At 42.4% G+C, this 72,089-nt stretch overlaps 1 protein-coding gene across 3 annotated transcripts; it reads right to left on the bottom strand.

Moving 5' to 3' along the window:
• Nucleotides 1-29,001: 29,001 nt before the first annotated feature.
• LOC117450032 (protein FAM110A) lies at nt 29,002-60,836 on the bottom strand. 3 transcript variants are annotated; one of them, XM_034088005.2, is made up of 4 exons: nt 60,734-60,835; nt 43,596-43,791; nt 31,107-31,464; nt 29,002-30,783 (listed from the first exon to the last, which is right to left on the bottom strand). In XM_034088005.2, exon 4 carries the CDS (start codon nt 30,771-30,773, stop codon nt 29,382-29,384), a length of 1,392 nt encoding a protein of 463 aa, XP_033943896.1. In that variant the 5' UTR covers nt 30,774-30,783; nt 31,107-31,464; nt 43,596-43,791; nt 60,734-60,835; the 3' UTR covers nt 29,002-29,381. The 3 variants fall into 3 exon arrangements, with proteins under 3 accessions (XP_033943896.1, XP_033943898.1, XP_033943897.1); XM_034088007.2 differs by lacking the exon at nt 43,596-43,791 and having other exon boundaries at nt 60,734-60,836; XM_034088006.2 differs by lacking the exons at nt 43,596-43,791; nt 60,734-60,835 and adding an exon at nt 31,559-31,659.
• Nucleotides 60,837-72,089: the final 11,253 nt, after the last annotated feature.

Below are 72,089 nucleotides of genomic sequence, written 5' to 3'. Positions count from 1 at the left end.
TCAAATTAATTTCTGAAATACTTCATTAATAAATATTTCATGCGTAATATAGTTGTCTTTGTCACATTTGATTTGGCATTAGTAAATAATGATGCACATGTACAGATATTTTACATGATATGAGTGATAACACGTGTTATAAGGGCTATTTTGCACAATAGGTGTGCCTTGAGATTTGTACTTGTCCTTTGGTGTGCCTTGGGCGCAAAAAGTTTGGGAACCACTGCTCTAGCCAGTGTCTCCATTCCTCGAGGGCAGCTTTTACAGCTAACAGTTCCTTATTTCCCACGTCATAATTCCTCTCTGCCGTTGTCAACTTCCGCGATAGGTAAGCACATGGATGCATTTTGTTGTCTTCTGCAGAACGTTGAGACAGTACTCCTCCAATTCCCTCATTGGAAGCATCAACCTCGACCATAAATTGGCGCTGGGGATCTGGAATGGTGAGTATGGGAGCTGATGTGAATCTCTCTCTGAGGCGTTGGAAAGCGAAGTCCGCCTGGGGAGTCCACTTGAAGGGAACCTTAGGAGAAGTCAGAACATGCAGAGGGACAGCAACAGAACTGAAATTCCTAATAAACTTCCAATAGAAGTTAGCAAACCCTAAACACTGCTGAACCTTCTTCCTGGAGTCTGGTGTGGGCCACTGGGATACTGCACTGATTTGAGCAGGATCCATTTGCATATGATTAGGTGAGATTATGTATCCTAAGAAAGACACCTCTTCTGTGTGGAACTCACACTTCTTTGCCTTAACATATAGCTGATTCTCCAGCAGTTTCTGCAAAACCTGGCGGACATGGTTAACATGAGATTTTGCGTCTGGGGAGAAAATCAGAATATCATCCAGATACACTGAAATATTAAAAAATTCCCGTAAAACCTCATTCACAAAAGCTTGAAACACAGCCGGTGCATTGCATAGTCCAAAAGGCATTACTAGTTACTCATAGTGACCACTCTGAGTGTTGAATCCTGTCTTCCACTCATCCCCTTTTCTTATTCTAACCAAGTGATTTCTTAAATCTAACTTGGTGAATATCTTGGCAGTTTGAAGCAGTTCAAAAGCAGATGACATGAGTGGCAGAGGATAGCGGTTCTTCACCGTAATGTCATTTAGTGGACTGTAGTCTATGCAAGGTCTAAGAGACCCGTCTTTCTTTCCCATAAAGAAACATCCCGCTCCGGCTGGAGAAGATGAAGGACGGATAATCCCTGATTTGAGTGAAGAGGAGATGTATTCGTCCATTGCTGCTCTCTCAGGTCTCGAAATTGAGTAAAGTCTCCCCTTGGGAATGGGGGCTCCCGGTAAGAGATCAATGGGACAGTCAAAATCTCGGTGAGGAGGTAACGACAGGGCTTTGGACTTGTTAAAGGCTTCCTTTAAATCATGGTAACAGGGAGGTACCTTCTGTAGATCAGGATAGTCAGGGTGATCTATAATGATTCTACTAGAGTCTTTTGGTGCATTAACAGGTTGCGAAAGTTTACACCTGCCAATACAATCCTCTCCCCATTCCTTAATTTTCCCTGAACGCCAGTCAATGTGAGGATTGTGGGTCTTCAGCCATGGAAACCCCAAAATAATCGGATGCTGAGCCGACTCAAAAATATGAAATTGCATGCTCTCGGTATGGTCCTTATTCACAGTAATCTGAATGGTCTCAGTACAATGGGTAACTGTGAACAACAAGCGGCCGTCTAAGGCACTGGCATTAATAGGACGAGATAGCGGAACAGTCTTTATTTCTAGCTGATTTACTACGCCCCAGTCCATAAGGCTTTCGCCAGCCCCTGAGTCTATTAACACACCCTGGTCAATGGTCTGATTGTTAATACAAATGTTTACCTGAGTAACAGGTCGAGGAGGGAAGTCTGAGGGAAACTTGCTCACCAGCGCCCTCCTTTTGACTGGTGAGCACGATCTTTTCCCGGGCATGAAACCCTTAAAAACTAACATTATTGAAACAATTAGCTCATAATCATTCACATGATGATTTTTTTGCAAACTCTGAGGGAGTAAAAATGACCGGAGCTAGCTTACAACCACAGACTGCTGACCTGTATGACTGTGAGTGCTGCTCAGTGTGGTCAACTCTATTTCAGCTCCTGTTACCTTAACTGTTCAGGAGGTATTATCCATGGATTGACATTATTTTTGTGTGCGTTTTGCATGTCGCTTCACCTCCACGCGTGCTTGAAAAAAACGGTAGCAAATATCACTGAAAACTCATTGCCCTCCACTGGCTACCTATAAGTAATTACATTTCCAGGCTGTTCTGATTGACTGACAACTAACACAGCTAATGGTGTTAGCCCTCTCTTGCTTAAACAGCCATTGGATACAAGCCAAGTTTTTGATGGGACATGCGGGACATCGTCTTAATTTGTGGGACAAAGCAGCACACCTGGTCCCCCCTTCAGTACTACTTGACAACAACAACAACAACAACAACAACAACAACGACGACGACGACAACAACAACAACAACAACAACAACAACAATGAAGCAGAAATGCAAAATCAATGTTTACTTTGGAGTACACAACTCAAGCAAGAGTCAAGGATTTATATAAACATTAAAAAATGAATGGAAACCGGCTACCGGAAATCAAGGGAAAAATAATATTGTGCTTTAAACTTCAGAATACTGCAGCTTGGGGCGTTGTTAGCACTCCTTGGAAACGTTTTAAACTACTGTATGTCCTCTTGTAGCTTATTTTTATCGTCAATATGTTTCATATTTGAATCGAATCAAATCAGAGGTTATATATTGGATTCCTAATTGCCGTTCATTGTCATGGAGACTTACAATAATGAGTATCTATGATATAAGTGAAACAACCAATTTTGTGTTTCTGTTAAAAAGTGGCAGAAAACCTGAAGGTTAGAAACAACAGCAGGGTGGGAAAATTCCTCTGCTGCATTATGCTGTTAGTCATTCAGTGGCCAGGTTGTTCATTCAGTCAGCAGTCAGGTAAACATCAAGCCTCTGGAACTAACTCTGTTTCTCTTTCTCTCTCACACAACTTGCCAGTCACATTTTCTGTGGGTTTGGCAGCGGGTAAACTCCATGTTTCCGCTGATTGCTGCTGGCCAGAGATTTAGTTTTGGCTGCCGATGCACGGGTTCCCTTCCATACATAAACAAAAATGTCTGTCCTTCCTCTCAGGCACGGGCTACTGAATGGTAGAGCATTTATATGAGAGCAGAAGAGGATCAAACCGAAGCCTGCGGGGCAAGTTTGAATGTAGGACTGTTGTTGTGTCAAAGTCCAGCAGATCTGTAACCAGAATGCTTGACTGTCTGAGGGTTTTCAACCCAAAGGTCAGTCCAACTGAGAGGGAAGTCTCGACATGAGTCCAGGCGCCATCACTGACTCATAAGACTAACAGACAGAAAAACATGGAACAGAAAGAAAAAGCTGAAGATCTAAATGTAGTACTTTCCCCTTTCAGACACACACAGTCAAGTCAATAACAAGGGTGCTCTGGCCAAATTGCTAAAAGTATTAATATTTGGTTATAGTACTCATAGTTTTGTGCCATGAAATCAATACTCAATACACATTAATGTGGCGATATCATATATGGGTCATGCTAACGTTGCACTTGCTCCTCTGCTCAAGCAGTTTGAAAAATGTGAACAATATATATATATATATATAATATATTAATGCTGTAAAAATTATCGCGTTAACGGCGGTAATTCATTTTATGAATGAATTGCGTTAAAATATTAACATATTACATCAAGAAATGGCATATTTTTGGACATAGTTCGAATGGTGATTAATCATGATTAATACATTTTTATGCTGTGATTAATCTGATTAAAAATTGTAATCGTTTGACAGCCCTAATATATATATATATATATATATATATTGGTTAGATCAGTGCAAGCCTCCTATAAGGCTTCCTAAAAACATTACATAATTTTCAACCCAGAAAATACAGAAATGAAGCTCCTGTAATAGCAACGGTAGCTAACTTGTGCTACTATACGTTACGGGTTAGTAGCTAGCTGACTAATCTAGCTATCACCCCACATGTTGTATTGTTTCTGTGGTAGTTTTCACATTAAGGCTATTAAAGTAAAAAAAAAAAAAGGAAGACAAAAAAATAGGGAAATGGTGGTTATCCGGTGAAAAGGAAGGCAAGAAGTCACTTCCAAATCCTCCAAACAAAACAGACCAGGAGCTAATAGTGCTGTTACAGAAGTCTCACTGCCACATTTCCTAACCCTAGTGATAGTCCGTGTGAAATAGAAATGATTTGAAGAGTAAGTCATCTTTGGAGTTTGAAGACATTTTCCGTGGTGCTGAGTCTCACACACCACTGTATAAGTACCATGTCATTATTTGCACTTATATTTCTTAAACAATCTTAATGGTTGTGTGTGGTGTGGGTGTGTGTGGGTGGTGTGTGGGGTGTGTGTGTGTGTGTGTGTGGTGGTGTGTGTGGTGGTGTGTGTGTGTGTGTGTGAGTTTTGAGAGAATGTGTTTTAGTTCGAATGCAGCTCTGCATTAGTGTGATTATGTTGAGGAATGTTACTCTTTCCTGTGGCCTGGAGTACGTCAGTGTAGCGTACATATACTTTCCCAGCTCATTAAAACTCAGCTTACACACACGTAGCTTAACGTAACACTGTTACTGATCACGCTGATGAACATTCAATGTATCACACATTGGGAAACCCAGATTGCACATTGTAGGTGTCCTTTAATGCTATTGCTCATAGAGGAATTACCCAAAAATAAAAACCGTAATCTTTGATTTCTTTGGAATTGGTTATACTATTACTATTATTAACTAACGAAAAAACAACTACTACCAAAACCCTACCAACATGGCTTCACAAAATGTCTTGTAATCCATCCTAAAGTGGTGGAGACGTATTCTGTTTGGACCAACATTGCCATCCCCAGAGCAACACCACGAGCACCGCCTAAAACAACTGTCAACAAGGTAAAACCATCACATGGAAAGGTTTTGCGCTATAATTTGTGTTATGATGCTGACGGAAATGTAGAGCCTGGTCAGAGACACACAGACACACAGTGTTCAAAGCAAATGGTTAACACAGTCAGAGTTGGCATGGAAAGGTCTAGAATTGTAGGGATCTGCCCATGAATCCAAGCAGCGATTCTGCTGGGAGAAATAATCCCTTTTTATAAATACATGAACATGCATCTTAGTTAAAGGTCGCCTATTATGCAAAATGCACTTTTTGATGTCTTTTGTACATTCACATGTGTCCCCGGTGTGTGACTCACAAAGTGTCCGATAATACAACCTTCTCTCTTTTCCTCCTTACCCATATCTCTAAGAACGGGGGTACTGTACAACGGAGCTGATCCAGATTTGCTGCTGTCATGACGACATTACTGAATGTGGGCTGGCTTTACGCCCACGGCCCTATCAGAAACGTTGCTATCAGAAACAATGCACAACGTGTTTTGGAAGTGATATGGTCTTTGTTTACATTGTTCACTAACACTAAGTGGATCACATCACTCCTGTTCTGAAGTCTTTACACTGGCTTCCTGTGTGTCCATTTCTGACCTCCTGCTAAATGATGAACCATCCGGATCTCTCAGGTCTTCAGGGACTGGTCAGCTTTCTGTCCCAGAGTCAGAACTAAACATGGAGAAGCAGCGTTCAGTTATTATGCTCCAAACATCTGGAACAAACTCCCAGAAACCTGCAGGTCCGCTGCAACTCTGACTACTTTTAAATCCAGGCTGAAGACTTCTTTTTGTCGCTGCTTTTAATTGAACTATTCACATCTTAAACTGCACTGTAATTTTATCCATGTATTTTTTCTTTTAATGTTTAATTTATTATCTTTTCTTTTTAATGACTGATTTTAAATGCCATTTTCTTAATGTCTTTGGTTTTTTGTAAAGCACTTTGAATTGCCTTGTGTTGAAAGGTGCTATATAAATAAACTTGCCTGGCCTTGCCTTGCATTAGCAAGCATCGCTAACGCTGTACTGGAGAGTATATGTAAAGAAGAGGATAAAAAAGGAACTCACCTTGTGGTAAACCCGCAAGAGAAAAAGTATTTGAGCTCCATACTGTTTCAGAAATAATCCTTGATGTGGTTTGGAACATAATATGGCGTTTAGTTTAGCTGACTGTCTGGGTAGAATTCTCCTGCATGAGCTCTCCTCTCAATTTCTTTTTTTTTTTTAAAGCTACAGACCCAGAATCAGCACTTCTCTAACAGAGCTGAAATAGAGGGGTAAGAGGCATGGCTAGAATGGGTGATCTGTTTGGTATTTTGAGCAAAACACTTAGATTTTTTATATATCTGAGACCTATAATATAATGCCTACAAATAGTATAATAGGAGACCTTTTAAATACAAAAATAGCATTAATGTAGCATAGAAGCAGGGGCGCCGCCAGGGATCTTGGGCCCCATGAAAAGATATCACATTGGTTACTTAAACAATTTTTTCTTAATGTTCTAAAATAGTTTGGGCCCCTGTCAGTCACGGGCCCTAAGAATCGTCCTCACTGTTCACCCCCTTACGGCGCCCCTGCATAGAAGTATCAGCTCAGTGGTGGAGGGAGCTGTGGCAGCATTGGCATGGGGCTATCAACAGAGTGACAGTATAGGGTCGAAATACAATTTGGATTTTGAACTTTCCTCATTGCCCTTTTTAACGTATGGTCTGCTGTGCACGAGGATCTGACCCAAAGCTCTTACTTAGGCGGCAGCAAAGGCTTCGTTTAGACAGGAAGGACAAAGCAACAAATAATACTGTGTTATTGCAGGCTGCCAAAATACTAAAAACAAAGACAGCTCTGTCTCTCAATTTCAGCCCACACATCTCAACCACAGAAGAAACATCGTTACAAGAAGTCAAACTTATCCTAATGTAAGCCAGAGTTGGGGGTAATATGCAGCGGAAAGTTACGTTTTAAAGAACAAAGACAACTTGGAAATTCTCTGTGAAAAAAGTAGCATATTAAAGATTAGAAACCAAAAGTCAAAGATGGTGTTTGTTGCACACATTAGTGAAGAGGAACATGAACAATTGCCTTGATAAAAAACTCATCAAGTTCAGTCCATTGTTTTCTTCAGGTCCAATCCACAGCAATGGTTATATCTTCACCTCACATCACCAACACCTCCTTGTTGCTAAATCACATTGCAAGGAATCATTTAATCAGGTGACCCACTTTAATCTTTGGGGAAATGTTCTACTTAAATCTAGAAGATGCAGGCATTTCTTTCTGAATATTACTCTTCTTCCTGCTTCTTAATTTAGTTGAAGCTTCAATGACCCTTATACAACAACATACTCATAATATTTCCAAATAATCCACTGAATTCTTCAAATGTTTTACATGGGAATCTGTGTAACAGTTCACCGTCACATTTAAACGCCAGAATAAGACTGATTGATCCGGTCTGATCCACATCTACCGCGGAGCCTAAACAAAGCAGAGCTGGCTGTATGCAGCTGCGCCCAGCGGCTGAGATGATTGAAATGAACAGATAGAGACAAAGAGAGGAAGATGGAGGGATGGATGTCCACAGATAAGGCCTCTGCAACAACGCGCTAAGCTAACACAGACAACCCAGTTTTGTTTTCCCACGGGTTTACGTCGCTCCCAGTGACACACACACACACACACACACACACACACACACACACACACACACACACACACACACCACACACACACAACACACACACACACACACACACACACACACACACACACACACACACACACACACACACACACACACACACCCCCCATCTGCCCCAGCGCCTTAATCAGCTTACCACTCCCTGCACTGAGGCCGTTCAGAGAGATGTATCAAGCTTCGTCATACATTAGTGCTACTGCTGGGATCAAGCAACAAACTGTTCCCAACCGAACCCCCCCGTCACACACACACGAGCTGAGTGCTGACACATGCACATACATTCAGATTTAAGTACATGCATGCACGGTTTTTTATGTGCATCGTTTCTGAAGCTGCAGCCGTTTCTCCAAATGGAAATGTTCTGGGCCTTCGTAACGCGTTTGCACCTGTCGGCCACCGCATAATTCCAAAAAACATGAAATGAAATGCAATATAATTAAATGAAATTACATTTCTTAATTGAACATTTATACAAGGTAAACAGTATATGTTTAAATTATGCAATTTAAATGTAGTTTTAAAAAGGCAATTATTCAAGTTGTTCAATCGAATTTCAAATGTAAATCTGGTTTGTTGTTTCTGACATATTTGGGCCTATAGGGAGGCGCATATGCATTGGATGAATGCTGCACGCTTCACTGAAACAAAAGAGGAACGTGCAGCCTCATTGTGCGGCTGAGTGTAAGCTCCTCAGCTTTACAGTTTTACCAACATTAGCCCGAGCCAAGTGGGCTGAATGCTGCATGTGTAATGAGAGCAGGCTCCCTGAAAAGCTCCTCAGCTCTGTGCATAGGATGAAAGCAGAGAAAGACATAAGGAGCCATTATTGTTTGTGAGGATGTTGCTGTTGTGTGTATTATTAACATGGTCTGATTGTGTTTGTCGCTGTGTGTGTAGTCTGTTTTGGGCTGCTTCCTGTCCTTCTCTGTCCCAGGCAGTTTTAAGATATTCAGGCTCAATTCATTCCAAATTCTGGTCAATTTGTGAAATCGAGGCTCTCTCACTGGGAGGTTTTAAGTCACTTTACCATCGCAGCGGGGAATCAGCGCCTGAATCAACTGGAATTGTAAAAGCCTGTCTCTTTCCTCCTGGGGAATGCTCTCCATGCCTAAAGTACAGATGAAGCCATCAAGCAAACAAACTCACTGTGCTGGTGTTCACAGGAAAAGGTTTAAACTGGATCCACATGCACGAATCACTTATATTAGGGAACAGAATGAAACATACTGTATGCTGGACGTCATAACTGGCACAAACAGACTGCACTTACTCTGTATTAGATACTTTCCCACAGTTCAGTTAAGTCCAAACAACAGCTGCTGCCCATGACCGTTTTACTTATTGCCGAGTACCAGCTGTGGTCCAACGGTCCCCTCCAAGAGACGACTAGCACACACACACAAATGCTCTATGCACATGCCCCGTGACCAATCGTCATAATGACTCCAGTAGCACATGAGGAGGGGAACGAGGCACACATGGAGAGCATCACTGTGGAGATTTCTCAAAACAACACATGAGAAGATGGTTTTATGGAAACCAACAGTTACTGATATGCCCAAAATGTATTACATTTGTATAATTTCTATTAATGAACTAGAAGTGTATTCATAAGTTATCCTTGTTACAAACTCAGACACTTAGGAGGTAGGACCCAATTGCACGACCCGGGAGACAGAGGTAAAGTATTTGTAAGATACATTATTTTCCAATACAGCAGTGAACAACAAAAAGGGTAACGATCAATCTCTAGCCGAGATGACAAAAATAGCGAACAAAAAATGAAAGTGCTCACGTAGTGAGGAATGAAACTTTTCACGAGCACAAGAAACATCGACCTGACCATAGCACAAGACAATACGAACTGACAAAGAACACTGGGAGACAGGGGAATTTAAGCACAGGGTGACAAGACACAGGTGGGACCAATCAGGGGCGGGGCTGACACTGATGAGCACAGGAGACACAGGATGGATGAAAAGTGCAAACAATCAAGAAGCCTGGAATGAGAGAAAGCAAACATAAACAACATGAACCTCTCTAGCATTTCTGTCGGTGCACAACAGTACCCCCCCCCCCCCCTCTAGGGCCAACTCCTGATTGCCCAGGCTGATTGTAAAAGTCGTGGATAAGAGTTGTGGATAAGAGTCTTGTCTGCGAGCGACCCTGCGATGGACGTCTGCAACAGCCTTCATCCGAGCTGAACTTTGGAGGAGAGACTGGCGAGCACCAGCCCAAACTCGGCGACAATGTCTGATCATGGCATGAGCCGATGGAACCATCACCTCTTCCTCGTTGTTAGGGAAAAGCGGAGGCTGGAAACCATTGACACAATGGAATGGATAGAGACCTGTGGCTACCGTAGGAAGAGTATTGTGGGCAAACTCGACCCATGTGAGGTGGTCACTCCAGGTGGTCTGGTTCCGGGAAACGAGACAACGTAGCGTAGTCTCTAGTTCTTGGTTCAGACGCTCCGACTGTCCATTTGACTGAGGGGGATATCCTGATGACAAGCTGACGGTGGCACCTATGAGTCGACAAAACTCCTTCCAGAAAACGGAAATTAATTGTGGACCCCTGTCGGAAACAATGTCATCAGGGAATCCATGGATCCTGAATACGTGAGTCATCATGACCTCTGCGGTGACTTTGGCGGAGGGAAGCTTGGTCAATGGGATGAAGTGAGCCATCTTTGAAAATCAATCCACCACTGTTAGGACCGTAGTCTTGCCTCTGGATGAAGGAAATCCTGTCACAAAATCTATCGAAATGTGTGACCAAGGACATTGGGGAATCGGCAGCGGCTGGAGCAAGCCCATCTTGACCTGAGATGAGGTCTTATTACACGCACACACCGGACAAGCCGCTACGTACTCCGCCACATCCTTCATCATGGCTGGCCACCAGAAACGTTGTTGAATCCTGAACATTGTCCTTGTTACTCCTGGGTGGCACGAAAGCACAGATGAGTGAGCCAGTGGATGACCTTGGAGTGAAGAGCCTCAGGAACAAACAGCAGATTGTTGGACACTCGCTAGGTGCTGGATTCTATGCCATTCACCTTTTTACGTCCGACTCCACTTGCCAGGAAAAGGCTCCGATCACACGGTTAAGTGGAATGATGGTCTTGGGCTCTACACCGCAAGTGGTTCTGGATCGTAAAGACGAGACAAAGCATCAGGTCTTTGATTCTGAGACCCGGGACGAAAGGAGAGTGTGAAGTTGAACCTACTAAAGAATAGTGTCCACCTGGCCTGACGGGAGTTGAGACGTTTAGTCTTTCTTATATATTCCAGATTCTTGTGATCTGTCCAGACTAAAAACGGCTGCTCTGCACCCTATAGCCCAGTGGTTCCCAAACGGTGTGCCGTGGCACACTGGTGTGCCGTGAGTCAAGTCGGGTGTGCCGTGGGATTTTGTGACAACTATACGTTATTATTGCAATAAATAATTGTATTTGAGTGTTGTATGTTTTGTAATAATGGACCAAGAGTCTCTTTAAATAAAGATGATGATGATATACAACTACACAAAAATAATTATTTAATTTATTATATCAGTACTTTGTAGGTTTATATGTACGTAATCTGCGCGACTTGCGCGTCCACATCTCCACGTGCAGTTCTGCATAAACATGGCTGAGTCAGCGATAACTCTCGAGGGGTGGAGGTATGCCCATTATTTTGAATTCGTCCAAAGAATAGACAGGAATGTGACGGTGAGGTGCAAACTGTGTCCAGGCCAGAAGCTGTTATCCACTGCTGGAAACACCACGTCAAACCTCAACACACACCTGCAAAGAACATGCTAAGGTGAAGCTAACGCACACGCTATTTGTTGTTTGTTTATATCACGTAGTGGTCTGTTCTTCTTCTCTGTCTTCCGGTTGTTGCCTGTTTTGAATGACAAATACACACTACCGCCGCCTGCTGGTAAGGAGAGTTATTGCCACTCACGCATGCGCAGTTCGTACGTGCTCGGCGAGTAAAGTAACGAGTTACTTTATGTAGATAGTAACAAAATAGTGTAATATATTACTTTTTTTTAAAGTAATATGTAATATATTAAAAAAAAAATTAGTAACGACTCCATCTCTGGAGTTGGCGTTCTCTACTCTGATTTACATGAAGAACAGCAGGAGGTCACGGCTCTGTTGAACAGGACTTGCGAGTGGCCCTCTCCTCAGTGCCACCAAGGATTAAAAAAATCTGCGCGCCCCGACAGGCACATGTATCTCACTAATTTGTAAATCGGCAAAAATATTTACAATAGCACATGTTTCAATGCTGATTGCTGAAATGTTACATTTATAATTTGTAGTTCAGGACCATGGACAATGCAGCTTCCTTGCATTGACAGTTCTCTGTGCTGAGTCTCTGCTGAGTTTCCTTTGCCTCATTTTTTATTGTGTGACCTGTCTGGTTTAAATGAGTGTGTTGCTGCTTTGATGAAGCCTAATTTGATAACGTTTCAAATTAATTTCTTCATTAATAAATATTTCATGAGTAATATAGTTGTCTTTGTCACATTTGATTTGGCATTAGTAAATAATGATGCACATGTACAGATATTTTACATGATATGAGTGATAACACGTATTATAAGGGCTATTTTGCACAATAGGTGTGCCTTGAGATTTGTACTTGTCCTTTGGTGTGCCTTGGGCGCAAAAAGTTTGGGAACCACTGCTCTAGCCAGTGTCTCCATTCCTCGAGGGCAGCTTTTACAGCTAACAGTTCCTTATTTCCCACGTCATAATTCCTCTCTGCCGTTGTCAACTTCCGCGATAGGTAAGCACATGGATGCATTTTGTTGTCTTCTGCAGAACGTTGAGACAGTACTCCTTCAATTCCCTCATTGGAAGCATCAACCTCGACCATAAATTGGCGCTGGGGATCTGGAATGGTGAGTATGGGAGCTGATGTGAATCTCTCTCTGAGGCGTTGGAAAGCGAAGTCCGCCTGGGGAGTCCACTTGAAGGGAACCTTAGGAGAAGTCAGAACATGCAGAGGGACAGCAACAGAACTGAAATTCCTAATAAACTTCCAATAGAAGTTAGCAAACCCTAAACACTGCTGAACCTTCTTCCTGGAGTCTGGTGTGGGCCACTGGGATACTGCACTGATTTGAGCAGGATCCATTTGCATATGATTAGGTGAGATTATGTATCCTAAGAAAGACACCTCTTCTGTGTGGAACTCACACTTCTTTGCCTTAACATATAGCTGATTCTCCAGCAGTTTCTGCAAAACCTGGCGGACATGGTTAACATGAGATTTTGCGTCTGGGGAGAAAATCAGAATATCATCCAGATACACTGAAATATTAAAAAATTCCCGTAAAACCTCATTCACAAAAGCTTGAAACACAGCCGGTGCATTGCATAGTCCAAAAGGCATTACTAGTTACTCATAGTGACCACTCTGAGTGTTGAATCCTGTCTTCCACTCATCCCCTTTTCTTATTCTAACCAAGTGATTTCTTAAATCTAACTTGGTGAATATCTTGGCAGTTTGAAGCAGTTCAAAAGCAGATGACATGAGTGGCAGAGGATAGCGGTTCTTCACCGTAATGTCATTTAGTGGACTGTAGTCTATGCAAGGTCTAAGAGACCCGTCTTTCTTTCCCATAAAGAAACATCCCGCTCCGGCTGGAGAAGATGAAGGACGGATAATCCCTGATTTGAGTGAAGAGGAGATGTATTCGTCCATTGCTGCTCTCTCAGGTCTCGAAATCGAGTAAAGTCTCCCCTTGGGAATGGGGGCTCCCGGTAAGAGATCAATGGGACAGTCAAAATCTCGGTGAGGAGGTAACGACAGGGCTTTGGACTTGTTAAAGGCTTCCTTTAAATCATGGTAACAGGGAGGTACCTTCTGTAGATCAGGATAGTCAGGGTGATCTATAATGATTCTACTAGAGTCTTTTGGTGCATTAACAGGTTGCGAAAGTTTACACCTGCCAATACAATCCTCTCCCCATTCCTTAATTTTCCCTGAACGCCAGTCAATGTGAGGATTGTGGGTCTTCAGCCATGGAAACCCCAAAATAATCGGATGCTGAGCCGACTCAAAAATATGAAATTGCATGCTCTCGGTATGGTCCTTATTCACAGTAATCTGAATGGTCTCAGTACAATGGGTAACTGTGAACAACAAGCGGCCGTCTAAGGCACTGGCATTAATAGGACGAGATAGCGGAACAGTCTTTATTTCTAGCTGATTTACTACGCCCCAGTCCATAAGGCTTTCGCCAGCCCCTGAGTCTATTAACACACCCTGGTCAATGGTCTGATTGTTAATACAAATGTTTACCTGAGTAACAGGTCGAGGAGGGAAGTCTGAGGGAAACTTGCTCACCAGCGCCCTCCTTTTGACTGGTGAGCACGATCTTTTCCCGGGCATGAAACCCTTAAAAACTAACATTATTGAAACAATTAGCTCATAATCATTCACATGATGATTTTTTTGCAAACTCTGAGGGAGTAAAAATGACCGGAGCTAGCTTACAACCACAGACTGCTGACCTGTATGACTGTGAGTGCTGCTCAGTGTGGTCAACTCTATTTCAGCTCCTGTTACCTTAACTGTTCAGGAGGTATTATCCATAGATTGACATTATTTTTGTGTGCGTTTTGCATGTCGCTTCACCTCCACGCGTGCTTGAAAAAAACGGTAGCAAATATCACTGAAAACTCATTGCCCTCCACTGGCTACCTATAAGTAATTACATTTCCAGGCTGTTCTGATTGACTGACAACTAACACAGCTAATGGTGTTAGCCCTCTCTTGCTTAAACAGCCATTGGATACAAGCCAAGTTTTTGATGGGACATGCGGGACATCGTCTTAATTTGTGGGACAAAGCAGCACACCTGGTCCCCCCTTCAGTACTACTTGACAACAACAACAACAACAACAACAACAACAACAACGACGACGACAACAACAACAACAACAATGAAGCAGAAATGCAAAATCAATGTTTACTTTGGAGTACACAACTCAAGCAAGAGTCAAGGATTTATATAAACATTAAAAAATGAATGGAAACCGGCTACCGGAAATCAAGGGAAAAATAATATTGTGCTTTAAACTTCAGAATACTGCAGCTTGGGGCGTTGTTAGCACTCCTTGGAAACGTTTTAAACTACTGTATGTCCTCTTGTAGCTTATTTTTATCGTCAATATGTTTCATATTTGAATCGAATCAAATCAGAGGTTATATATTGGATTCCTAATTGCCGTTCATTGTCATGGAGACTTACAATAATGAGTATCTATGATATAAGTGAAACAACCAATTTTGTGTTTCTGTTAAAAAGTGGCAGAAAACCTGAAGGTTAGAAACAACAGCAGGGTGGGAAAATTCCTCTGCTGCATTATGCTGTTAGTCATTCAGTGGCCAGGTTGTTCATTCAGTCAGCAGTCAGGTAAACATCAAGCCTCTGGAACTAACTCTGTTTCTCTTTCTCTCTCACACAACTTGCCAGTCACATTTTCTGTGGGTTTGGCAGCGGGTAAACTCCATGTTTCCGCTGATTGCTGCTGGCCAGAGATTTAGTTTTGGCTGCCGATGCACGGGTTCCCTTCCATACATAAACAAAAATGTCTGTCCTTCCTCTCAGGCACGGGCTACTGAATGGTAGAGCATTTATATGAGAGCAGAAGAGGATCAAACCGAAGCCTGCGGGGCAAGTTTGAATGTAGGACTGTTGTTGTGTCAAAGTCCAGCAGATCTGTAACCAGAATGCTTGACTGTCTGAGGGTTTTCAACCCAAAGGTCAGTCCAACTGAGAGGGAAGTCTCGACATGAGTCCAGGCGCCATCACTGACTCATAAGACTAACAGACAGAAAAACATGGAACAGAAAGAAAAAGCTGAAGAATCTAAATGTAGTACTTTCCCCTTTCAGACACACACAGTCAAGTCAATAACAAGGGTGCTCTGGCCAAATTGCTAAAAGTATTAATATTTGGTTATAGTACTCATAGTTTTGTGCCATGAAATCAATACTCAATACACATTAATGTGGCGATATCATATATGGGTCATGCTAACGTTGCACTTGCTCCTCTGCTCAAGCAGTTTGAAAAATGTGAACAATATATATATATATATATATAATATATTAATGCTGTAAAAATTATCGCGTTAACGGCGGTAATTCATTTTATGAATGAATTGCGTTAAAATATTAACATATATACATCAAGAAATGGCATATTTTGGACATAGTTCGAATGGTGATTAATCATGATTAATACATTTTTATGCTGTGATTAATCTGATTAAAAATTGTAATCGTTTGACAGCCCTAATATATATATATATATATATATATATATTGGTTAGATCAGTGCAAGCCTCCTATAAGGCTTCCTAAAAACATTACATAATTTTCAACCCCAGAAAATACAGAAATGAGCTCCCTGTAATAGCAACGGTAGCTAACTTGTGCTACTAACGTTACGGGTTAGTAGCTAGCTGACTAATCTAGCTTCACCCCACATGTTGTATTGTTTCTGTGGTAGTTTTCACATTACGGCTATTAAAGTAAAAAAAAAAAAGGAAGACAAAAAAATAGGGAAATGGTGGTTATCCGGTGAAAAGGAAGGCAAGAAGTCACTTCCAAATCCTCCAAACAAAACAGACCAGGAGCTAATAGTGCTGTTACAGAAGTCTCACTGCCACATTTCCTAACCCTAGTGATAGTCCGTGAAATAGAAATGATTTGAAGAGTAAGTCATCTTTGGAGTTTGAAGACATTTTCCGTGGTGCTGAGTCTCACACACCACTGTATAAGTACATGTCATTATTTGCACTTATATTTCTTAAACAATCTTAATGGTGTGTGTGTGTGTGTGTGTGTGTGTGTGTGTGTGTGTGTGTGTGTGTGTGTGTGTGTGTGTGTGTGTGTGTGTGTGTGTGTGATTTTGAGAGAATGTGTTTTAGTTCGAATGCAGCTCTGCATTAGTGTGATTATGTTGAGGAATGTTACTCTTTCCTGTGGCCTGTGAGTACGTCAGTGTAGCGTAACATATACTTTCCAGCTCATTAAAACTCAGCTTACACACACGTAGCTTAACGTAACACTGTTAACTGATCACGCTGATGAACAGTCAATGTATCACACATTGGGAAACCCAGATTGCACATTGTAGGTGTCCTTTAATGCTATTGCTCATAGAGGAATTTACCCAAAAATAAAAACCGTAATCTTTGATTTCCTTTGGAATTGTTATACTATTACTATTATTAACTAACGAAAAAACAACTACTACCAAAACCCTACCAACATTGGCTTCACAAAATGTCTTGGTAATCCATCCTAAAGTGGTGGAGACGTATTCTGTTTGGACCAACATTGCCATCCCCAGAGCAACACCACGAGCACCGCCTAAAACAACTGTCAACAAGGTAAAACCATCACATGGAAAGGTTTTTGCGCTATAATTTGTGTTATGATGCTGACGGAAATGTAGAGCCTGGTCAGAGACACACAGACACACAGTGTTCAAAGCAAATGGTAACACAGTCAGAGTTGGCATGGAAAGGTCTAGAATTGTAGGGATCTGCCCATGAATCCAAGCAGCGATTCTGCTGGGAGAAATAATCCCTTTTTATAAATACATGAACATGCATCTTAGTTAAAGGTCGCCTATTATGCAAAATGCACTTTTTGATGTCTTTTGTACATTCACATGTGTCCCCGGTGTGTGACTCACAAAGTGTCCGATAATACAACCTTCTCTCTTTTCCTCCTTACCCATATCTCTAAGAACGGGGGTACTGTACAACGGAGCTGATCCAGATTTGCTGCTGTCATGACGACATTACTGAATGTGGGCTGGCTTTACGCCCACGGCCCTATCAGAAACGTTGCTATCAGAAACAATGCACAACGTGTTTTGGAAGTGATATGGTCTTTGTTTACATTGTTCACTAACACTAAGTGGATCACATCACTCCTGTTCTGAAGTCTTTACACTGGCTTCCTGTGTGTCCATTTCTGACCTCCTGCTAAATGATGAACCATCCGGATCTCTCAGGTCTTCAGGGACTGGTCAGCTTTCTGTCCCCAGAGTCAGAACTAAACATGGAGAAGCAGCGTTCAGTTATTATGCTCCAAACATCTGGAACAAACTCCCAGAAACCTGCAGGTCCGCTGCAACTCTGACTACTTTTAAATCCAGGCTGAAGACTTTCTTTTTGTCGCTGCTTTTAATTGAACTATTCACATCTTAAACTGCACTGTAATTTTATCCATGTATTTTTTCTTTTAATGTTTAATTTATTATCTTTTCTTTTTAATGACTGATTTTAAATGCCATTTTCTTAATGTCTTTGGTTTTTTGTAAAGCACTTTGAATTGCCTTGTGTTGAAAGGTGCTATATAAATAAACTTGCCTGGCCTTGCCTTGCATTAGCAAGCATCGCTAACGCTGTACTGGAGAGTATATGTAAAGAAGAGGATAAAAAAGGAACTCACCTTGTGGTAAACCCGCAAGAGAAAAAGTATTTGAGCTCCATACTGTTTCAGAAATAATCCTTGATGTGGTTTGGAACATAATATGGCGTTTAGTTTAGCTGACTGTCTGGGTAGAATTCTCCTGCATGAGCTCTCCTCTCAATTTCTTTTTTTTTTTAAAGCTACAGACCCAGAATCAGCACTTCTCTAACAGAGCTGAAATAGAGGGGTAAGAGGCATGGCTAGAATGGGTGATCTGTTTGGTATTTTGAGCAAAACACTTAGATTTTTTATATATCTGAGACCTATAATATAATGCCTACAAATAGTATAATAGGAGACCTTTTAAATACAAAAATAGCATTAATGTAGCATAGAAGCAGGGGCGCCGCCAGGGATCTTGGGCCCCATGAAAAGATATCACATTGGTTACTTAAACAATTTTTTCTTAATGTTCTAAAATAGTTTGGGCCCCTGTCAGTCACGGGCCCTAAGAATCGTCCTCACTGTTCACCCCCTTACGGCGCCCCTGCATAGAAGTATCAGCTCAGTGGTGGAGGGAGCTGTGGCAGCATTGGCATGGGGCTATCAACAGAGTGACAGTATAGGGTCGAAATACAATTTGGATTTTGAACTTTCCTCATTGCCCTTTTTAACGTATGGTCTGCTGTGCACGAGGATCTGACCCAAAGCTCGTTACTTAGGCGGCAGCAAAGGCTTCGTTTAGACAGGAAGGACAAAGCAACAAATAATACTGTGTTATTGCAGGCTGCCAAAATACTAAAAACAAAGACAGCTCTGTCTCTCAATTTCAGCCCACACATCTCAACCACAGAAGAAACATCGTTACAAGAAGTCAAACTTATCCTAATGTAAGCCAGAGTTGGGGGTAATATGCAGCGGAAAGTTACGTTTTAAAGAACAAAGACAACTTGGAAATTCTCTGTGAAAAAAGTAGCATATTAAAGATTAGAAACCAAAAGTCAAAGATGGTGTTTGTTGCACACATTAGTGAAGAGGAACATGAACAATTGCCTTGATAAAAAACTCATCAAGTTCAGTCCATTGTTTTCTTCAGGTCCAATCCACAGCAATGGTTATATCTTCACCTCACATCACCAACACCTCCTTGTTGCTAAATCACATTGCAAGGAATCATTTAATCAGGTGACCCACTTTAATCTTTGGGGAAATGTTCTACTTAAATCTAGAAGATGCAGGCATTTCTTTCTGAATATTACTCTTCTCTCCTGCTTCTTAATTTAGTTGAAGCTTCAATGACCCTTATACAACAACATACTCATAATATTTCCAAATAATCCACTGAATTCTTCAAATGTTTTACATGGGAATCTGTGTAACAGTTCACCGTCACATTTAAACGCCAGAATAAGACTGATTGATCCGGTCTGATCCACATCTACCGCGGAGCCTAAACAAAGCAGAGCTGGCTGTATGCAGCTGCGCCCAGCGGCTGAGATGATTGAAATGAACAGATAGAGACAAAGAGAGGAAGATGGAGGGATGGATGTCCACAGATAAGGCCTCTGCAACAACGCGCTAAGCTAACACAGACAACCCAGTTTTGTTTTCCCACGGGTTTACAGTCGCTCCCAGTGACACACACACACACACACACACACACACACACACACACACACACACACACACACACACACACACACACACACACACACACACACACACACACACACACACACACACACACACACACACACACACACACACACACACACACACACCCCCCATCTGCCCCAGCGCCTTAATCAGCTTACCACTCCCTGCACTGAGGCCGTTCAGAGAGATGTATCAAGCTTCGTCATACATTAGTGCTACTGCTGGGATCAAGCAACAAACTGTTCCCAACCGAACCCCCCCGTCACACACACACATGAGCTGAGTGCTGACACATGCACATACATTCAGATTTAAGTACATGCATGCACGCAAAGAGAAAACACATTTCCATCCCAAAAAGATTCCAAACATCCTCTGCATGTAAGCACCACATAAATCATCATTTTGTCATGCACACACACTTGGGAAAACAACAAGGCAGAGACACACAACGGAGCACACAGGCGGATCCAAACTGTGTGTGTGTTCTGACGGGATGCCAAAGCCCAGCTGATCTCTCAGTGGACATATGGTCAGCCTCTGTGGGGACAGGAGGAGAGCACGAGGAGGACACAGAGATGCTGTTATCCTCATGTGTCCACACAGAGACGTCTTATCGTACGTGTTCCTCTCCCAAAGCGAGAGCGTAGCCTTTTGACTCTCCGTCGCCCTGGGGAGCGGGTCAGAGGCGTTCGGTTATGTCATGATGAGATGTCACGGGATGAAGACACTGGGAATTGTAGCGCCAGGCGGACTTGTGTGTTATGTAAGACTCACAGGGAGGGTTGAGGAAGCGCTTTGAAATGCGTGCGTCATGCATCAAAATAAAAACAAAGCTTTGCCCACTACAGTCAGTCTGTGATTACTGTATTGATCATGTGCATCACATCTGTTTTGTTCTCTGCTTCTCTTTATCAGGGCCCCAGTCAAGTTCACAAAGAAGCTAACACAAACACATGAAAAGCATTTTTAATTGTTATGTGTCCTATCAAGCAGCTTCACTTTGAAACATCTCAGCAAAATGGAGAATCCATTCTACGTTCTAAAATGGAGTAACTGGGTGTTTCTCAATCGCGAGTAAAGCTGCTCCAGAGCCACTATTTCACGGATACTATGTCATCGAGTGCCGCCGAAGGACTGTTCCAATGTCCGGCCTACTTGGAATTCTACCGAGCCCGGCGTACTTCGTTTGGAGAAATTTCGAGGCTGCACATGTCTTAAAATCCCCACAATGCTTTGCGCACGGACCAATATCCCCAAAGCTGTGGCGGAAGATGTAAGGCGGGGCCTCTCATATGACGCACACCTGCACACTTGCTCGCCTGTTCCACTCTTCGTTTTCCAAATGCCAGGAAGGATTCTTTCCTCGCTTCTGAAGCAAGTGACTCGGAAGACATGTGCTACCAAGCAAGTATACTCGACATTGAGAAACACCCCGTGTCACAAAACCAAATGTCCCCTGGGATAGATAAAGTATTCAAATGTTCAAATGAATACAGCCAGTATTTCCTGCCACCAGTGCCAAGCTGCTGATCTCACTTATCGGACATTAAAACCACAGAGATGCACAGCTGCTCCGACACTGAGCTTATTTGATGCTCTAGAAACTGACACAGTACTTATTGATTATAAGTACTTATTGGCATAAGATCACTTTTTGCAGCATCCATCTTCCCAATATTCTCTCTCCTCTTTCTCTCTATCTTCCTTCACTAACTTCCTCTCTCATCCTCTTTCATTTCCGATTCCTTTAAACTGCTGTGATCTTTAAGTTTTTTTTTTTTGTAGGTCTCTCAGTATTGCTGGCTCTAGTTGCCTGGGAGGGCCATCAGGCGGCTGCTGTCATGACGCCAAGTCCCAGGCTCCAGGCAGCAACATCTATCATTTACAACAGCCTGCTCCGCTCCAACACACGTCTCCAATCCTCCAGCCACCCACATCCTCTACCAGCAGATTGTGAGAGCTGTATATCAAGGCCACGTTCTGGAGGAGATCTCACACGCGATGATGTCATAATATGAAGGGACTGTGATTTCCGACATGTAAGGCCGTGGGAGCGGTCACAGGCCTGCAGGAGGCTGGGAGCTTTATCATAACTCAGACAGAAACCAGCAAACGTCAGAAGGGTGGAACTTTAGAGTTTGAATCAAGGAAATATTTACTTTGCTATTCAAATGATGTTCAAAACAAATCTGACCTGCAGTGATGTCATGTAGGATGGAATGCAGCGAAAAGAGAACATGCTGGGTATATAGTGGATGTCGAGTATACCGATGTCAGCACATTGACTTGGAACAACACAGACTTTAAAACCAAATGGGACCTTCAAAATCAAATGTAATGATGGAAATTTGTTTTATTCTGTTTCTAACATTGTTATGAAGCCCTTGCTCCAATCAAAACACTTGATGATATTCATGCAATACGTTAACTTGACCCAAACACAATGCAAGAGCAATAGGAAGTCTACAGGTCACATCTTCGAGAAACTATGAATCAAGCGACCGTTCTGACACATTGAAAATGTTCAACAACATTGTCACTGACAATACAATATGAATGGCTGCTATCAAATAAGTGAGACAGGGTCCCACTTTTGAATAAAGTAAGCACTTTGTTGTGCACCTGTCATGCAAGAAAAATGTCTGACTTAAACTGACAAAAAAGAATCAACTAATTATATTGCATACTAATTTGTTAACAGAACATTGGACTAAAAAATAGTTTATTTTCAGACCCTTAAGGATGTCTTTAGAATGTAAATGTGTTAAGTCCTTCTGGTCCTCCATGCTGTGTACAGTAAGGATGGGACGTTGTTGACCTCAACCGATGGAGTGTTAGGGTTGTTGGAAGGAACACTTTTGTCGCGTTTCCACTGCAGGCCTCGCTCGGCCTCGCTCGGTTTGATTAGGCCTTATTAGGCCCGGCTCACTTTAATGCTGCGCTTCCATTACAGTTTAGGAACTGGGGTAGTTACTATAGTAACGCAGTGTAGGCGGAGCCGTGACGTCATCTTCAATGAGAGCCCCTGAAAAACAACACAGCCGTTAGCTGTTAGCACTCAGAGCTCACAGCTCCTCATATCTGTTCAGAAACTAGACAAAAGTTAAACAAGTACAAACCACAGACTGCCTGTGTCATGGAGAATACAGTCGCTGCTTTATTTATGTCTGTAGGCCGTTGTTGTGAGTGTGGACGGTCGGAGCATATACAACGTTAGCTTAGCCAAGCTCCATTTAGAAAGCACGCATTTTAAAAGGGTTTTTCGCCTGCCGTCTGTCTGCAGCTTGTCAAAGCATTAATTCATGGTTTTTACTAACCGGTATCAGTATGTTGTTACTTCGGCATCATTTTGAAACGTGTATTACAATTAAATCACGGTCAAATATGTTTTATTGTAGTTGTAGCCCCCTTGCCAGCTATTCTCTCTCTAAGTTAGCATACTCAGCCCGACTCAGCCTGGTTGTTCCTGGCCCTAGAACCACGATTTTATGGGGCCATAAAAACTGTGAATTAGGACCCGCTAGCCGGTACTAGGCTAAGTGGAAACGCAACCAAAAACGGGCCCCGCACGGCTCGCTTAAAGCGAGCTACCCGCTGCAGTGGAAACGCGCCATTTGAGGAATTCCTGAACCCGACAACTCCGCCCTCTATGTTAGAGGCAGAGCTGGAGTATGACGGGGGATCAACACCAATCTCCCGGGGGGAGGTCACTGAGGTCGTCAAACAACTCCACAGTGGCAAAGCCCCGGGGGTGGATGAGATCCGCGCAGAAATGCTGAAGGCTCTGGGTGTTGAGGGACTGTCATGGTTGACACGTCTCATCAACGTTGCGTGGAAGTCGGAAACAGTACCGAAGGAGTGGCAGACCGGGGTGGTGGTCCCCCTTTTCAAAAAGGGGGATCAGAAGGTGTGTGCCAATTACAGAGGCATCACACTACTCAGCCTCCCCGGGAAAGTTTACTCCAGGGTGCTCGAAAGGAGGGTCAGGCCGATTGTCGAACCTCAGATTGAGGAGGAACAATGCGGATTCCGTCCTGGTCGTGGAACGACGGATCAGCTTTTTACTCTCGCAAGGATCCTGGAAGGGGCCTGGGAGTACGCTTATCTGGTCTACATGTGTTTTGTAGACTTGGAGAAGGCGTATGACCGAGTTCCCAGGGAGTTACTGTGGGAGGTGCTGCGGGAGTATGGGGTGAGGGGGTCTCTACTCAGGGCCATCCAGTCTCTGTACTCCCAACGCGAGAGCTGTGTCCGGGTCCTCGGCAGTAAGTCGGACCCATTTCCGGTGAGGGTTGGCCTCCGCCAGCGCTGCGCTTTGTCACCAGTGTTGTGCTAGTTACTGAAAACCAGTAACTAGTTACCATTACTAGTTACTTCATTTCAAAAGTAACTCCGTTACTTTACTGATTACTTACACCAAAAAGTAATGCGTTACTGTGAAAAGTTACTTTTTAGTTACTTAAAAAAAGGGCTCCCATTAATGCCCTTATAGCCTTCATTTCAGTACTGTTATTGCATTGGAGAATAATACAATCTGTTGATCAACTTGACATGCATTATATGCAATCTGGATAGCATCGATATTAGCTGGCTTCCCATTGTTGTATATTCTTTCTCCAGGTAGTTGGAAAAAGTTTTCCGTCCCATATGCCGTGTGCCGCCCGGACATGCTATCATGCTAACTAGCTCCCTGAAAGCGGGTGACTCCACTGTAGAAATAGCCTGCATGTGTTCTACAACATACCGTGCAATGGCTCTATCGACTTTTCCCTGGCTAGCAGTCCCTTGGTTAAAATCCAGCCGCTGTTGCTTAGGTGGAGGTGGAGGTGGAGTGGTGTCGGCTGAGTCTCTGTGGTCTTAGCTACTAGCTTCGTCCCAGCATGTTGTTTCTGCAGATGTTTTAAGAGATGTGAATGACTGGTTTGGGCAGTAGATAGGCTCTTTGACCCGCCAGGACACAACTTACATTTAACAGAAACTTTCTTTTCTTTGTGCTTGTTATGTGTTTGTGCCCTGATCAGGCGCTCCTAGTGTGATGTTACAATGGTAACGTAATAGTGCTCGACAAAAGGGAAACAGTGAGAATATCTCCAGGTGGAGAAACTAGACTTGAGCTCCGCCGCTGCCATGATAGTCTTGTTAGTAAACAACACAAACACGCCCACAGCCCGTCTCCGCATGTGACACAGGAAGTATCTAAGTACATTTACTCAAGTACTGTACTTAAGTACAGTTCTCATCTCTGTTCGCCTGGCTGTTGACTATATAATAAAACTAACGGAGTAACGCACCATGTAGTAACGGTAACTGAGTTACTGAATTTAAAAAGTAATGCGTTAGAGTACTAGTTACTGCCAAAAATAACGGCGTTACAGTAACGCGTTAGTCCCAACACTGTTTGTCACCAATCCTGTTTGTAATATACATGGATCGGATTTCGAGGCGTAGTCGTGGGGGAGGGGGTCTGCAGTTCGGTGGACTAAGGATTGCACCACTGCTTTGTGCAGATGATGTGGTTCTAATGGCTTCATCGGTCTGCGACCTTCAGCACTCACTGGATCGGTTCGCAACCGAGTGCGAAGCGGCTGGGATGAGGATCAGCACCTCCAAATCTGAGGCCATGGTTCTCAGCAGGAAACCGATGGACTGTCCACTCCAAGTAAGGAATGAGTCCTTACCCCAAGTGAAGGAGTTCAAGTATCTCGGGTCTTGTTCTCGAGTGAGGGAACAATGGAGCGTGAGATGGGCCGGAGAATCGGAGGAGTGGGAGCGGTACTGCAGTCGCTTTACCGCACCGTTGTGACGAAAAGGGAGCTGAGCCAGAAGGCAAAGCTCTCTGTCTACCGGGCCATTTTCGTTCCTACCCTCACCTATGGTCATGAAGGATGGGTCATGACCGAAAAAACGAGATCGCGGATACAAGCGGCCGAGATGGGTTTTCTCCGCAGGGTGGCTGGTGTCTCCCTTAGAGATAAGGTGAGAAGTTCGGTCATCAGGGAGGGACTCGGAGTTGAACCGCTCCTCCTTCGCGTCGAAAGGAGCCAGTTGAGGTGGTTCGGGCACCTAGTTAGGATGCCACCTGGGCGCCTCCCTAGGGAGGTGTTCCAGGCACGTCCAGCTGGGAAGAGACCAAGGGGTAGACCTAGGACCAGGTGGAGGGATTATATCTCTTCGCTGGCCTGGGAGCGCCTTGGGATCCCCCAGTCAGAGCTGGTTGATGTCGCCAGGGAAAGGAAAGTTTGGGGCTCTCTGCTGGAACTGCTACCTCCGTGACCCGACCACGGATAAGCGGGAGAAGATGGATGGATGGTCCTCCATGTTTTACCAAATATAGAGCATGAAGTACCTGATTTTATTTTGTTAGCAAAACCTATGACTAAATATGTTCGTCAATTGCATATTTGATGAATATAAATAAATAATAAATAATATAACTAGATTACAGCAACAGCTAAGAATAAACACAATTAGCGGAAATGGTGGTAACTTACTCAAATGAAGGTAAACAAAACCTTTTCTGAAGACTGTATTGTATAAAATGTTGAGTATAAACTAATGACTAAACTATTTCAACAGTCTAAATCAGTGGTTCTCAACTGGTCAGGCCTCGGGACACACTTTTTCCTTTGTCAATAGATCGCAACCCGACATTTTGAACCAATCAAATCTATTCAACAAAAAATCGTGCTGTAATATATATATACGCTTTTCAGCATACAATATTAATAAAAGTGAAGTAAAGTGCATATAACCCTTCACAGAACTAAAGAATGCTTTTAAATAAGTTTTAATGAGATGATGGAATCAAAGCTGAACTGTATAACATAAAAAGTCACACATACTGAAAATCTACCCCAGAAGGGGGGTTTGGGGAGATTTTTAGAAATACTAACATACAAACTACGCATTCTGGTACACTCTGAGAAGAACCTAAATCAATCTATTACTACCCAACATTTTAATAATATTGTATGCCATTGTTTCTTTTTCACTTTGTTCTGACCGCTGAACAAAGCTGACAGCTCCACACAGAGAGAAGAGCAAAGAGGAGATAGTTTGTGTGAATTAATTTGTGGGTACGGGTAGATAGCCCCCATTGTTCTGTGAACCTGTCGATCATCAAACCGGGGATCATATTTCATTATGTGTTCATTTGTATCTGAAGTTGTACCCATGGATGTATAAATAGTTCCACTGCAAAGTTATTCTCCGTGGGGACTTGCGGCAACAATCTTCATTCTGATTGGCCAGAAGACTCGAAAAGACCTTGCAAAGATGTTTTATTGAGAAGATGATCACTACGTGACAGAAGTTTTCAAAACCGTTTATGGTCTCTGGTACTTCCAGTCCAACGCCTACTGCATGCACAGCGTTAGAACATCGGGCCTTCAAAATAAAAGTTGGACTTTTTTCAACATAAAAAAAAGAAATGTTTTTCTTCACTCACATCTGCGACCCACTCGAAACGGGTCCGCGACCCACCAGTTGAGAACCACTGGTCTAAATAACACGAAAGGAGTTTATTTGACTAGGATAACACTGGCTAAGATATGCCAATACTTTCAACTAGAATTGGACTAAAACACTGGAATGATAGAAACAAGGACATTTGACACAGGGCTAAGACTAAATTAGGGGGGGGAAAGCTGACGTTTACACTAGTAAGTAATCATTTCACACCCAGTCATTTCCCCCTCCAACAGCGACTGTAATGAGCAGTCTCTCTTAACGAGGGTCTCAGAGGGTGTGGTTCATCATACAGGCATCTGGCAAACTGTCATGATGCAACTCTTTGAGAGAGACTGAATTCAAAGTATTAACGCAGAGTGACATTTGTGTCAACATGCATCAACGTTCATCCACCTAAATAATAAAGCACTGTCATAAGGACACAATCAAAGTAAACTGAAGACAGGGAATATCGTGAAGTTCTGCATGTCAATTATTGATGAGGAAATGAAATGAGGGGCCAAACACCTGCCTCTGCTCAACTGGACCCCCACCAGATTTTGAGATGAGAAACCTAGGAGTTGGCAGCAGCACTTTTTAAAGTCCCAAAACACAGAAGAAATCAGAGGAGTGGCGGCCATATGGTGGAAGCAGGAGGACACCAGCATAATGACAACTTAAAACACCAGGAAACACGAACATACTTGAAAACATTTTTTATTTGTTGAGAATATATTTTGGATCTCTCATTGAAGATTCTTTGGGCATCCAGTGCCGGATTCAACAGCACGCTTTGTTCTCCGTCTGATCTCCAGCCCTCTCATCTACTGCTCCTCGTACAGAGAGGAAAACCTGCTGCTGCTCCACACAATATCCTGAAGTTAAGGTATATGAGGGGATGGAGACCGCCAACGGGGGGGGACGACGACACACACACATTGTGTCCTCTCTTTGCTCCCACCCTGACAAACAGGAAGTCAAACACAACTGTCTCACTTTGCTGGTTTACAACACTCACACTGGTGTCTGGATTTGTGTTTAAATGTGAAAGACTGTAATTGTAGTCGATATGAGCAGATTGCACTTAAGAGCAAAGATTCTGTACACAAAGTTGTCCGATGTAAAAAATACATTAAATTATCCAAATAAATATTGGTCCTTTTTAGTTTTTAGTAAATCTTCCTGAGACACTTTCAAATCACTTTTTCCATGCAATAGTATCCTCTTCCTTTTACCCGTCCTTTCCTTTCCTCTCCTTTCTTACTGGAGGCAAAATAACTTTCTCCTGCTTCACTTGCTTCAACCATCCACGTGTGAGATCACCGCTCATCGTGTGACTCATGCGTGCAGAGACGTACAGAACATTGTAAACAGACTTCTCTCACCATGGCACCAGAACCATCTTCCCGTGAGACGCAGACAGCACCACCTGCAGCTGCTCCCACATCCCCTCTAGTTCACCTGAATGTACGCTGTGCTGTTCAGTGATTATCGGTGTGCTTTGTTGACCGTAACATAAATGTGTACAAAGTTTCACTTGCATGCGGACAGAATATCGTATAATAACAGTCTCACAGCCAAAAAGATTGTTTTGAAAATACAAATGTGTTTTATGGAAGCTTTTTATGTAAACTTTCACAGTATCAACCACACACACACACACACACACACACACACACACACACACACACACACACACACACACACACACACACACACACACACACACACACACACACACACACACACACACACACACACACACACACACACACACACACACACACACACACACACACACACACACACACACACACACACACACACACACACATCCTCTGCCTTCATCATCATCATCATCATCATCATCATCATCATCATCATCATCACCACCACCACCACCAGTCTATTATTGCTTTTGTATACCGATGGTAAGTCAAAGTGTTGTCTGTGTCGTACTGCAGGGAAGCAGTCCTGACCTGCACCCCAGCACTGATGTGTGTCCAAAACAAGTGAGAGCCTTCACAGGAAACGGAACACACACTACTGGATGCCGTGATGTAAGGCAGCAGAAGATGGGCGTTCCCTTCTTCAGACATATGTGTACATACAAAAAGTTATTATTTCAACTCCATCCAAGTCTTTCGTAGTCTATACGTTAGAGACGGCGTTGTTTGTGTCCCGCGCCTGACGGATGCCGTACAGCCACTTTATGACTCTGGCGTTCCTCTCGATGACGGAGATGCCGTAGGGGGCCCTCTCGTTGGCTTTGGCGGTGCTGTCCTCCTCGTCCGCCTCCTCCCTGGTCCGCAGCATCTCCTCCCCGCACTCGGAGCTGGGCGTGCTGACGCTGCGGAGCTTGGAGACGGACACAATGTCTGAATTAGCTCTGGTGAAGCGCTCCACCCCCCCCATGCCCTCCACCTCCACCGGGTCCAGCCCGCAGTAGTTGAAGAAGCGCTCCAGGTCGGCCGTGGCGCGGGAGTACCGGTCGCTCAGGTCCGACTTGGAGCGGTGCAGGGACGGGTGCTTACGGGCGGAGCCTCTGGAGCTGGCGTTTGATATCCGGGTGAAAGCGGGGGAGGCGGGGGGGATCATGCCTGCTCGCGCCAGCATGGGACTGGGAGGCAGGTAGACTGGAGGGGAGGGGAGAGCTTTGGAGGGGGTTGTGGTGAGCAGGGGGTTCTGAGAGGGAGGTGGTGGGGGAGGGACCTGGGGGTGTGCCACCTGACCCTGTGCAGTCTGTCTGGGTCTGAGCAGCAGCAGCGCCCTCTGAGGCTTCTTGGTCTCCGCCTGGGGCCGGACGTCCACCCTGCGCACCGTCACCAAGCTCGGGGAGCTGTACGGAGCTGGGACCCCAATGCGGGGGACTCGTGCCGGGACAGGGGGTGGCCGGCGGGTGAGTTCTACTGCAGGGGGCCGGAGGTTGTTGTTGAGTGGAGAGGAAGTGCAGGAGGAGGTGGAGGAGGAAATGACGGTGCAGTGATTCACCGGCTTGAGGTTGTTGAGAGGTCGGTTGCTCCGCTCTTGCTCTGCTGACAGGCTGCTGCCGATGCTCTTAGCTCCTGAGGAAGGGGAGGAGGAGGAGGGGGAGGTGGAGGAGGAGGACTGGGAACAGGGCATCGGTCCATCACATACATCATTGATAAGATTATTCAGAATATCCAAGTTCAGAGCAGGTCCTCTTCTCCAGCCCGGTCCTTCTCTACCTCCACCATTCTCCACATCCGCGGGGCAGCGGGAGACTTTCCGCGCCGGAGGAGTGCTGATCTGGTACTGGAGCATCATCCCTGAAGGGATGAGCGGCTTGCGGATGATTGGTGGTTTGATGGGGGCCTGGCGGGTGAGGGCCACCTGCTGGCTCTTCACGTATTTGGCCTTGTCGGCCTCCAGGCGCTCAACAGCGCTCAGTTTACGGGCCCCAGGCTCAGCCTGGCGGCGAAAGTAGTCCGGACCCTTGTTAAGTATCCTGAAGGGCATGGCGGAGGTGAAGGGGGTCCCGGCCAGACGGCCGTCTGAGGGCCGCAGGGTCTCCACCGGCATACTGGAGGAGCTGCAGAGAGAGAGGAATATCTGGTATCAGTGGAAAGGCTTTGGGACTAAATGACAAACTAAGCATTAGAGAAAAGAAAAGAGGCCAAAAGCCTCGTATTTATAGTTTCAACAAACCGTGATTTAAAGCACTAATGTTTTGGGTAAACGAGAGACAAAGTTGGTGAGGCTTTAATGGTGAACGAACATCCTTTTAGATATCCCACATGTCCTTTCTAAGCCTAAGAAAAGAGCTCTTTTGTACCCTCTCTTTTCTTCCCACTCGCCTCCCCCCTCCTCCCTCCCTCCCTCCCTCGCACCCAGAGCCCCCTTTAACTTCCTTACCAGTCGCTGTGCTGCTGCTCTCACTTCTCTTCCTCCTTTCTTCTCCGTCGCCCCTCTTTCTCTTTTATCCTGAGTCGGGGTCAAATTCCACATCAGGCCCGGCCAGACCAGCTCTATTAGCTCCGTGCTGACCCAGAAGGGGCCCTGGCTGCGGATCGGGGTCAGCGGTCAGCCACAGTGCAGCCAACAGGAGCTCTTTATCCAAAACCAGGTCCGGTATATCAGCCGGCAACGACCCCGGCAACACAACAGCCGGCAGCGATCCCTTTCTTCACGTCCGCTGTCCGAACTGTCAGCCGTCCAGCTGCGAGCAGGAACAAAAAGCCGCCCGGCGACTCAGCTGGAGACCCTCGCGGTCCTGCAGAGGGTGAAAAACAGATGCAAGTCCAGTCAGAGAACAGTTGAGCTCTCCGGTTTCTGTCCGCCTCTTTGTAACAAAAGCACCCACTCACTTTGATACACATCCACACACACACACACACACAGTACACACACACACACTTCTCCAGCTGACAGACGGGGACTCTCGACAACACTGAAGAGGAGCAGACGGGACAGGCTTTAATACAGAGTATGGCTCCTCCCAGCCGGCCAATCACACGTCAGGCCTGGAGCCTCAGCAGGGCACAGGGGGGCGGGGTGAGAGGCGGGAGGCAAGCTCACATTGGTTAACCTCGAAAGGGATTCTGACCAATGAAACCCCTCCCCCCCTCGGAGCAGAACAAAACACTGAGGCAGGGTTTTCATTCAAATGAAAATTCTTTGAAAGGGAGAAAGGGGGAGAGAAAGGGGTGAGGGGGACAACGGGCAAAAACAGCTGCAATCTTTTACATTGACTTGCATCGAGCTCTGCGGGGTGCTATGAAAACACTGGAAACACTGAAAGCACACGACTGTTCATCTGGTGCCGCGCTTTGTTTTCATCGGCGCAGAAGAGAGAGCGAAGACAAGAGGACGCTGTGTGAGCCGCGGAGACAGTACACAAAGACAGCTCCGGGTATCAGTTGATTTAGTTATTTAGCTAGTGCTTGTAAGTGTTTTGATTTTGGTTTGAGTTATTTTTAAAGGGAAAAAGTCAAACAAATGAAATCCTATTAAACGTGAATAGTTTCTTGGTGTTTTTATGACTTTATTAAAGTATAACTGAATATATTTATGATGAGGACAAAACAAGACACGCGAAGACAACGTCCACAGATGAACACCGATCGACATTTATCACCATTTTCTAAACTCAATAATTAGGGCAGCACAATTAATTGAAATGTAGTGCGATATAAAAACCGCAGTAAGAATATAATTATTAGAATTTCATCAAAAAAGCCGGTAAATCGTTAGATTAATTAAAAACTAAAAACAATTGTTGGTGTCAGCGCTAGACTTAATGTTGACAGCTCTTAAAACTGGCCTTACAAGAGGAATGCTAGTTTAGAGACTCAAATGCTCCTGGATTATGTCTGGGTTCTGACTCCGATGGCTGCTCAAACCGTGTTGATCTATTATCCTGTCATTCTCCAAACTCTCCTTTCCCAGAAAAACAATCCCTCTAACACTCCCCCCACCGCCGCTCATCCCTCCAACACTCCCCCCCCACCCCCCATCGCTCATCCCTCCCCTGCTTCTTATTATCGCTTACAACATACACTCCGGGGTTACATCACACCAGCGCTCTCCCTCCCCCTCCCCCTCACCTCCACCTCCAACATCTATCTGCATATTTTTAATTAGTCTTTTTATAGCAGTCTTCCTAAACATGTGGCCCTGTTTCCCCCACATCTCCCCCTCTTTCTCTCATCCTGTACAGCCGACTACACGCAGAGAGAAAGAGCAAAAGCAACCATGACAGCTTAGACTTGGACACACACACACACACACTCTTTCAGACACTACAGGAGCTTTAAAACACACCGATATGCAACAAAAAGACACACACGTTGCTTTCATCTTCACTATGTGACAGACCAAAGAAGAGTTTAAAATAGTCTGGGCTTAAATGACCACATTTGCATAACAGATAATAATGATTCACAAACATTAAGTGACCAAATGCCTTGAGGCAGACCTCTAGGGAGAATAGAGCAGAAAATACTATACTACAAAGAAAGGACTGTTCAGTTAGTTTCAGGAAGACAGAAACCCACGAAGATATCCACAACATTGTGACGTCACACCCGAGTTTCACGTGTTCCAGTGCATTGTTAAAGAAAGCTAGCAATACCAGTGCTCTCCAGGTTAGCTCTACCGGTTGCTAACATTGCATGAGGTTGTGTTTTATACGGTAGAACTCCTGTTAACAGACTTTAACGTGGGTATCAGTTAGTGTTAATTTCGTCAGCTATTTTTTTTATTTAGTTTTAGTCTTAGTCCTGTGTTACATTTTCTTTTAGTTTTAGTCATATTTAGTCACCTTCATCCTGTTTTTGTTTAGTCAAGTTTTAGTCGACTAAAAGTCTGAGCATTTTAGTCAAAGAAAACTAATTATTTTAGTCTACTTTTTGTCAATGAAACTGTTGAGTCTTTTTTAGTCATCAGATTATATAGAACATTTCAGTCAAACTAGTCTAGCCAAAACCAATCATTTGTCCTTTTAGTCAAACTTATTTCACAATAAGATTATATCTTGTCCTTATTTGATGAAAAACACAGGTTGAATGATTAAGCAGCTTTGCAGAGTATCTGGTCAGGTTTGTGGTGTTTTTACCAGCTGTTTTGCCACATTGCTTCCCTTCTGATGAAACAATGCATTCGCTTTTTTTCTCCGCCTCATTGTAGCAAAAATGGGCCCAAATATCACATCGTTTCTTTCCCCAAGCAGTGGTGGCGTTAGACTTTTTCGTTGTCAGTCATTTTGACGGACAGGATTGTAACATTTCTGTCATAATCCATTATTATCCGTCGAGTGCACAATGTATCACTCACTCGCGCTGACGGGGGGGTATTCGGTTAACGCGACCACTGCTCCCAAGCCCTGTTGTTGCCATTTTATTTTCTGTTAAATAAGGTTAGTTAGACCATGAGTTAGACCATGAGATAGACCCGAGTCTTTCACGTTAACAATGTGCCGCTGCCCGGTGTAATTCAAATTTCCCGCCGCGCGCAGCACAGAAACAGCTGCTGCTCTGCCGCAGCACCGGAAATGGAACTGCTGGGAGAAAAACTGACTATCAGAGATGTAACGTTATCTTTGATAATATTTCGTCTCCTCATTTTTCGTCAACGAAAGTAAAGAGAGATTTTGTCATAGTTTTTATTTAGTAAACTACATTTTCGTCTCGTCACTTTTCGTCAACGATATTGCATGATGATTTCGTTACAGTTATTGTTTACTGCCGTCGGTGCCGTCTCGTCATCGTCTCGTTTTCGTCGTGGAAAAAAAGGTCGTTGACGAACATAATTCGTCATAGTTTTAGTCAACGAAATTAACACTAGTATCAGTTGACATCTCCTTTAACACACAACTTAATGCATGTGGTTTGTTGACAGACACATGATGCAACACTGCTGTTCCACCTGTGAGAGAAAACCTTTGCACCACACTGAACACCCCGAAGTCCACTGGAGACAACCACACACACTACAACACACATAGTTACATTATCCAGTGTAGAGATTATTTGATGAAATCCAGTAAAATTGGTCTTAAAATCTAAATTCTGAAGCAATGTGGCTATTCAATTCTTTGTGATAAGGTACAACAGCAGAACTAGGCAGTTCGAAACGGAGAGGAGATTATCAATAAAGGTTTGAGCACCCGGAACAAGTCCTTGTTCTTCACCACTCACACACCAGCTTATATATTCAATAGCTATAGCTCATTATAGAATGATTGTATGTGTCCTTCCTTATAAACCCATCCTAAAAAAAGGCTTTACCAGAACCAGTGAGGACAAACCAGATAGCAGCTAGCTCAGGTTTCGTTTGCTCACACAAGCCTACTGTCAAAAAAAACATCCTGAATTAGAGCTTTTCATGTCCACACTTTCAGAATAACAAACCTTTGGCTGAAATTATATAAATACTTTGACAGAGGTCCCGATTCAGCGTACCCATATTCACTTGGCTTCCCATTTGCCCTTTCCACAACATAACATATTGTGATTTAGAGTCTCCATTCCTGACTGACACACACATTACACATTATTACTACAGGGAGAAAACATGTACACACCAAGGAGAATCATGGGATAGCCCTCCAGTTCAAACGCTATAAAAACACAACATTTCAACAACAATGTCCGAGCTGTTTGCATGCAAAGACCAACACACACACATTTCAGCTGATAACTGTTGAGTAATCCCATGATACACTCCTCAATTACTCTCCATTACTGCACACAGTTAAGCCATGATTTGGGCTGGAGATGAAGAAATGGAGGAAGAAAGAGTTTGTACTACTTTATTTAATTTTTTTTTTTTTTTTAATCTCTCACATTTTATCAGTGTCCTTTGTTGTGAAGCACTTCGAGATTTGTCTTGGCAGATGAGAAGCGCTTTAGAAATTAAAAATAAAATTCAAATAAAAACTGCTAAAATGCTTCTCACATGGCAATCAGATTTTGGACTATGTAACTGCAAACCGAGTTACCTCCATTTATTTGCATTGAGAAGAGTCATCTACATGCAAATCCTGCAAGCCTGGACCGTCGACACTTTTGACATCATCAGTTAAAGTCACTCATTACCTCACTATCGAGCAAGGCAGCTAAAAGGCCACCGGCTGCCACCAGACAAGGTGTGAATTGACCTGGCTACAGAGAAGAGGGCCTGATCACACCAGGCATCATCATACATCCAGGCTGATCTCATCACAAGTCAATCTGAATGTACTCCAGGTACGTCAGTTCAAACAAAAAATAGGACTGATAATGTGAGAATGTGAAAGCGCCTCGTGCTTAAAAGTTGTCAATATTTGATTGTTTACTATTGTATCTGTTGATAAACCGCCCGAAAACATGAAGCAAGCGAGCCGAGGAGTGTATACAACAGTTCTGCTTGCAAAGCGTGATCCCTGTATGCGTTTAATGGATCAAAATAGGAATACAATTTAGGAATAGTCCTATGTCGTGTTTAATTAGTAAATGTGATTTATTCTGAGAGTTAGACCCCATTTACACGGGAACGTTTACGCATCGTATGCCTTTTCAAAAAAGTATTCCGTTCACACGCATTCGGCTCAATTAACGTGTCCGTTCACACGAGACCGCTGGAAACGCTGTAGTACATATGCTGGGCCTGTAAGTGGCGCTGCTGCCGCCACAAAATACACCAAAAGCAGCGAAGAAGACCCCGGAGCATGGTTTTCATGGTTGCCCTTCTGTTTATTCTCCGCGGTGGACGGCGTGTGCTCCTGCTGTAAATCTCCCCGGTAGTCCACCAGCAGATGAAAAACACCCACTCTTCCAAGGGACGAGGGAACCGTGCGGCAGAGTTTCCGTTAACATTTTTTTTCGCCGATCTACATGTCCGTTAAAGTTTAAATCTTCCGGACAAAATTTGAAAAGTGTCGGTCAGAGGTCTTCTTTGTTATTTATTGAGCTTTAAAACAAATTGATAACGACTCTATATAATAATAATAAACGGAGCCTCTCTTTTCCTCCCCCTCTTCTGACAGCCCAGCAGCTGATCTCTGAGCAGGAGACGTGGGGAGACGGAGGCGGGGCTATTTCATCGTTATCAGAACATTATCGTATAGAGGCGTACAGACGGAGCCGTTTGCCCCCCCAGAGCGTTCCGTTTGCAGATCTATCCACCTTGGCACCCGTTATCGTTTGCGGGGTCCGTTTCTATCGTTTTGTTACGGCCTCCTGTGAACGAAAGGGCTATACGCAAGAGAAACTATGCGGATACAACCCGTATCGTCCTCGTGTAAACGGGGTCTAAGTAGTGACAGCCATGCTTTTGTTTCGAGTTGTGAATCATCAACTATACTGCTGAGCAACTTGGATCCAAGACATCTTTTACCTCAAGCCTAAAAAGGAGCCACGTTATTTGTGATTCAACATACTACAAATAGCCTGGGAATATGGTACACTTCAAATAATTTAAATCTATAAAGGAAACCAAAATTAGACATAACCTTTTGCATCTCAACCTACATGGAAAAGGAGTTCAAAAATAACTTCTTGCCCTGTTGGACCAATACTGCGCGTGTGTGTGTGTGTGTGTGTTAGGAATAACTCAGACAAACAAAAACGTCTCGCAGCTTGTCCGTCTTGTTTTTCCGACTTTCCGTCTTTTGCTTTCCATCATGTTCTGCTGTGCAGTTACTGAATGAAGTCAGTGAAAGCGACGAGCGCACCACAGGCGCACTCACCACAGCGACAGACAGCAGAATTATATTTCTATTCCATAATGGAAACTCGCTTTGGTTCGATTATTACAAAAGTTTGCCAACCGCTGCGTTGTTATGAATCGGACTGCTTTAACATCTTTCCAACCGCTATATTGGTGGGTAATGATGTGGCTGTGTGTGTGTGTGTGTGTGTGTGTGTGTGTGTGTGTGTGTGTGTGTGAGAGTGAGAGTGAGATTGTGTTTCATAGCGTGCAAACAAGTGAGAAACATGTTAGAATAGAGTGATACAAGTGAGCATACCTCTGAGCAGATATGTTGCAGAGGAAGCTCCAACTGAGAGGAAGAGATGACTAACATTTTCACCACAGCTGACTGCGGGCAACTAGCAACCGGCATGCTTTAACTAATTATAGAGAGAGCCAATGACTGGGAGCGATTTGCTTTAAGATACTGAGTGACTTGCAAACAGCAACACGTGAGGAAATGGGTTTTGGTAGGAGGGACAGGAGGAAAAGAAGCTACATTTAACAGTTGTTTGTGTTTCTTCCTAGAAAATATCTTTATCACGACAAACAAAACAGGAAGAAGCTGAGGTAATCATTGAGGGACAGGAACAAGGTGCGTTCATGTGCGTTCATGTGCGGTCTGTGACGCCAGCTGGCTCGTCATATCGCAACGATCTAGGGCCCAGAGTTCATTGACCCCAGATTGTGTCAAAACAACCGAGACTCCACCAAAAGAAATGTCACCAGAAACCAGTGTCTATGTTTCAATCTGAAACATAGACACTGGAGGATACATATTAAAATCGAGTGAACTAAACGAATGAGGCAAGAAAAGACAATAAGATGAGGTGATTTCAATTAATTTTATATCTGGTTAAGCTAAATTATTTTTCACAAGCTGGAAGGCATTCATTATGTCCCTCAGGGGCGATGTGCAGATAGACAAATGCACAAAGCGGGGTCGTGATATACCGTTAAGCATTTGTTTAACATATTTACATAATGCTAATAATACACGCCTCTTATATCATTTCTACTCCCCCATTGCCCCAAACACATAAGTGCAATTGATTTGCCAACTCACAATATACAGAGTTAAAGAAAGTTTGACTGATATTAGTGGTTTATCAAATTGTCCATAGATATTGCAATACATTCGCAATAGTTAACTATTTTGGTTACAATAATTGTGTAGTGATTAGCACTACTAACAAATAATGCAATGGCCGGGGGGGGCAGTTGTCTTGAGCAGTGGTTTCTCAGGTTGGTCGCCCACTGGAGGGGACACGCAGGAAGAAATGACGCATGTCACTACAGGAAATGTGTGACAAAGACAGAAACACAAACAAACACACTCAGCTGGAGTGTTTGCTTCTGACTGTGTGTGTTGTCTGCTGTTGTATGGTGACCTTAGCGCGTCTATTTGTGGGCACTTGCCTCTTTGCCACAAAGCCTGTTCACAATGCCCCGGCAGCTGCTGTTGGGGGCACTCTGAGTAAGCTGTAGCACTGACTGTACAATAAAACCACAGACAGACTTCACTAAAGTGTTTTGAGTTTCTCTTTGTGTCAGTTCTACCTTGTGAAATGACAAGTTAAAAATAACATGGCATGCTTTGGAAATTGTGGTCTAACAAGACAAAAACTGAAGGTCCACTTACTAGCGTTTTCAAGAGCATATTGTGTCCACAAAAAAGATAGACACAATAATGATATGAAATATATGACATTGACATGCTCAAGGACAGTTTAGCTTATCCCGAGAAAATGTAACAGTTGAGTGTAGAGACATGTTAGAGGCTCGATGCTGACATCACCATGCTAAAGTTTGCTAGTTAACACTAAACAAAGTCATTCAGATTCATTATTTGTTTAAAGTTGTTGACTTCTGACATTTTCAATTGACCTTGACAGAAACCATCACGTCAGGAGAGATTTCCTTTAAAAACAAAGTCATTATGCTATGTCAGTTAGAACAGCTCACAGAAATATCGTTTTTTTTAAGTAGTTGGTGTTCGGTGCTGTGTGTGTAAAGAGACAGGGTAGGAAATAAAAGAGGAAGTAGGGAAGAAAGGACCAACCCTCAACATTTCCATGATTTGAACAAAAAAAAAAATCATAAATTGAAATATTATTGATTCGAAAATAATATGATGCAGTATTATTACGTCTGGGTCTCTGTGTTTCATTAAAGCTCGGTTCTGTGTGTGTGTGTGTGTGTGTGGAACGAGCAATTTTGTGTGCGCCAGAGAGTGAGAGCGCACCGGTACCAGAGATCGTTGTTGTTAGCTTCTGGTGCTAGCGAGCTACGCTAACGGATATAAGGAGTTTTTTCAACAACAAAGAGGAGGAGAGTCCTCTCCTGTCAGACTGAGAGACAGTGAACTAAAGGACTCTTTCAGTGTTATCTCAGTGGGTCTCAAACGTTTGGGTCACCATTAATGTAAACAATTATTTCCGAGGCACACGTCTATATGATCATTATAGTTATAAAAAAACAAGAGAATAAATGAAAAACAGGTATGAAATACTATATGACAGTAAAACAAGAATAAAGTTTAAAAGTGTGATTTGAAAAATATCCATAAAGAAAAAGTAAATCTATTTACAGTTCCGTTTCATATGGGTGTTGAGAGATGTATCCATAGAACTCTTCATTTTACTCTCAAAGTGCACCAGATTGATGCTTTTAACTTCAATATAAATATAAATCTTCCCGGGGGAGCTTGCCCCCGGACCCCCCTATGTGAGGTCCACACACCACCTATAAAAATAGCACTTTACCCCTGCTTACACCTATATGCCGTGAGCTGATTATCGAGCCTTCATTGTAACAGTCACACTGTGTATTTGCGTGGGGAGTGTTGCAGTAGAAAATTCCACTGTAGCGACCGGTACATTAATGGGAAACACTAAATGTTTGAGCACCCTCTATGAAACGTCAAGCTACCCCACAGCACCCCCAAAATAAATCTCTGGCGCCGCCACTGAGCCTGACTATTTGTGTTGGGGGGGCCCGACTTTTTTTTTTCTCCAAAGGGGGGGCCTGACAGAAAAAGTTAGAGAACCACTGGTCTAACCTGATGAAATGGGCCAAAACATGAGTCTAAAAACACAGGATGTGCTACACTAGCCCCGGCCGGCAGCAGCTTCAGTTTGTAAGTCAATCAAAAGCTTAAAGGAAGAGTTCAAAAGGTTATCAGTCACTTCCGTTCCAGGCTGGTTAAGAGAGCTCCAAAGACAAGATAATGAAGACGGAGCGGTGAGCACCGGCCCTCGTGGGATTCAACCCTTACCACACAGTGCTGGGCCACGCTGCTCACTTCCTCCTGAGGACAGCACCACACACACATGCATGACTGAAGTGTCTGGGCTGCAGGGTTATACAACTCTGCAAAGCATTGAATCAGACAGTTATTAAAGCATCTAGGTTCTGTCTGTATGGAACCTCCCCCACTCTCTTCCCTACAACCCCCCTCTTCCACCTCTGCCCATCACTGTCTGCGCCCCCAGGAAACACACACATCCATGCACAATTACACCCAAGGGTGAGAATGAGGGGGGGTCCAATGACATCCTGTCTCATGTGTGTATGTGTAGCTATGCATCTATAAATGTCAGCATCCCCATATTTGTGTGTGTGTGTGTGTGTGTGTGTGTGTGTGTGTGTGTGTGTGTGTGTGTGTGTGTGTGTGTGTGTGTGTGTGTGTGTGTGTGTGTGTGTGTGTGTGTGTGTGTGTGTGTGTGTGTGTGTGTGTTCTGACTGAGTAGGTAATCAGTGGAGAGCAGGTGGCTAAGTCTTCCCTTGGGAAAACTAAACAGAGCAGCAAAGACAAACACATTAGAACATCTGCCATTTACCCATAAAATAAATAGTACGGCTGTGTATGAAGAGAGCATCTGCCCATATGGTACATTTCATTAAAGAGTGGTTAAGATTGAGCATATTTCCATATATTGCAAAACTGTAAATAAGAAAAGATTCTGCAAGTTGGTTCTATCATAAAGTCATCCGCCATAGGGTATACATTCAAAGTAATAGTGCACTTCGTATGCAACCAGACCAATAGCATGTGCATTCATTACAGTTCCTGTTGGCAAACGTCCTAGCATCTTTTCTTTTCAGAAGCACTGCCTACCACACATGTTCTCTCCAACACACACTTTGTAACATATTTGTAACATATCACTCTAACACTTCGGTTCTATAGGCTAGCGCTCCAACACATTGTTCATGATAGGCTAAGGGTCAGGACAACCAATCAGAGCAGACTGAGCTCTGGTTTCAGACAGAGGGGGAAACGAGGTGCCGCAGCACAGGCAGTTTGAGAAAAATAAAGAGCTTTTTGAACATTAGAGCATGGAGACATGTCCCACTGAAGAGGCACTGAATACTGACGTGAACATGGAAATGAGCAGAATATGTCTCCTTTAAAGAACTGTTTGAAGAGACAAGCTATATTTAAAAACATGGTACATTTTTGAAGCACCGAGCAACTTTCAGTGTTGTTTTCAGCTTAAATGAACAATTTCTCAGATAATACATATTTTTTACAGATGCTTAATAACTAGCAGGACTACCCCTCCTCAGATTGACTATGCTGGAGAGATTCTTATTTAGCGGAGCCTCTGGAGGTTCAAATAACTCTGAATCAGCAAAAACATCCAGCTGATTATGGAAGCTGAGATGATCCCCCCGCACACTGATGTGTGGACACATGTGCACAAACAAACACACTATGCAATAACTGTAAAGCTGCAATGATTAGGTAGAGATACAAAATGTAAGCAAAAATACTAGCCAATCAAATGTGAGATGTCCTGCTCCTCTCTGTTTTGTATCATATTGCATTGAATATCTTTGTTTTTATTTTTAAAAGACATCACCTTAGACTTGAAACTGGAAGAGAAATGTTTCCTTAATTTCTGACATGTTATAGTGGAAACCATTACTGATTCATCGAGACAATGATCTGCAGATTCATCGAAAATGAAAATAATAATTAATGGCAGCCCTAGCCAACCGCTTACTAAAAGATGTGGACTTGAATACCTGAACAGTCAAAGGCACACACACACGCCCCCATATACACACACAGGTTTGCGCTCCAACGGTTGAGCCTGAAAGCAAACAAACAAATCAATCCAGGAGAGATAATATTCCCCCGTCAGCGTGGTGATGAACACATTCCAGGGGCATGCACGCGCGCACACACACACACACACACACACACACACACACACACACACACACACACACACACACACACACACACACGTCACTGTGGAGTCGCCTCTATGGCTAGGCCTCACTGTTGGCTTGGATACCACCCTTTTTAATCCCTGATTACCCCTCCACACATGGAGGTTCTGAGAGTTTCTGTTTGTTCTAGCCAGCAGCCACACACATAGCCTACGGGCTGAGAAGCCGTTACAAGGATGAGCTCATGTTTGACTCTTATCAGCGCTGAGATAAAGCCAACACTTGAGCCATGGTGATAGCACCTTCTGTTTGAAATGAAACGTCAACATGGACCCTGTCAGAGGAACAGTACATCCACTCTGCTGCGTGCCGCTTCTCACACCGAGAGTCCTGGAGCAGAGCTGCTCACATGTTATAATCACAACCAGTATTTTTAGACTTGGCATTCTCGCTCAAGGACAAGGAAGCACATGCAGGGACAGAAAACGACAATCTGCCTCTATTATCATTTCTAAATGTGTATGGTTTTATGACAATAAAGATTCAGGAAGATCCTATTTCCAATATGTTCAAGATATTATTAGCAACCATGGATTGAACATAAACAGCCTTAATCCATTACCGTCACAATAATCTTTACGCATCTATGTGCAATAATCATTTTACTACGGTTATATACCACGCTTCATTCTACAATGTGACATGTATTTGATAAATACTGCTGCTACTTACTTATCTACCTGAATGTATACTTCTGATTATTGTAATAATCTTTGTTTGAAATACTATGCGTGTTTTAAATACTATTTCGTATCTATCTGTACTTTGCTGTAACAATGTAGATGTCCCGTCTGTTGGACGAATAAAGGACTTCTGATTCTGGTATATGTACAGTTTGCTGTTGATACCTGCCACAGCAACAACTCCCACGCTTCCCTCTTTCTAAGAACACAAGCTGGTCAAACAGGACATGAAGTAAAGTTGACTTACATCATGTGCACGAGTCCTAAAGCAGCTGCAGCTTCCCACAGCGTCAGTCCCTCTGTAATAACAGGTCGTGGATGTGCTGCTGATCTGCTGTTGGCTCCTCTGTGAGTGCGAGCCGAGAGAACACTAGTCTCTCTGCTCCTCAGGCTCATATGCTGCCCTCTTTCTCCTCCCACTGCTGAGGAAGACTCCGCCCCCTCTGTGGAGAAGCAGGAAGAGAGTGCTTTTTCCTCTTAGTCACATGATCTTCCCGGCACTTTCTCATCATCCTGTCTTTCTTTAGTACGGGCAACCATAACTCATGGGAACAATGATTCTTTTTTAAGAAGCATAATGTAGTGGAAACAGAAAAGCAGGTGTCACTAGCGGTCATAATGAAGAAAACAATCAACATAAACTCTACGGCCAATGTTGTTTCTTGTTCTGTAACAAAAGCTTTTTTAAATGAAGATTCAAACACTTTTTGGTGAATTAGGGGTTTATTTCAACTCCATTTTAGACTCTTTGAAAGTACTAACCGAGACATTGTTGGTGATTTTTATTTAGATCCTATCCAGTTTGAACAAAGTGTGTTTTGAGATGTTCAGACTGAAACTACAGAGGCTGTTCTGCCACACACACAGACACCTGCAGTCACTTTGTAGTAATGCTACTACCAGACAGTGCCTGCTAACAGTAGCAGGCACAACAAACTAAAATGATCAAATCAACATGTTCATCATATTGACAGAATATAATGCGTTTGTATCATTCAAGTTATTTTTTCCCAAGACAAACAGAGTACAGGAGTTACAAGTATCTTTCATGTAATATATTCAAATGAAAGAGAATCATTCCTAACCTTGGAAACTGTTTCCAAACGTTTAATACTTTGTAGTAGCCCTGCTTTGAGTTTCTGTAACGCAAGTCTTTTCCTGCTTGTTCAACACAAATATCTGCCAATACAGGAAAATGACATAGTGGCTGATTCAGACAAGAGACGATGTAATATTAATGCGCATGTTTTAAAAAAGGAGCTCAAAATAATAATTAGAATAATAGTAAGAATATATATATTTTTTTTATTTAAAAAGTGAAAGAACATAATTTGAGCAGCTCTTTGTCCAAAAGAAAAGGAGAAGGGGCAAACACTAATATATATTTACTATATATCAAATTATATACAAGGCAAAAATAATCATAATGAAATAAAAAGTAAATATTTAAAAGAGCAAATAATATGGAAGTGCACATGCAAATAACAGGCGACTAAATCAATTAAACTATGTAAAGAGAAACATTTTAACATTATAAAATAATAAAACAACATCAATAACTTCCTATAAATTGGAATAGACGTATTACCTGGAAAAAAGCAAATGTTTACGTCAGCATGGGAAAGCAGATATACGCTTTTAATTGACTGGGTTCAGGTGGATTTACCAAATAAAACACAGATTTTGCCAAGTTATTCCAGATAACACAAGCTTTTGCTTCCCATCAGATATGATAATAAACAATGTATTCTAGTAAGCCAGGGAAGGGAAGGGGTGTAACAGAAGGCTGGAGAATCAAAGATGATTATGAAGGAGGTGTGGTCGAGGATATCCTGTCATTAGGCCCCGCAAAACAGTGGCTCAGCAGAAGCTTTCACTCCAGAAATACCTCCAGAGGATTCCTGGGAGTTTGTTGTTTCTATAAATTGGACACAAATCTTCATAAACAGACTCTGTACATACACTTTTATCCATTCCCATGAGCAGTTTCTTTAACTTCCTGAGCACCGTACAGTCCACTCCAAACACACACAAGCGGTGCTTATTTAAAGGAGTCAGCAGGGCGGGGTGCAACGGGCCAATCTCCCTGCGGTACACACACTAAAATACATGTATACACACAGATTCAGGCCCTCACACCCACAGTCTGAAGTCAAACACACGCATGCAGTGGTCAGTGATTCTCTGGAGGCAGCAGCAGGGAGCGGACTTCTACTCTTCGCTGTAGGAAGAGCAATGGGCAGCTCTGAAGTCAGACACACCCAGCGGGAGACCATGGGATAGGACAATAAACATTTTCAACACCTACTCTTCCTCTGTTAACACCATCCATCACACTCGGCTCCCTTCCTTCCTTCCTTCCTTCCTCCCTCCCTGCCGCCTGAGGATTGGTCCAGCAGGGTAATCACATATCATGTTCTCAGTCTTAGTTCTCCTATCTTTTCTATCAATCAATTTTCTTTGCAGTAGGGCTGTACTCGAAACAGAATGAGTCCGATTTCGCTGTTGAAGGGGATGGGGATAGGGCCAAACTCTTATGTCAGCTGTAAATGTCATTTTATATTGCATAACTAAGTCACATGACAGGGTCCTATTCTGCTCATTTTCAGGGTCATATTTGTATGTAGTGTCTCTACTGGGACATTTAATGTTCAAAAAGCTCTTTATTTTTCTCATACTGCCTGTGCTGCAGCACCTCTTTTCACCCTCTGTCTAAAACTAGAGCCCAGTCTGCTCTGATTGGTTAGCAGGCCTAGAGTGGTCCTACCCGTATACGGTCCGCAAGACCATTTGATACGGCCCTCGAGCTAATTTATAAACACACGCAACATTTTTTTAAAGAAAATAAATCTAGACCGCAAAAGAATGAAACAAGCAAGTGCCTGTTTTTCCTGGCCAAGGTCAGTTTCTTGAACACGACACGAGCGTAACGTGTCATCACGTGGTGTAGTGCTGCCGGAACGCCGGTCCAGTACCCATAAGGAGCCGTACACACGCCGCAGTTTTTGCGTGACTGCGTCTCTAGTAGTAAGCCCAGTGGCGATCTGTTCATCTGACATACAGTCAATAACGCCATCGAAAATAATATGATACAGTACAACTACGTCTGGGTCTTTGTGTGTCACTCAAGCTCTGTTGTGTGTGTATGGCACGAGCACATTTTGTTTGTGAGAGAGAGAGAGAGAGAGAGAGAGAGAGAGAGAGAGAGAGAGAGAGAGAGAGAGAGAGAGAGAGAGAGAGAGAGAGAGTACCGGTAGGGTACTGGTTAGCTAGCTATGCTATCGGATATAAGGAGCTTTTTCTACAACCAGGTGGAAGAGCGCTCTCTGCTGACAGACTGAGAGGTTCTGATAACCTCAGCTCAGTGAGGAAGAGGCACACTTTTATATGATCATTATAGTATATAGATACAAAAAAACAGGTATAAAATACTATATGACTGTAAAAAAAAGTTGTTATTAATGAACAAGAATACAGTTTGAAAGGGGAGTGATTTGTAAAATATCCATAAAGAAAAATAAAATCTGCTTACACTTTCATATGGATGTTGAGATGTATCCATAGATCTCCTAATGTTGCTCTCAAAGTGCACCAGATTGATGCTTTTCATTTCGACATTTAAAAAAAATCTTCCCGGGGGAGCATGCCCGGACCCCCCTAGAGGAGGATAGGTCCCCCCCCACTTAAATCATGTCCACATGGATAGGAAACTAAATACATTTGCACACATCTTGTGTCCATATCTTTCTGTTTTGGTGGTCATGCCACAACCGTGCACGTGCATGCGTGCACGAGTCATGGTAAGATATCTGGATTGAGAGGTTGCTTTTTCTTTGCACAGCATGAAAGAAAGGCCAAATGAATGGGCTGTGATTTTAGTTTTTTTAAGCAGAGGTCAATCATTTGTACGGCCCTTGGAGGATGTTGAAAACATTGAAATGGCCCTTGAGAGGAAGAAGGTTCCCCACCCCTGCTTTAGCCTATCACAAACAATGTATTGTAGCACTAGCCTATGGTGGCTTGAGTGTTATAAAGTGATGTCATCTTTTTCAGGAAGTATACAGAGGAATCCAATGGAGGCATTTCAGGCAGGGGGGAGTGTATGGGAGAGAAACTCCTACTGGATAGAACACAGGGAGGACCATGTACACGCACCAAAACCTAGAGAACACTACAGGAATGGGAAATCCTCTTTGAAAGAAAAAACACGTTTCATTTTCTGCAGTATTTGTTAACCTTTCATTTCAAAGAGCTGACAAAACACTTTCAAACGGTCAGATCCTGTTTCTACTGTTGCATGGTGTACACACCTTCATATCGCCTAGCCCCAAACTGTTCAATGCAAAGCTTCTCTGTCTAATCCTTGCATGAAAGGTGGCACTGCTGCAATGCATCTTGGAACAAGGCCACATTTTCTGTGTTTTTTGTTTACCATGCTTTGTAAGTATGACTTTTTTGCCTCGTCATCATACATCTTGCTTACAACCACCTCTGCGGGAAACACTGTTAACGTTAATGTGTTATTGTAACGCAAAATGATTGATCAAAAAAGTTCATTTTGATTTAATTGAACGGTCAGCTACGAATGAATGACTTGACACATTCACTTTCAGGATGTAGCCCTACTTCCTAGATCTTTCCCTTACTTCTCTACATTACCTCCATCCTGCCGTCAAACTTCCTATTTTCTACATTTTCTAATTCCGCTCTTCAACTTTTTTCCTCCTCTTCTGTCACTTCCTCCCTATAGAAAACCAGGGGGAAATGTTTCCACCATAACACCCTGTGAGCTCAGGCAGCCCTGTGGCAGTGGTAAAGCATGAGAACACACACCTTCCCTCTGAGACACAGAGGAGGCAGGTGGATTAAGAGCATTAGTCGAGTGTGTGGAGCCTTCTCATTTAGCCAATACTCTGATCCATGATGCACAGATGCTCACTAACCCACACATGATGAGTCTATATTTCCACCCCGCTGGATGTTTACTAAAAACACACTGCTACCTCTGTCTCTTCACAATTCTCTTTTTATAATCATCAGATGGAAATGTCTTTTTATAGTGACCACTGGAGAGGGTGTGAAGTGTTATGTTACTGCAGCTCAGGCTCTTTTCTCTCTTACCAACATCACAAGCTCCTTGCACACACACATTCCACGAATGCAGGGACACCGCAGACCCTCGTCTCACATTACTGCTCACATTACACTCCGACATGCCCAAGCAGGCCCGCTCTGTCACCCTGCATCCTCAGAGCTGGTGTACATATCAAACTGGAATAAGACTGCGACTATCAGAACAATCCACTGTAATGACGCAGGTGACAAGTCCAAGCAGTTGCCTGTCTCAGTGGCAGTTGAAATTCAAATTTCAAAAAGGGACTTCCTATCAGTCCTGTTTTACACGGACTTTTACACGTCTGCAATCAGACAAAGCAAAGTATGTGATCCCTTTGGATTCTCCACACATAGCGTTGTGTGTTCCTTCCAAACAACTCAACTTTGGTTTCATCTGTCCACAGAACATTTTGCCAGCAGTGCTGTGGAACATCCAGGGGCTCTTTTGCAAACTTCAAAAGTGCAGCAATGTTGTTTCTGGACAGCAGTGGCTTCCTCCGTGGTGTCCTCCCATGAACTCCATTCTTGTTCAGTGTTTTACGTATCGTAGATTCGTCAACAGAGATGTTAGCATGTGCCAGAGATTTCTTTAAGTCTCTAGCTGAGACTCTAGGATTCTTCTTCACCTCATTGAGCATGCTGTGCTCTTGCAGTCATCTTTACAGGACGGCCACTCCTAGGGAGAGCAGCAACAGTGCTGAACTTTCTCCATTTATAGACAATTTGTCTCACCGTGGACTGATGAGCATCAAGGCCTTCAGAGATACTTCTGGAACCCTTTCCAGCTTTATGCAAGTCAACAGTTCTTAGGTCTTCTGAGAGCTCTTGTGTGCGAGGCATGGTTCACATCTGGCAATGCTTCTTAAGAATAGCAAATTCAAACTGGTGTGTATTTTTTATAGGACAGGGCAGCTTTAACCAACACCTCCAATCTCGTCTCATTGATTGGACTCCAGGTTGGCTGACTCCTGACTCCAATTCGCTCTTGAAGAAGTCTTTAGCCTCGGGGTTCACATACTTCTTCCACCCTGCACTGTGAATGTTTACACTGTGAATGTTTACATGGTGTGTTCAATAAAAACATGAACACATATAATTGTTTGTGTGGTATTAGTTAAGCAGACTGTGTTTGTCTATTGTTGTGACTTGGATGAAGATCAGAACACGTTTTATGACAGAAATCCAGGTAATTCCAAAGGGTTCACATACTTTTTCTTGCAACTGTATGTTGAGCTTGTTCAAACATTAAGAGTTCTTTAGGGCGACATGTGACGTGTTTCAAAGACCTTGACCCCTTCTTCTAATAAAAAAAACCCTCGTAAAAAACTTGATATCCTCTGCCATCCTTTGTTCTAAAACTACTTCAACAGATGCTCCTGGCACAATACAGGACACTATCTATCTTCTTCACAAACAGAGCAAAATGATCTCAGTGTGGATTGGTTCACACAGGCAGCTATCCCTTATATCTCTGCTTGTACTGCAGGCAATACTAACATCACATTTGCATGAACCCTGAAAGAAGTTTGTATTCATAGCGCCCACTTCTACTCTGCATTAAAAAGGTCCTACAGAGATGTAGTGTTGCACTGGGACCCACTACATGTTTGGTTTTGTAATGATCAAAACCAATGAGCAGAGGCTAAGATGTTTCCTGACTTTTAATACAACTCCTGGGTCAGGCTCCCAAAGACTGGATCCTGCTATTTGCATTATTAGGGTTGCAATGAATGGTTATTTGTATTCTTAATGAATGTCCCATTAATCAAACGATCGGGCTACATAATGTCAACCATTATGGGAAATACGCAAACCCAGAGCCCAAGGGTGTTTATTCAAATGGCTTGCTTTGTCTCAAAAACTAAAATCCTTATATATTCTTATTCTATTATGTATCATATAAGACCAAAAAACGCAGCACTTACATTTCTGCATTCAAAAATGCTAATGCTAAACCCATGTTATTTGGTTGGCCAATTGTGTACTTTTAATATCCAAATGTTTATAACAGTATTCAAAACTAAAGAAATGTGTATATTTAAATCAAGGTAATTGCACTTTTTGTGTTGCTTGTAATGGCCACACACACACACACACACACACACACACACACACACACACACACACACACACACACACACACACACACACACACACACACACACACACACACACACACACACACACACACACACACACACACACACACACACACACACACACACACACACACACACACACACACACACACACACACACACACACACACACACACACACACACAAGAAATCCGTTAAAGCTGTCTGTTGAAGCTCCGTGGTTAGTAGGTCAGTGGGTGGAGGGGGCAGGGGAAATAATGGTTAACGAGGAGCATGGTTGCTAAATAGCGACCTCAAAAACAGCCATAGGCGCTGGCGACAGGCAAAGGGCAGAGTCTCCGTCATGTGCTGGGAGGAAACATGGCCTTCTGGGAATTAAAAAACTGGAGGGCATGATGAAAGAAAGACTGGCATCCAGAGACTGCTGTCGTTTGTGTTGGGAGGGTGGGGCACGAGGGGAGATCCTCCAAAAACACACAAGCAAAGGCTGCCGCACACATGCACACGCTCTGTCCCACTTGCGCACTCGGTGTGTAGGGATTCATCAACTGATGAGCAAACACTTTGTAAACTCATCAAACCAGATATTGTATAAGCAGTCATCGTTGATTAAGTCTGAACCGTCTGGTTCCCAGCCTCAGACCCAAAGATGATTAATGAGTGTGTGTGTGTGTGTGTGTGTGTGTGTGTGTGTGTGTGTGTGTGTGTGTGTGTGTGTGTGTGTGTGTGTGTGTGTGTGTGTGTGTGTGTGTGTGTGTGTGTGTGTGTGTGTGTGTGTGTGTGTGTGTGTGTGTGTGTGTGTGTGTGTGTGTGTGTGTGTGTGTGTGTGTGGGCTGTTGCCATATTAATAGAAGCAACACCACTTGTGCTTCTCACCTGGCAAACACTTAACACAAAGTAGAACTTAGTAAGTAGATCCCTGTGAGACTCATACGTCTTTATAAAAGACCATCGATGTATAGAGCGGTGCATTAATGAGTCCTAAAACCCGGAAAATACATTTGACCACTTACAGGTCCCCAGGGATGCCTCGTTACTAGTACCTGTACTCATGGGCGTCGCAGCCATTATATGAGGGTGGGACAAGTCCCCCCCACTTTTTCAAATGATTAGTTTAGACTAGGGGTCGACCGATTATCGGCCTGGCCGATTATCGGGGCCGATATTCCGCATTTGACCGATTATCGGTATCGGCCTTTTTTTTATAATATTGCCGATAACACTTTGGCTCTGATGCGGCCGTTTCTCTGGCTGCAGTCACCACTCTCTGTACACAAGCAATGTCCCGCCCACAGCATTATCTGATAGGCTATTACTGAAGTGTCAATCAACACTGAAGATTTTCCGGGCGGGAGCCAGCCATAGAGGCGGGACCTTCTCAGATTACAGGCAGGTGCGAAGAAAGCAGACACAGACAAGCAGCAGCGCTGAGCGGCAGAGCCATACATGTGTTTCGAAGGTAAATCAGTTGAAAGCCGAAGTTCAATAAACATCCCCATCCCCTCAGCTGAAGTTGCAAAAACACCACGATCTATTGATCCAATTCTATCTGCTTCCCAGTTACACAGGGACGCGGGAAGTCAGTCAGAGTTGGGGTGCGTGCAGCGTCTCGCAGCGGAGTAACTGTGGTGCGGAGGGGGTGCTGCGAGTGGAGCCTCGCAGTTTTTCAGGTTGATATGTGAAGCTCATTCGCTAGCCAACATGTATCTAGCAAATGTTTAGCAAAATATTAGAAGTGAGGCTACTAGTCTAACGTTAGGTCTACTGTAATAGCCTCACTTTTAATAGTTTGCAAAACATTAGCTAGCACTAGTGTTTTGCAGTTGCTAGCAATTTATTGGGATTTCATGCTAGATAGACAGATATAATAAAGTAAGCATTATTGTTAGTTAAGCATGTCAGCCTGCAGCCCCACTTCTTGTCTCTCTCTAACTCATAGCAGATGACTGCACTAAAGAAAAGGGCACAGAGAGGAAACCAGTTGTAAGATGTTTAAAGGTTCATTAAACATAATATATGCTTAAATGCATTTCAAAGAAGTTGAATTGTGTTGGAGTTTGTGTTATTCTACATTTTGACACCAAGATTTTCTGATTTTACTGCAAATGTATATCGGTTCCAAATATCGGTTATCGGTCTCCTTGATTACTAATAATCGGTATCGGTATCGGCCTTGAAAAAGCCATATCGGTCGATCCCTAGTTTAGACCCCCCCACTTTTACCATGCGGAAAGTCGTGTGTGCATGTTCAAGGAGTGTTGCCATAGTTGGACAGCTCAGATCTGTTGTATGAAGCGATGCCGGTAGCGGAGGTAAGGCACACACCAAATGTTCAGGAAATGGTTAGTACAGCTGACGATCTCTTGGTTTGATATGTTTTCTCCCCCAGACAACATGGACATAAGAACATTTCAAAGAAGAGGAAAGTAAGTCTTCAGCTGGTAGCAGTTAATCAGTTAACAGTGATGGCGGCCACGGCGTCTCACTTCTGGAGAGGAGTTTCGTCTTTATGTCCTGATAGAGAGATTCAAATACTGAATAGTTTAGATGAGAAAAGGCATCGAAATGCCAGGTCACTAGTATTTATCATGAATAACCCGATCTCTCTGTGCTCATGTAAACACCGTATCCCCAATATGATCATAATCGGGATAATACTCATAAACGGCTTACTGGTGTCCATGGAGACGCAGTCAGTGTGTTTTACTGGAGCTTCAGTTCGATAAGAGATTATTTTCTGAGTTCTTTAATTTAGGTACTCTCTCTCAAAATGGTAATGTCCAGTATGTTTTAATTATACTTTTTATCATTCAGAAGCTTTTTGTGTGTGTTTATGTTTTACTGAGTGCTTATAGGCAATTTAGATCCCAGTATTCAGTTAACTATTTATTTTCTGTGCACATTACATAGACTAGCTAATATTCTACCTACTGCTTGGGACTTTGAGTCTTCAAAATGTCCAAGGTCACAGACTGGGACTTACTTTAGAGTCAGTTGTATTTACATTCAGTATGACTTGTTATGATTCAATGTGAAAGAAATCAATAAATAATGATCACTTCACCACCTCTCTGACATCTAGGCGCTTGAGAGTGAGTCAGAGGCAGAACACAGGGACAGTGGAGAGAGGTGCATTGCTGAGGTGAGTGATGAAAGGGAAATTACAGTTTAGAGTAAATTGTGATGTGGACTCTCATCCCAGAAGGTTAAGGAAATCAGTGGGGATATTGAACAGGAAACATTTCAGTCAAGGGGCGTCATGTGACCAATATAGACAGAAGAGCAACATTTAAGTCAATGATACCATTCCTAGGTGAACTTAACATCTGTATGATCAGTCTCAATATGACTAAATGCTCACAGAAGGATTTACAAATGTATTTTGCGATTTATATATAAATGACTCCACAACAATATCTCTCAATGCACTCACAAATATTTATTGTTGTATATAAATGTGCAAAAAATGGGCATTTAAACTGCTTTTTATTCATTCAAAGACGGCTCTGAATTAATAATCAAATATGTTTCCTTTCTTTACTACTGGATGAAATTACAAAATGTACCCATCATTTTCCTCATGCTAGTATAGCCACATAGAAGTATCAAACCACCTGTTAAAATGCACCAGAATACAGGAAATGTATTTACCCCCACACCCACCGTTAAAAATGTCCCCCCCACATTCAGGATGCTTCCTACGCCCATGCCTGTACTATGTAATGACAATAAAGTTGAATCTGAATCTGAATCATTTGCGCACAAAGCCAAAATGGTCCATTTTGAGTGCAAAAATACCTGGATTTACCGGTAACCCGAAAGACCGGGCCCTTCCAGCATGCACACTTCGTCCACGGTGTGCAGCTCAAAATTGCTAAGCTCTGCGCTCAAAATGATTCTGCTTTGACCTCGATTTCCGCTGACCTTTTGACGTGCAACCAATCACAGGACAGCTTTGCAAAGTGCTAAGCAGTGTAGGTAACCATAGTAACAAAACTTAACTGGCTGTTTTCACAGAAATGCTTTGCACCCAACCTCGTGGGAAGTAAAGAGCGCGTCACATGTCCGTACTGGTCATTGATTTAGCTCAAAATATATGTGAGAAAGTATTTTTGGGCCCATGATGTCACATACTGACGTACATACTGAAGTTACAGTGCCATTGGTTGTCACTATGAACATGAGATTCCATGCTTCCATCCTGGGGGCTTGGGGAAGACCAGTTCAGCTGTCACCGACATCATGTGTAACCTCTCATTGAGCAAAGTTTGTTTCCGGGTCACAACTTCACTCAGTCACGCAGGACAAGCTGTTTGCATGTGAGGGATCTGCTTGTGAGTCCTGAGCTGCTGACCCCCAGAGACCAGCTGAGACACAGCATGCTGGGACAGGGAGTCACACTGACCTCATTCCTCACCCAAACAGGGAACACCCAAGGGCCAATGACAGAAGGCAACTCCGGCCACATGACTCCTACTGTCTAGGATATTTAGGCCAGAGGGGGCTTTACCTGACTGAAGCTGGCAAGAAGGCAGACTGCAGCATTTAAAAGTGAAACAAATGTCAAACTCAGCAGAATTATCATTTTTTATGTTCCATTTCCTAAAACTACATGACAAATGTTGTTCTTTAATGCACGACATTTATGAAAGCTGTAATTACTTTGAAGATCAAGATTTCAATTATACATATGTGTGTGATCATATACTGTATGTGTAGTATCACTTAACATAATATCAGGTTGTAAAACATAATGCATTGTTACCGATTAAACCACCCATCAGTAAAGTCAAATTAGCTCCACCTAAACTACTAACAAAAGTGGAATAATATTAACAGATAAATGTATCTGCAATAATAATAATCGAACAAAAGGTAAAAATGACTGAGGCTGTTCTTCTGTCTTATTATTTAATTTACTGACAATATTTATAATCCTTAAGATTTAAGTCTAGGTGCTAATAATAGGAACATTGATGCAAAATAATAACTTGAGTTTACACCTCATGATCAAAATAAATGTACATTTTTGTGCCTGGGACAAGATGTTTCACCCATAAATAATTACGCATCATATAGGCATCTGCTAAGAGTATTTCTAATGTATGTCAGTACTTGTCTTCCACATGTTTGCTCATACATGTCTGTGCCATGTTAATTCAGCAAAAACAACACTGCAATGTACACTACCATGGGGTTCAGACAGGTAACTAGTGAGTGTATATAGATGTGATGTCTGTAGCAGAATACATTCCATAAATACTCAAACATTGGGTTTGATATAGTTAAATTGAGGATCAAACTATAGGTAGCCTATCTTTTTTCTGCTAATAGTTATGTTCTTCTGCTTGACTGAAATGACTTATGGTTTGTGCTGCTACTACTTGAAAATATCTCAATACTTCTTCAGCCGTTCACGAGTGTACTTGTGCATTCAAATCTGCCTCTTAGTTAGCGCCGGTGATATGCAAATTAATTCAGAATAATAACTAGGAGATTAGAAGAGGTCTGCATAATGCTAGACTGTATATGGGCTCTGTGTTTATGTGTGCGTTTATGTTGTACTCTAGGCCAGGGGTGCCCAACCAGTCGATCGCGATCGACCGATTCCCAGTCGATCGTGAGATGTGTCTAAAAATAGAACAACAATATTCTGTTTTATCGTTAATGTCCTATAACATAATCTAATTCTGCCCTACGCTCCCAAAAGGGGAGGGGCCTGAAAGGACAGCGAAATGCACAGCAGTCCATTTTCACCAGGCCCAACAACAAGAGCAAGGCTGCTCCAGAGCATCTTATCGTGCGAAACACATGAAGTCTTTCAAAGACGGCGAAGTTGTGAAAGAAGCATTCCTGGAGGCTGCCGACACGCCTTTGGGGGACAGTAAAAATAACAGTAGCATTTCAACAGGTTTTTGATTTAATAAAAACTCAAGTTAGATACCGTTATTAATCAGCTGTACATTTTAGTTTGATTGAACTTATTCATTATAATTATTGTGCAAAATGGTATAAGAATGACAACATTAAGATCTGTTCTGTTTAAATTGATTATAGTCTATTATCAATTCAGGTTAAGAAACTAGTGTTGCTTGCATCCTATTTTAAAAAGACATTTATTTTTATACTCTAATAAAATGCAACAAAAAAGGGTTTGATTCTATTAATGTTGTCTTTTTTATTGCACGTTGGCAGCAGATTCCTGAGTAGCTTCAGATCTGAGTTGTCTTATTAGTAAGCCTCATTTATACTTTTGTAGCAACACTATTTTTATATAATGGCAAAGAAAGGGTTCAGAGTCTTTTCTTTTTTCCTGTGTCATATGTGGCAGCACTGTTCAATGTTTCTTGAAAACATTACCCACTGTAGTGACGTGTGAATAAACTCCAACTCTGTATCAACACTGTTGTGTAACTTCAGTTAAATACTTGTATGTGTGTAGATTAGAAAGAGGTAAGATAAAGGATCTGCAGTATTTTATGAAGTATTAATCGTACAAAGGTCAGTTTTATACACGTAGAAGTGTGTGTTTACTTGGCAGTAGGCTGTCAGTAATGGCTACGCCTCTCTATTTGGACTGGTAGATCTCTCAGACTGGCAACTTTAAAAAAGGTTGGGCACCCCTGGTCTAGGCAATATGATGACCTCATCTTCTCATGGCAGCACAGATAAACCACACAAAGCTACATCAGTGCAGCAATAACTGCCAAATATAGGTAGCATCAGAGGACAGCGACAGACAAACAGAGACAGGAAGAAGACTAACACAGACAAGAGGGACAGTCAGCAAACCAACACAATCGGACAACAGCCAGACAGTAAGTGTGAGAACTGTTGCAATGCAGCTTTGATCACATTGGTCAGGAAGAGTCCTAAACCTGGAAATGAGTTAGCGTTTTAGCACTTCTGGGTTTCCTAACCTCAAAGTTAATGTTTTTTTTTGGGTTAAAATGCCTGAAAAAAGGTCAGTGATCAACACAAGCTTACAAGAGTTTAGCTCTACGACAGTAAATGCCTCACTGGTGAACGTCTGAAACGTTCATGCGTCTTAAAATTAGCGTATTTTAACAAGTGGCTAAAGGAGACTAAACGTCATCACGCCAAAACACTAGTCCCAGTTTAGCTTAGCGGTGTGGACATACAGCCATTTGAACGTCGTGTAGTTTGCTAATAGCATTGCGCTAGCTGTTTACCTCGACCAATTGCGTACACTTAACGACAAAATAAGTGGTGTGCAATATTCCAAAATCCAATTGAATAATAGAGGGAGCTCTTGCGATGCTAACTTCAGGGTCGGCCTACAAAAACATGGCATCATGCCCCAATCTATACAGCTAGCACCACAGGAAAGACGACAGCCAAAAAGAGAAATACAGACAGAGGTCTGAAAGTACATAGAAAGAGAGAGACAGGAAGACAGACAAGCAAGGAAGTGAGCAAAACAAAAGTATGACTTTGATAGCAGTCAGACAGTAAACATGAGGACTAAAGCCACGCAGTTTCTGGGTCACTTCAGCACTTCTTTCTCAAACAATGCAGGATTCAACACTTCAAACTTGCCATGTTCGTCCTGGAAAAACTCAACCAACATAGCCCTCATTGTATTCCTTTGAAACTTAAGAACTTAAGAATGGTCAGTCTGCAAAGCAAAACAAAACAAATGTTCCTATGTTGTTCTTCAACAAAGATGTTGGCTATAATATTACAGACCACAGTTAGAGGAGCATAATCAAGTCTAGGCCACAAGACTATTATTTCCTGGCTTTTCATTGTGATGGATCGTATGTAGGTTTTTGGAAGGAACATGTTTTTTTCTTCCAGCTAATCACAGGCTTGGTGTTGTGTCAGACCTTTTGGATGAGCTGAGAGAAAACTGAGAACATCAGCAGCATTAGCAACAGTGTTACTCTGTTATACATGCCATCACAACTGGGCTGATGTAACATGAAGTGTTCCAGTCTGTGTGTGGCAGCTATGTTAAGCACAAACTGCATATTTCAGACACTGACCTCCACCATAGTCCTTCATTAGAAAGGATTCCCCTGGCAAGCTCATTTCACACTGCCGGGACCAAAATACTGAAAAGTTAGGACAGGATGGGCAGACAGAAAACCTCATGAAGCAAACCTCAACGATAGTAAATTACTGAAGAATAACTCTACAAACACACATCATTTAAGGGCTAAGAGCAAGTTTGGTTTTCAACAAAATGATTAATCTTTTTATTTATATGTTTTAACCCTAACATTTAAGAAGTGTTCTCCCATTGGAGCCTCAATGTTTCAGAATACAAACAACTCTACAAAAAAACTGTTTGAATTATAGAATAATCTGCTAAATAGTTAATTTTTTTAAGTGTTTTGTTAAGTCTATAAAATGAATATTGAAAACGGCCTGTCATTAGTGCCAAATATCATGCCTTTAAAAAAAGGTCTTGTATATGCCTTTTAACAATACCAAAAATATTTTGTTTAATAGTGTGTCGAATCAGAAAAGCAGCAAATCTGGAGAATCTGGAAGCAAAAGTGGCATTGTTCCAAAAACATTTCCAATTACTGAAGGTCTATCTCATTTTAAAAAGTTCAAAATGAAAAGAAAACATGTTGGTTCCTTTAAAACTCCAGTTCTGCAGTACAGTTGAGCACAAGTCTAAAAATGGTTTTGCCCACTGGCATTGCGAAGCTGCTGATCAAGCTAATGTAAGCCCCTGAATAAAACAAAAGGCTCTGCTACCATTGGAGAAGCCAACATCTTTCGAATGCATTACATAAGCCCATCTCCTGCTTTGATACCACTGATGTAAAAGCACATCCCCTGGACAGGACACTAGTGGGCTGTGGTGGGCCCATGTCTTTGGTTAAAACCCCCATAAACTTATTTCCAGACATCAGCAACCCACTACTCTTCATCACATGTGATGTTTCCCCTTCTCTAAATGAAGGAAACAAAGTCTCTGCGGATTCTTTAGAAGACAAATGTGAAAAACAGTCTGCAGTTCTGCATAACCGCTACAAGCACCCTGTCCTGCTCTGTTGGGAAGTATGCTTTTCCCATTTAAACAGAAACAGGGTATGCCGACTGTTTTTTCTTGTTTTTCCTCAAGATGAATGCTCTCTCACAGAGGGGCCCAATCGGCCCATAAAAAAAAAAAGACTCCACGCTGACAAGCAAACCAACTGCTGTAGACTGCAGGATGCACATTCCTGGCCTGGGAATGATTAAGAATGGAGATTAAAAGGTGCTTTGTTTGTTGTCATTGCCCAAGGTGAACAGCTTTTGGAAAATTCTAAAATAGCCAATTATTAAGCCAACATACATCTCCGTTTCTCACGTTATATTTCATTTAAAATGGGTCATATTATGAAAAACAAACTGTTTCTGTGGAATAGGACAAACCAGTTAGTGGGCTGTTTTGTTAAGAAAACATGGGATTCAACCAAACATTCAAATCTAACTCTACTTCCATGCAAAAGACAGGCACCAAGATGATTCAAAGAGAGGGCAATATGCTTATGATTCAACAATAACACATCTATGGCTTTAACCTCCTCCTCTGATGGAGAGAGAAACAGCTCTCCTTCCCCGGGTGTTAATACATTAACAGCCAAACAGCCTTGTGTGACCTTTAAACCAGACTAGACTCATATCCTCTTACACTCAGACGGACTTCCTCTTCTTATGAAACAGGCATCATGGTACCTCACAATTATTCTGGGAATCACAGCTTACTAAGGCCTGTTTCCCAAGATCTCCTCCCCAGCAAAGTCACTTCTGCTAACTGAGACTGAGGTGATCTCTAACAGATTACGCACCCACTGCGGGCCAAATGCAGCAGCACTACAGAAATGGTATGATTCTCTACCCTACAAAAGGCAGCTCATGCAAATAACCATGGTGTAAAACGTGCAACAATGAACCATTGGTAGTTCCCTTTGGTACTAAGTGGAAAGATTATTGCATTTGAAACGTTACGTTGACACAAAATCCCAAAACTATTTTGTCCGTCCTCGAAGATAACGTTGTATTTTAAATACATATTTAACTGCAAGGGGCATCGTGGTGACTTCATACCAATTTCCATGCAGTTTACGTTTGTTATGCTAATGTTAGCTTACAAACAACACGCACATTTTTCCATGTGACCACTTGTTATTAAGAAAAACGTACTTACCCGTACTCTACAGCTCTTTTTGGAAGATGGAATGTGTGTTGTTCTTATGAGAAGTGTCGAAGCAGTTCATTCTAGCTACAGGTTGTATAGACTATTATACCAACGACAGAAGGTGTCCACTTTCACAGACACTTTCAATCTTCGCGCGGCTGATACCATAAAAGAGTTCCAGCGCTGTAAAACAAAGCTGGACTTTGTGATGTACACTTATGAATCGCAGAACAACCTTTAAAATGAGTCATGAATCAATGCTTTTGAGACGTTGTATATTAATTGATTGTGAAATGTTAAATTCCCATTACATTTTAGTTTATTTACGAAAGAGATTTAGCGCACCCCTAAAATGGTCCCCATTGTGGTACGGTCGGGTTGAACCTCATTGGTCAGCCTGGGCCATTTACAGATTTTGGAGGACGCTGCATGCTCGGTACCTTGGCAACCACGTCTTCTCGCGAGAATATAAGCATGAACATAATACAAAATGACAAAGGTTGAACGTTGAAAAGGCTTTTCCCTTGTGCTTCAGAGGTGCTGCCCTCAGTAGGTTTTATCACTGTATTATCACTTCATTTTAAGTATTATAACCAGCCCTAATAAGAACATTATTCATTTATGTAATTTTAGAAAACAATAAGCATACAATATTAAAGGTGGGGTAGGTAAGTTTCAGAAACCGGCTCGAGATACACTTTTTGTTATATTCCATGGAATGCTCTTAACATCCCGATAGCAATGAATATCTTAAGTGCTTTGACAAAAAATCCATAAAAAAAATTCATCTGTAGAAGCCGTAATACTGTTAAAAGTCTCCATTTTTTTATGGATGGCCTACCTGCCTGTCAGCCTTCCATCTGGGCACAAACTTATCTCGTGCCCTCATTGGTCATGTGCGTGTTCGTGTGTGTTGGAGGAGGGGCTCTATAAGGAAGTGGCAGATTTTCTCCGGGGCTGCAGTCGAATAGTCCAAAGATCAGCTCCTAAGTTCTAACCCTATAAGTCTATTCCTTGACCTCTGAGTGAAAGGTCACGGGGTTAAGAGATAGTGGACAGGAGAATTCAAAAGGACTTAGGAGAAGAGACTGCGGCACTTTAGAGAATCCGAATGCACTTTCACTATCCGACGTGTTTATGATGCGCCAGCGGACGTCATGAATGTGCGTCTGCTGCTGTGGGGGAACTATGGAAACTACAGTTTTCTATACAGCGGACTACAACATGGATGTTTAATAAGAACGAGGGACTACTGTGAACTCATCTGGAGACTCTGCACCGTGCTCTGATGCTGCTGCTTTGCTTTATGAACGTGGACTTCAGAGAAACATATTCTTCATGACCAAAGCTGGAATTGAAATAAAAAAGGAAAGTGAAACTTCTGCTCGTCCCCCTCTCCCTCCGGTCCACATTAATACCAATGATCCCAATACGTATGATTGTATGAACTAAAGATCTTAAAATCAATATAAATGTATTTATTATAAACGTTAGTCCTTAACATCTATCACTGTGTATATCACCATTCAAACATCTTTTAAAAGTTGAACAAACCCCACACAGCTCAGTAAAGACTGTGAAATGTTGACTTTATTTGATCATTTCAGTAAAAACTAACGTTAATATTTCTCTTTTTGATTATAATACTGATGAACGTTCAAAACAAAGCACTTTGGCAACTTACCACATACGTTTTAAAATGCTTAATAAGCACCGTAACTTTCATGATATCATTTCTCGGTCATAATCGGTTGTTTCCGTGAACGGTCGACTGTTGAGTGACGGCAAATGCTGCGGCTGCAAGGCATTGTGGGGCAGCATTTTCGCTTCTCCTGTCAGTTAGGGAGGTCCAGTGGTTCCTAAGCTAAAGGAGGTTATAAAGGAAGTTTGAAACCTCCTTTCCTATCATTCTCATCATTCTAGAGAATTCGAACGGCACTTATCATGGCTGCCACTGAGGGACTTCCGGGTCATTCCACTCCTTTAGGAAGTTTCCTAAGCTAAATGGACTATTCGACTTCAGCCCGGTTGTGTATTTTCAAATTCTCGCGATCTCGAGCCGGTTTCTCAAACTTACCTACCCCACCTTTAACCACAACCACAATGTAAATATGTTTACATTTATTTAACAGCTTTATATACATTGATTGAGAACACGCGAAAAACATGGATTTATTGTTAATAATATAATATTTTAAAGTTTCAAGGCTTGATTGTCATTAGCACATTAGCTACAGTAGATATGTCAATGAAAAACGTAGGTCACAGGCTCCTCCAACAGTGCAACACAGGACATTGGATGTTCTTTAAAAAGGTCAAGTGGTTGATAGTCTTATGGCCTGTGGAATAAAACTGCCCGTGAGTCTGGTGGTTTTAGACCTGATACTGCGGTACCACCTTTTCATTTAGGCTGTCTAAAGTGAACCAGACTTTAATATTCAGGCCTACAACATTTCTTATCCTAAAATTAAAAACTTTCTAGAGCTGATGATATGATGGAAAGTTGTAAGATTACAGCTCTACTGGCATGTTCTACCTCCTTCATGTTACCCTTTCCAAAAGAGAGGGGGCCAACGGAGGGGCTTGGGGGTTCAGCTAATGACAAAACAAGCCGGGGGTATGATCTAATGTTTTGGCAACAACCCGTTTTAATTAACTCATTTGCGATGACCTCAGCTCTAAGGAGAGAGGAGTGTGTTTGCTCCTCTTTCTCCACATGCGTGCAGAGGAGGATGCACTTACCACGCTGTTCCCATGAGGACCATCATTGTTTTCCTCTGCACGTAGAATTAAAGAGGGGAGGCTAAACGTCTGGATGAGTGCCGATAAGAGTGAGAGTGATACAAAATGAGTAATACTCGCCTCACATCAAAGCGCAGCCAAGAGCCGTTTGAGTCGATCATAGCACAATCACATTATAACTGCGGGTGTTTCGTTTCTGTGGATCCAACAGACAAGTGTTCATGCGAGAGGCAGGAGTTTAGTTCAGTTTATGTAAAAAGAACAGTAAAGCATCTGACCCAAAGGAATAAGGGAAAAGAGAGAGAAAGTATTAGCGATTCAGAATCATCTTTCCTTTCCTGGAGCCCAATATACTTTGAATTTAAGTAGTAGTACATCCATTTAAATGTTTGGCAAACAAATGTGTACTCGCGCACCTTGTTAGATGTTTGTACTTGTGAGTTTGGCACATCAACCCAACAAAATGCACACATTTTACAGTTGGTTTACATGGCTCTCTGCTGCCCATCACGGTGCGTAACGCTTTAAAGGGAAGATATCTCAGCCCCCTCATTTGGTATGAATGGGACCACTGTGTTGGCACAGTGGGGCTTCTGGTGGAGAAAACACATTATTGTCAGCCAAAATAATATAACCTGTCTCAATGCAAAGCAATGTCATCCACTAAAGACTTTGTGCAGTGTTTTGGTGTCTAAACTGCCTTCAGACGTATGCATCTTCAACAAACAACCAATGAGTGCAATCCAGGAAGGCCTGCTTGAGTAATAGAGCCGTGATGTGAAGCATTAGCCAACACAGAACATTGCTCAGTGGCTTGTGAGGAAGGATTTTACAATTCTGTTTTTTATCTGCAACAATGGGTAGATTATGAGATGATGGGCCCCTGGGCACAGACATGCAAAGGGGCCCCACAACTTCCCCTACATAAGAGCAAGACACACAGACTCTATACTCTGTATAGCCTCTTTTTGTTGTAGTTTTGCTGGTCTTTGTGGTCATTTTGTGGGTGTTTTCCTCCATTTTTTGAAGTGATTTAGAGTTTGTCCCTGTTTCTTGTGGGGGAAACTTCTGTAGCAATGGAGAGTCAGGACTCAGAGAGGCACGAGGACAGCTGGAGCTTTGATGGCAAACACTGATGGTTTATTTGGAGCTACGGCCGGAGAATTGACAAGACAGGTGGTGTGTCACGAGTTGACACAGCGGTTGCCAAACCAATTCTGAAGAACTCTTCTGCAGCTCGAGGTTTTAACTAGTTCGGAGTGTAATAATCAACATTCTTTATCAGTGAGACCAAACAATTATGGACCCTGAATCTAACTCGAGCTCTCGTCCATAGGAAGGAATGTTCGCCAGGGAAGCTACGTTCCTGAACAGTAAACGACCTCATGGCGGCTTGTGCTCTGTCATAGACTGGCAACAACAATGCGCCCAAGTTGCCCCTCCTTAAGAGAGATAGCAGCAATACCCAAGGCCGTAGACCTATGCCGTGGGAAAAGAGACAGTAAAGAGAAAACGATTAACTGGGTCGAAGGTTGAATACCTAAGCAAATTATTCCCTAACATTTCTTAGAGTCTCTTTGTAGTCCTTTAATGCCTCTTTGTGGTAATACTGTTTCTTAGTTGGTATGTGCCTCTTTAAGCAATATTTTGTAGGTGAAACCGTGATACTTTGGACCTTTGGCCTGCCTGTGCCTGCAATAGCAATTTAGTATCTATCCAAATCTGAAACAATTGCATAATAAGTTGTAAAGTCATGGGCAGCTTGACACAGTTGCATTGCAATCAAACCAATTTAAGCCGGATTCAACTTTTTTTCCAGGAACCCCAAGCCAGCAGAGGCAATGAATAGGGAAGCTGAATTTCTACCCATAGTGCTGTTCTTCCTGGATGATCAGTTTGTTGGATTATTGTTTAGCTGTCATATATCAAAACCAGACAAAAAAAACAGAAGCACTGCATTTAATATAATTCTTTTTGGCTGCATTAATGATCTGAATGAATGTGGCCACTCACATAAAACCTCCAACAAGTTTTAAATTCGACAGAAACAGATTTCTTATCTTTGACGTTGAGCTGCTTCTGATTTTAAAGTATGTGTACAGGGATGTAACATAACAGGTAGGTTGTAAGATTATGACACACACTCTGAGTCTATTATTTAGCTCAAAATGTAGCCATACACTCGTACACCCAGATTATGTGTAAACAACACTGCTTTTTCTTTGTTTTCTGCATGAAGCTGGCTGCATGCAGAAAGAGGCATCTTTAGATGTCTGGAAACGCAAAACATGTATTCAATCCAAACACCAGACTCAAAAAGAAGGGAAATAGATACAAAGTAGGTAAAGTTGTTGTTGTTTTATATGTAAACATTGTCTGTAAAGCTCCTTACACACCAAGCCAATTTTCGGCGTCGACAGATGTCGGGCCGTCGATGAGCGTCGTGTCGCCCTACTCAGATTGGTGTGTACTGCACCGTTGTGTCTTTTCGGCCGTGCCGAGACCTTCCGCCGCCGATTCGACATGTTGAATCGGGAGGCCGTCGGCCAACGAAATCACTCTGATTGGCTGTTCAGCTTAGCGAATCAGTGCATGAGAAGTGAAACGGAAGTGAGGGACCCAAACAAACTATTAAAAAGGCAGATCTGAGATTTCATTTAACTCCAGCTCTCGACACAGGTTCGGGAAAGCCCCATGAGCTTCTTGCTGTAGAGTGAAAATAGAACACACACGCTATTTTTTGTTTGTTTATATCACGCAGTCTGTTCTTCTTCTCTCTGTGTATCACACAGTCTGTCTTCCGGTTGTTGCCTCTTTTGAATGACGAATACACACTACCGCCGCCTGCTGGTAAGGAGAGTTATTGCCACTCACGCATGCGCAGTTCGTACGTGCAACTTGGCCGTCGGCTGAAGTCTTTGCGGTGTGTTGCAGTGCGAAACATGGCCAAGACACAGGAGACGTGAGGCGACGCAACGTTGGGACGTGTTCTTTGGTGTCAGTTTGGTGTGTAAAGGCCCTGACACACCAAGCAGTCACCAGAGCACTCGCCGACCCTGACGCCGACTGTTGCGTCGCCGTGTTCTCCTGCGTCTTGGCCATGTGTCGCACTGGAACACACTGCAAAGACTTCAACCGAGCACGTACGAACTGCGGATGCGTGAGTGGCAATAACTCTCCTTACCAGTGGTAGTGTGTATTTGTCATTCAAAAGAGGCAACAACCGGAAGACAGAGAATAAGAACAGACTGCGTGATCTAAACAAACAACAAATAGCGTGTGCGTTCCATTTTCACTCTCGTCCATCGAAAACATGTTTCGTGCGGTACTGGAGCTACTGTATCAGCCATTGGAGTGTTGCTTGTGGAAGACATTCTCAAGCAACCGTTTCGCTTCTCATGCACTGATTCGCTAGCTGAACAGCCAATCAAAGTGATTTCTTTGTCATGAAAGGCCAAATAAGGCGTGTCACGTCCGACGGTGCGGGACACACCAATTGAGTTTGGGCGACAGGGCACGCTTCGTCTTCCGACTAACGAAAACGGCCGATTTCGGCCTGGTGTGTCAGGGCCTTAAGAGGCTTAATGCTAGAGCCGAAGCCTCAGAAATGGCATTTTCATATTTCTGAAGCTGCGACAGCAGCAGGAGTGTAGACTGAAATAAGACATGGCAAAGTGAGTTTTGACTTTTCTTGTCACAAAACAAAAAGCTTTGTGTCTGATTGTGAGAGTCTAGTGCAGGGGCGTGCACTTTCTTCTACCGTGAATACTGTGAGGGTTGGCAGCTCCTAATTTATCTGCTTACATAACTGCATAATCTCTTTTATGTGCTACCTGTGGCATTGGGCATCAAAACACGCACCTACACCTTAAAATCACAAACTCTTTGAAGAGCAACTATTCATGAAGCGCTCAGAGCACTTTGCTTATCAATGAATGTTTGGTTTATTTTGCCAGCAAGCTTGTAATTACATCCATAAAAATATCTGTTTCCCTTCTTATGTAGCATAACACGCTGCCCCACAGAGTAACATATTTTCCACAGCCTTACATTGGATGACAAAGCAGTTAAACAGCGGGCTGATTGTTTACAGCCCCACCTGTGATGGCTCATTGTCCTTTCAATGACTTCCAGTTAAGCAGGTGGAAGTTCATGAGGCTCAGACTGTGACCCTCGGTCGAACCGCCGCACTTCAGAGAGGAGGAAATCATTCAGGGGCCCCTGGAAGGCACAACGTCATCCGTCGCTGCGGTTGTTTTTGGTTACAAAGGGTGTAAAATACAGTAAAGCAGGGGGGTAGTACATGAAAAAGCTGTTTTACAGCATCATTATTGCACATGAGTTGTGAATTATACTTTATAAAGATTCCTCAGTAATGATGCTTTGAGAGTAGGATTCAGTATAAATATTACACCTGCACTAACAGAGTATTTGGCAGCTTCACACAGACACTCAGTCACTCTCTAATGTTGTTTTAGTGGATCATTTAGCCAACGGTTGACTTTACATTCAGCAGATACAACATTAGCATTCATTTAACAGGTAGGGTCCAATATTCACTCAGCTTTATGCTCTGTTTTTGGTCTCCACCAACCCCTGAAGGAAATATCTGACTGTTCAACTGTTCATCAGCTAGTCGCTATACAACATTTCATGCCAATAACAGAATTTCCTATAAGTGACATTGGAGGTTAAAATATATATATTATAGAGCAGGGGAATGGCAATATTCAGAGTGAAATGTAAAGTGGTACGACAAGTAAAACTTCACAAATGGAAAAAACTTGCAACTTGAATTCAGACTTGGTTATGTCTATTCTTCCACTAGTTTTTGCCCAGTTCGTCCCTCGCTCTCACTGAAATGAGATTGGAATTGAAAAATTATGCATTGTGAGCTCAAACTGGGCAGTTTCCCGTATTTTCTCCAAAATATAACCCTTAATACAGCATTATACAATCCATCCATACAGTCGTTTTTGAGATATTGGTTTACTGGCAGGAAAGGCAGATGAAAAAACACTAAAAGTCTCAAGAGCTATTTATAATTCTCTGTGTTTCATCATCGCAAGCAGCACCATTCACATGATAAAAAGCCATGTTATCCAACCCAGTCTCACGGCATTTCGTGTTCACCAACACGACTTTTAATCTATTGATTCGTGTTCACCAACACGATTTGCCCCTTTTTTTCGTGTTGCACAGCACGATTTGAAAAGCAATGTATTTCTACTACCTGCAGCACGTCTTTTTCTCCGGTCGGGTCGTGGAAGACCGGAAGCTGTGTGGTTCATAAAAACATGTTCTTACTCAATATCAAGCCACAGTTATTGCTTTTATTTAAAATCGTATAATTTCGGAACTTTTGTTGCCGTCTGTGAGGAAAATAAATGGGGCTCAGAGCCTCAGGATACTGAAATCTGTATTTTTAAATATTTTTTCCTTATTTCCTAATTTGTTATTCTTTTCAAAATAACACACTTTTATTTACTCACCAATAACACACAATTATCCTTGCTTTTATTTATTGGTTTAATTCCATAATCTCGGGCTTTTTTGGTGTCCGTCAGGAACTGAATTTCAAAATAAAAATAGCCGGAAACAGACGTAGGCCTATCAGGGACATTTCGAGCATCATTGCGATTGTCAACATTTCTGAGTTTAGGATAGCCGAAGACACTACACTACCCATAATCCCCAGCTATCGTTTAGGACTACAGTCCCCGTAAGGTTACAGCGTCAAACAGCTGTGTGAAATGGAACGAAACCACGCCAGACTATCCAAAACTGGAATCGAACACCCCCCCAGAACTACACATGCTGGCTATTGTGTTTCGCAAAATGTTCTATGGAACGTCTCTACTGAACGTTTTCGTTTTTCCCACAATTAGAAGTTGCCAGTATTAAACACATTGGTGTTATCAAATGTAAAACATATAATTGATAAATGGGTGAAAATCACTTGTGTCCATAATGCGCAGCATTATATTAATGCCGTATTCCCACATGACAGCTCATTGTTACTTTGAAATTCTACTCCACTACAATTCAGAGGTTAACCTGGTATTTTTACTCCACTGCATTTATTTGAGTTACTTTGCAGATTCTGATTAATTATGTGAAATATAAACAACCCTTAAATCAGACTTTAGTTACACCTGAGTAAAATTCAGGTAAGGTGATTGTCAAGTGCCAACAATCAGGAGAGATATTTGATAGTTGGTGCTTGAGAAGACTAAACATGTATCTGCAATTGACATGAATGGAAACAAGTAATAAAGTATATTCATTACTCGTTATTCTCTACTAATAGTTAATTAAAGACTGTATATTATGGCTATTTTGCACATCCCTTTCAAGATTTTCAAAGGTTTATTGACATATCATACACAACTACGGTGTAGTTATGCAATGAATGAAAAACTTGGGTCACAGCCGGTTCCTCAACAGTACATTACAAGACATCTATCAATATGTGTGTACCGTCCTCCACCATTAAACTGTCATATTCTGCACATTTCTTATTCTATCTACATAAATAAGAGTATAATTCATATGTATAATATCAGTTCAAATAAGTGCTTCAACATAGTTAACATTTCAGGAAAGCAATATATTAGACGTTAAGTACTTTGTTTGTTTGTACCTTAATCTGTTATTTAATATTTAAATAAAGGTTAATTCGTTTTTCTGTTTTGCACCTCCTCCTATTAATATCTGTGTACATCCTGCACTAAACTGTTTTATCACTTATAGTATCTTCTTGATTTTTTATATTCTATATTTCTATATTTATACTTTCCCCCTATGAAAGTATGTACTCTTAATATTTTTTTAATCAAATATAACACATAAAAACAATAATTCAATAACGTGCTTTAACCACTAGGAGGTGCACACAAGGTACACACAGCCATAATAACTTTGTATTATTAGTGTGTATGTACAACATCTGAAGATGTATAGTTTCATGCATGCTTTCACATAATTTTACAGCATATTGCTATACTATTTCAGACTCAGTATTTACATTCTTACATTCAAAGAAAATCAGTAATATCTTTAAAAACTACAGTCCTTTTATATCAGCTGTGCACCGTTATGGTGTAAATATAACCTATCTATGAATTAGATCAAATGTAAAAGTCAGCGGAATTAGTGTTGATACTGCAAGGAGACGTATTGTGTGAAGAGAAATTGAAGATGTTGTTTAATTGTTGATATATTTATGATCCACGTCAAGTATTCAGTTTCGGCGCCATTTCTTCCAGTTTTTCCAAAGGTCTTCTCATCAGGGCTCTCTAAATAAAGAACTACGGCAGATCTGTAATATGTAATGCAGCCGAACCGTGTATTACAATGCCGTTATGTGATGACTTTCAAAAAGAAAAGCAAGAGCACTCGGAATTAAGTATTCTTTTATTCTTTTAAAATGTTTTCCGGATTTCATATAATATAAACACCAAATCCCAGCATGCATTGTGGCTAACACATCCAATCAGCGAGCTTAAACCCATAGCTGAGGATCTTGGGTAATCGCTCGAAATGCCTACGTCTGTTTCCGGTTATATTTCTTTTGAAATTCAGTTCCTGATGGACGCCAAAAAAGCCCGAGATTATGGAATTAAACCAATAAATAAAAGCAAGGATAATTGTGAGTTATTGGTGAGTAAATAACAGTGTGTTATTTTGAAAAGAATAACAAATTAGAAGGAAAAAACAGATTTAAAAAATACAAGATTTCAGTATCCTGAGGCTCTGAGCCCCATTTATTTTCCTCACAGACGGCAACAAAAGTCCGAAATTATACGATTTAAAATAAAAGCAATAACTGTGGCTTGATATTGAGTAAGAACATGTTTTTATGAACCACACAGCTTCCGGTTCTTCCACGACCCGACCGGAAGAAAAAGACGTGCTGCAGCCTGCAGGCACGAAAAACATTACCAGTAGAAATACATTGCTTTTAAAATCGTGCTGTGCAACACGAAAAAAAGGGGCAAATCGTGTTGGTGAACACGAATCAATAGATTAAAATCGTGTTGGTGAACACGAAATGCCGTGAGACTGGGTTGTGTTATCCATTGGTAATATCACATATAGAGCAGCTCAAAATGTGATGCTAACAACATAAACAAATGTTCTTCAGGAGGCAGAGATTCCTATCATCAAATCTTCATCCCAGTTCCAGTAAAAAATGTGCTTATATTATGTAAACAAATAAAATATATCACGGTCTGTTTAAAATAAATGAGCATTCTCTAGAATGCACTTCCAGTAGAAAAGCAAATGTCAAGTGTTGCAGACACTTGACATTTGCTTTTCTACAAAGGGAAGTCATTCAAGTAAACATGGAGTTCCTTTTTTCTCAGAATTGTTTGGGAGGAGGCCAGCATAAACACGACTTCTCCTGAAGTTCCTTGGAAGCAGTTGCGAGTTCACCTGAAAAAAACCTAACAGCAATACATTTTTTTTTTTTAACTTGTAGCTATACTGTTTAAAAGGTACAAGTTAAAACTTGTATTTGTATTAATAATAATTGCACCACTATTTTAGCACAATAAAAGTTACTTCACCTTTTAAAATATAGAAATAACAGAAAGTCACATTGAAACCAACCCCTCCT

The sequence above is a fragment of the Pseudochaenichthys georgianus genome, chromosome 7 (genome assembly GCF_902827115.2).
Source record: "Pseudochaenichthys georgianus chromosome 7, fPseGeo1.2, whole genome shotgun sequence".
NCBI classification, from domain to species: Eukaryota; Metazoa; Chordata; class Actinopteri; order Perciformes; family Channichthyidae; genus Pseudochaenichthys; species Pseudochaenichthys georgianus.
This window is presented reverse-complemented; position numbering and strand designations above follow the sequence as displayed.

Excerpts from the sequence above, each read along its gene's own strand:
- LOC117450032 (XM_034088007.2), bottom strand. The coding sequence starts at position 30,773 with ATGCCGGTGGAGACCCTGCGGCCCTCAGACGGCCGTCTGGCCGGGACC.